We start from the raw sequence: 72,089 nt of genomic DNA on the forward strand, positions 1-72,089 counted from the left end.
GACCCTGTGGTATACAGGAAGTACAGCCGTGGACAAAAAGGCTCTGCAGCGAATAATTCGCTTAGCAGAGAAGATCATCAGATCTACGTTACAGGACTGCCAGAGCACGAACGACTATTGAGGGAGAGTTTCTTTCCCAGAGCCATCGCTGCTCTAAATGCTCAGTTACACTAATTGCTGCCACCAATTGCCCTTACACACCGCACTTTATGAACACTGCTTATTATTAGTTATAATTAGTTTTCACTTTCTGAATGTGTGTACGGTATGTATTTGTATGGTATATGTTCTCATGTCTTTTAACATGTTGTCTCTTAATCACCAAAGGGAGTTGCACCCCTAATTTCATCCACATTGACAATAAAATGATTTCTGATCATCAGCTCAGATCAGCTGTTCTTGAACTGAAAACTGAATTTACAATCTCTTTGCTTAGACCTTCTCAGTGGAATACTGCCCTGATACAACCTAAACTGAACTGTAATCTTGTTTGTTTGTACGATTGTATTATGATCATAGGGGTGCTGACATGTTACAGTTGATGACACAAAACTGAATATAAAGTCCATGTATTGTATATGCACTTTACTACGACAAAAAACTTGTTTGTTGCTTGTTGAAATTATTGAATTAATTTTCATTTCAGTGTCTGAGCTGAGGGTTGTCCTGTTGGGGAACAGCTGGTCTGAGAGGAGTTCAGTGGGGAACTTCATACTGAGAGAGACCAAGTTCAACACTGAGGAAGAACCAGACTGTTGTCAGAGAGTCAATGGACAGTGGAAGGAGAAAGAAATAGTCGTCATCAACTCTCCAGATCTGCTGCATCCAAACATTTCAGGAGACAAACTGACAGAGTTTATAAAGGACTGTGTGAGTCTCTCTGATCCTGGACCTCATGTGTTCCTGCTGGTTCTACAGCCTGAAGACTTCACTGAGGAACAGAGACAGAGGCTCTGCAGAGTCCTGACACTCTTCAGTGATCAATCATTTGATCATTCACTGATACTGATATCAACACCCAGAGAGGAGAGTTCAGCTGAATACTACATGAACCATCGACCATTAAAAGACATGATCAGAAGCTGTAGATACAGATACTTGAAGCAGGAGAACCTTGAACTTCCAGAGCTGTTAACAAGAATGGGTCAAATTGTGAAGGAAAACAATGGACATGTGAGCTGTGATGTTTTTAATGAAACATCGGGTGGTGAGCAGGAAAACCTGAAACAAGAGGAAGAACCCATTTTTAACTTGGCTTCTACAGAAGCTGTTGGTAAGTGAAGAACAATCACACAGGACAAATTATTGCTTTAATTATTAACCACTGAAAATATGAGCAAACTATTGTACTTGACATGATTGTGTCTTTGACAGAGGTGAAAACTCCCAGTGAATTTTCAACAACCCAACCATGTAAGTATATTATCCAGGTAAATACAGTGATAATTCACAACACAACACTGAGATTTATAGTATGTTTATCTGTGGAATCAGTAAAGTATGTTTTTTTGCAGCTAATGATAAGGTAACTGACTGAAAAGGATCCATAATAAACTGACTGAAAAACTATTTTTTTAAAAAGGAGAGAAAAAACCTAATTTGAGATACTGTGACATAAAATTTTCATATTTGATAAAATTAGAGGGCATTTCAGTTTTGAAGAGGCGATGTGTAAATCCCTCCTTGTTTTTGTGTAATTACAGTGGGTTACAGTTAATCTGATGAACTGAGACGTGAACAATGTATTCATTTTATTCTGCAACCTAATGTTTTATTTTATGGACTTTCATTGCAGGTGAACTGAGGATCATGATTGGTAAAATCAAGGACAAAAAGAAAACTCTCTTCGGATCTATCACTGGCAGCAAACATTTAGATTTTTTAAAATTCAACCCACAAAAGCCATGTGAGGCTACCAAAGGAGAGTGGAGAGGAAAACCAGTAACAGTGGTGAAAACTCCAGACATGTTCAGTCTGTCTGTGGGAGCAGTGAGAGAAGAAGTGAAGAAGTGTGTGTCTCTTTGTTCTCCTGGACCAAATGTTCTGCTGCTGTCGGTGAAGCCTTCAAAGTTCACTGAGGAGAACAGAAAAACTCTGAACTTCATCCTGAGTTTGTTTGGTCAAGATGCTTTTAAACACTTGATGGTCTTCCTAACAGAGAAGACGAGTAGATCACAATCCACTGTTCATCAACTGCTTCTAGACTGTGGAGGAAGACAATGCAACATGCTTGAAAATGACCATAATCAGCTGATGGAGAAGATTGAGTACACTGTGCAAACAAACAGAGGAACCTTCCTCACCTTCCCTGAAGAGACCAGGAGAACAAAGTCTGAACCCATGAAACCAGCTCTAAACCTGGTTCTGTGTGGGAGGAGAGGAGCAGGGAAGACTCCAGCAGCTGAGGCCATTTTAGGTCAGACAGAGCTTCATTCAGTCTCCAACTCATCAGAGTGTGTTAAACATCAGGGAGAGGTGTGTGGACGTCAGGTTTCCCTGGTGGAGCTTCCTGCCTTGTCTGGAAAACCTCAGGAGGAAGTGATGGAGGAATCACTCAGGTGTATCTCCCTCTGTGATCCTGAGGGCGCCCATGGCTTCATCCTGGTCCTACCTGTGGGTCCCCTCACTGATGAAGACAAAGGAGAGTTAGAAACCATCCAGAACACATTCAGCTGTAAAGTCAATGACTTCACCATGATCCTGTTCACTGTGGAGTAGTGTTGTCACGATACCAACATTTTGGTACCGGTTTTCGGTACTTTTCCAAATAAAAAGAGAACACAAAAAATGTCATTATTGACTTTATCTTAATAGAAAATCTTAGAACTATAACATATGTACCAGTAAATAATCACTAAATCAGTAAACAGTCACTGCTGCTGCAGGATTAAATTTCCATATTATTCTGAGCTCTTCCTAAATTAAAACATTAGTGGTCTGTTTAAAAATGAATATCAACTTGTTTTCTTTGCATTATTTGAGGTCTGAAAACACTGCATCTTTTTTTTTGTTATTTTGACCAGTTGTAATTTTTGGGAGAAATTGTCATCAGTAGTTTATAGAATGAAACACAAACGTTCATTTTACTTAAAGGGATAGTTCACCCTAGAATGATATTTCGCTCATTATCTACTCACCCTCATGTTGACTAAGGGCTGGAAGAAGTTTCAGAGTCCTCCGTCCCTTCTCTGAGTTACAGGGGGTCTCAGCGTAGCAGTGCATGTCCATATAACGGTTGTAAAGGGACACCAGAGCTCTTCGTAAAAAAACACACACAAAAAAACGTCCAAATACCTCCATGCTGCTCGTATGTAATGTCCGTCTTGTGCTGAAGCCCCAAATTGCGTAATTGTCCCGAAAAAAATTAAATAAGTCTATATTTTAAGCTTGTTTGTAGCGGAAGCTTCTCAAAGCTCCTCTTCCTGGTCCGTCCAAATCTCGCGTGATTCGCAGTAACCGCACTGACGCCGGCGCAAATCACGCGAGATTTGGACGGACCAGGAAGAGGAGCTTTGAGAAGCTTCCGCTACAAACAAGCTTAAAATATAGACTTATTTAATTTTTTTCGGGACAATTACGCAATTTGGGGCTTCAGCACAAGACGGACATTACATACGAGCAGCATGGAGGTATTTGGATGTTTTTTTGTGTGTGTTTTTTTACGAAGAGCTCTGGTGTCCCTTTACAACCGTTATATGGACATGCACTGCTACACCAAGACCCCCTGTAACTCAGAGAAGGGACGGAGGACTCTGAAACTTCTTCCAGCCCTTAGTCCACATGAGGGTGAGTAGATAATGAGCGAAATATCATTCTAGGGTGAACTATCCCTTTAAACACACACACCTATTGTCCCCCCCCCCCCCCCCCCCTCCTCCTCCGCGTAGCGCTCCTTCGCTGTGTTCACTCACTCACTCACAGAGAGAGAGAGAGAGAGAGAGAGAGAGAGAGACTATGTATGTCAGTGGTGGTGCGCGGTAAAAACGAAACTTACCGTATCAACCAGCAGTGTTTGCATTAATTAACGAGTCTGTAGCGGCCCGTCTCTCTCTCTCCCGCGCGGCGCACACACACATAAACACAGGCACATGGACAGGTGGCGCTGTAATGGTAATTTAAAAAAAAGCACCTTGCTTCGTTTGTGGTTCGCTCACTCGCTCGTCTCGGCTCAAATTACAATGCAGCGACTTCACGCGGCGATGTCACCGCTGCCGGCGGCGCAAAATGAAAGTACCGGTCCCATCTAAGCGCAGTATGGTACCGTTTTAAATGCGTTAGTACCCCGGTACCACTCTAGTACCGGTATACCGAACAACCCTACTGTGGAGTCAGATCCTACAGCTCCAGCTGTTGTTAACTTTGTCAGAGATGACAGAGACATCCAGAAGCTCTGTCAGAGCTGTGGAGGAAGATCTGTTGTTGTCAACATCAAGGACAAACAGCAGATCCCTGAGCTGTTGGACACTGTGGACAAGATGAGACTCAACCAGGACAAACCATCCTGCTACACAACTGAGACTTTTGCACATGTGCAAATAGAAAAGATCATACAACTAGAAAAACACATCAACAAACTACAGGCTGACCAGACAACAAAAGCTTTAGTCTGTTGTAAGTAATGTTTATTCACTAATTATTTTTATTTGATTTCATAGTTTTTTTTCAGCAGCAATGAGATGCTTATCTGTTTTACCCACAAATACTGGTTAAACCTATTCCATTGCTGACAAAAGCCAGGTGTTAGCAGAACTTACTGAGTTTTTAGACAATTGGAAATGACGATTTTGTCTGAAAAGGAAAATGTATCACTCACATGTACAAAGATCTCAATGAGAAATTAGTGAGATAAAATGGGAGAGAATTTTAAAGTCTAAATAACATTCAGGAAGCCTCTTTAATTAACTCATTGGCTGCCATTGACGTCTATAGACGTCAATCTAATTACAACCGTTCACTGCCATTGACGTCTATAGACGTCGATTGCGTTTTTCAACGGGAAGGGCTGGAGGACGGTCTGGCGGAGCTTGTCCATCAATATCAGGCTTGTAAACTAGTGTAATGACGTGTAGTTGCCCTGTAGGGGGCAGCAGTGCCCTCTTTGGATGAGAGATCAGCATTGATTATGAGAAGAAGAAGCGAGATGACAAGAGCTATGCTAAAGAAACTTAGCTAAAGAAACGGAGCCTATGTGTTCCGCACGTCGGCACATTATGTACCGTGTGTGTCGCGGTAGTTCGGAGAGGAAGAGGGTCGCGATCGTGAGAAAACGACGGAAATCATTGAAAAAGACACCGACGCTGGACACCGGCGATCAAGCCGGGCCAAGTGGTGAGAATCAGCAGCTGACGGTGTCACCACAGACCAGAGCCCAGCTCAACTGACGGCTCGGTGGACGTGACCCGAGCGATTCCGTCCGGATCAACCAGGAGCAGCAGAGACTCGTCCCCACGCTCCAGAAAGACATGAAGGTAATAATATAATACATCAATGGTAAAAATAATAAAATAAACTAACTTGCTAGCGAGCTAACTTTTACTGCTTAGAGAAGGGCGGATCGCTTTGATCGGAAATGTTAAAAAAAAAAAAAAAAACTCCACATCACACTTGACTACATCTATAAGAGATGTATTTTTATGGTAATTCTATATATTTCTATAATTTACAGGTGGTGGATCGAGCAGTGGTCGACCATGGGGCAGAGGTCATGTGACAGCTACAAACGTACAAAAAAGTTAATGCATTTTTACTGATATTTGTAAATAAATTATTATTTTGCCATCAAAAGTCCTTTCTCAGTGTTGTTTTTGTTGTTTTATAGAAGGAGAACACTGTTCAGATGTGTGAGGTGTCACTAAAGCAAAAAATATCAACGTCAAAGTCACTGTTCTGCTTGACATGCTTCTTTCCACAAAAAGCTCGTTTTCTCAGTGTTTTGGTCAAAAACTGCTGTTTTTGGCGAAACCAGCTACATTCTACTGCTGTTTACAAAAGAACGGAAAAAGGTAGAAACAAACTTTTTTTTCCTATTGAACAAAGAGAGTCTACTCTTTCTCTTGGTAGTTTCGGTGTTTATATAGTCATAGAACACAATGTTCTGTGGGTCTTATAAGATCGTTCAAAATGCTCTAAAACGGCTGGCAGTATGGGCGTCTCTTTTCTGAAAATGGCTGGCAGCCAATGAGTTAATTTCTCTACCGAGTACTGAAAGCAGAACCAATATTACTGGGTTTTGGTACCACCCCAAGGCATTTTTGAAAAACGAGAGGGATACCCTCCCATGATAGGATTCAATAGTTTGTTCCACCATCAAAGAACCACATGAGTAAAAATGTGTGCCACCTTAAAGCAGAAGTAAGTGGAATTTTTTGTGTTAATATAAGTCTTAAATAGTTATATCTTCCGACGGCAATCACTTACATAGAGTGTTTGGTCTGAAACACGGGTCTGTCAGTCACTCTGCTCTGCTGTAAGCCGAGGAGAAAACACAGATGGGTATTAGCTCACGCAATGTGATTTACTAAGTCTGGAAGTGAATTGTGGTGATTGTGACTGACATTGCAACGACTGTCTGAATTTAACACGTTTGAAAAGGACGTGGTAATCAGCTAAGCATTATGAACAAAAGGCTGCTGTTTTTGCTAAGTCCCAAGAATGATTGAGGTCACTCAAATGCATTATATCTTGCAATCTACTGTATAATGTCCAAATTCTCAATTCGTAAAATAACTCCAGATCTTCTCATTTCACAGGTAATGAACAGACTCAAAGCTCAGACTGTCTCAGGATTGTGCTGATAGGGAAGACTGGAAGTGGAAAGAGTTCTTCAGGAAACACCACACTGGGAAGAAAAGAGTTCAAAGCTGAATCGAGTCCCAAATCAGTCACCAGGTTTTGTCAGAAAGCTCAGGGTGAAGTGGACGGTCGTCCTGTTGTTGTGGTCAACACTCCTGGTCTGTTTGACACAACCTTGTCCAAAGAACAAGTTAATGAGGAGATGGTGAAATGTATCAGTCTTCTGGCTCCAGGACCACATGTCTTCCTGTTGGTGATACAGATCGGAAGATTCACAGACGAGGAGAAGGACACATTGAAACTCATCAAGAAAGTCTTTGGGAAGAATTCAGAAAAGTTTACCATCATTCTTTTTACAAGAGGAGATACACTGATACAGGAGGAGCAGACCATTGAAGAGTACATCAACAAATGTGATGATTCCTTTAAGAAGTTGATCTCTGACTGTGGAGGAAGATACCATGTGTTTAATAACTATGATAAACACAATCACACACAAGTCAAAGAGCTGATAAAGAAGATCGACACCATGGTGAAGAGAAATGGAGGAAGCTGTTTCACTAATGAGATGCTGCAAGAGGCTGAAGCAGCAATACAGAAAGAAGTGAAGAAGATCTTGAAGGAGAATGAAGAGAGAGATGGAGGAACTAGAAAGAAAACATGAAGAAGAAAAAGAGGACATGAAAAGAAGAATGGAAGAACAGAGAGCAGAAATTGAACGAGAGAGAAAACTGAAAGATGAACAACTCAAGGAAATGGAGGAAAATATAAAGAAGGAACGTGAAGAGAAACAGAGAGAACAGGAAGAGAGAGAAGAAGAAGACAAGAAGAAGAGAGAACAGGAAGAAATTCAACGACAAGAGTGGGAACAAAAAATAAAAGACCTGGAGGATGAAATAAGATCAAAAGCAGAATCAAAAGAGATCGCTGACAAAAAGTTGAAGGAGAGTAAAGAGGAGATGAGAAAACAACAGGAAGGCTGGGAGAAGACACAAAAAGAGTGGTGGGAAAAACGAAAACAAGAAGATGAACAGAGACGACAGGAAGAACAAACAAAACTCAGAAAACTCCAAGAAGAATATGAACAAGAAAGAGAAAAATCTGAAAACAAAAGAAAAGAAGAGGACAGAGTGAGAAGAGAACAGGAAGAGAAGGAGCGTAAAGAATTGGAGGAAAGGTTTAAGGCAGAAACGGAGAAGATGAAGAAGAAGCACGAGGAGGAGGCCAGAAAACAAGCTGAAGAATTCAATGAGTTCATAGAGAAAAAGGAGATAGACTTTGCAGCTCAGATAGACAAATACATGAAGGAAGTGATGGATCTGAAGAAAGAAATAGAGGAAAAACAAAGAGAAGATGAACATTTACAGGATCTCCCAGAACACAAAGAAAAAGATCTGAAACAAGGTATGGATGAACTACAGGACAAACAAGAGATGACTAAGTTGATTCTGCTACTGCTGACCAAAAAGAAAGAAAACAGGAAAAAAATCAAGACGATGCAGAAAGTGCAGAAAAAAGAGATGAATGATCTTCTAAAAGAACATTCACTTGAAAACAAAAGAAAAGAAAAAGAAAAACTGGATGAATTTAAGAAAAGACACAAAGAAGAAATGAAATCATCGGAGAAAGAATTTGTGTACCAAAGTAAAGAAGAACAGAGGATGAGAAGAGCTGAGCTGTCCATCAAACAGGGGCAAGAAATTAAAGAGTGGGAACAGATGTTTTTGAAACAGCAAAGACAAAAGAAGAAAGAAGAACTGTATGAACTACAGAAGGACCATGAGGAAAAACTGAAAAAAATAAAAAATAAACTTTTGGAAGAAAACAAAACAAATGAGAACGAAAAATTAGATGAACTGCAAAGGAAACATGAGGAAGAGATGAACGAGTTGAAAGAGAAAATTGCAACCCAAGATGAAGACAGTGACAGGCAAGACCTGGAGGAACTGCAGAAAAAACATGAAAAAGAGATTGATGAACTGAAAGAGAAACTTCTGAGCCCAGAGGAGCAGCACCCCTGTTGGATTTCATGAGGAAAAGATCCAAAGTGCAGAGAAAAACTGAGATAACATCAAGTTAGAAACAAGTACACAGACGCTCTGCTAGAAGAAGGGCAATTTTCCTTTGCCAGGGTATTTTGTTTTTATTGCCTTACACCAGGGCTCTTCAACATTTTCCAGGCCAAGGACCCCCAAACCGATGGAGAGATGGAGCGGGGACCCCCTACTTATATATATTGTATAAAATTGTGTTTTATATTTAACTGGTCCTGTAGTGCCATATGCCAAAAGTAGCTACCATATTCTGGAATATAAATAATATAAAAGGGACTTACATAAAAAATATATGCCATGCCATCTATGATCACAACAGGTCACAACTACGCTCGTGGTAACTGAACGCTGCTTCTGCACCAATGAAAGAATTACACGACTAAACCATAAAAAGACAGAGAAAACAAAGCACAGTTTCCCCCACTGTCTTTTTCTCTGGCCTTTTATGCATTTATTTTGAAAGGGCAGCTGGAGAGAGACGGGGGCGCGGAGAGAAAGTGAGAGGGGGGATTGACACCAGAGGCGGGTCCAGGATATTTTCTGAGGGGTGGCACAGGGGGTACCAACAGTGAATCTGGGGGGGGCACCCAAAAGTAACAAAAATGAAGGCTGCCACTGATCGCTGTCTTGAATGTTTATATTGTACAGTTACACATGTCTTCATCTTGCTTTTATTGGCCACGTTAAATCTTTCAACTTGTGAGGAAGATGCCTGTGACCTTCTCATTTTCCATTTGTCAATATTAAAATGATAGTCAATCAATAATCAACTCTGTCTTGTAAATAAGAAGTCTTAGCATGAACATTACTCAAATGGTGAAAATTGAGAGCAATAACAATCTTACACCATTTTATATATTTACTATACAGAACACTATAGGATGTTTGCTGTACAGAGTTGATTAAGAGCCTACACAGTAATAGCAGTGCCTTTATCTCCTATATAATATTAACCAGTCCACCTGGACTTATTTTGTTTTTTTAGCTGTAAAAGTGTCATACAGTCTGCTATGAGTATGTGCTTTTGTCCCTTTTTTCAGGACAACTTCTTCTTTCAACATCTGGCAGTTTTTCTCTACTGTGTGATATAAGTGTTATAACAGGGTGTGATAACAGAAAAACACAAAAAACTTAATTGAATTTTTAGTGGTTTTTACTCAATAAGGCACTGAGAATATACATGGATAAAATAATTTTAATGTACAAAATGAACTTTGAACTATAATACACTAGAAACAACAATTATGTCAATTTTGAACCAGTAGTTGTTTGTTTTAGGTCTCATTTTTCCTAAGTGGGTCCAGGCGTTTTTGGCCCTGCTGGTAACTTACTGCAAACAGCCTGTCCATCTGTAAGCAGAGACCTACATTGCACTGCTGACATTTCCATTGAATGTTTCTTTTGTAGACAGTGTAGGCTATGCTTTCTCCATCTCTCCAGTGCAAGTAGGGACAGGAAAACAGCTGGCAAAGACTTGTAGTGTTGTTGATGGCTGTTCTTCAGCAGACATCCTAAAAGTAAAAAAGATCAGATCAGATTCATCTCAAAGAAAATACTTGATCAGCAGTAGAATAAGAAAAAAAAGTAATAAACATGACAGCAGTGTCCACAATAAAGATAAAAGTAAGACACCTTCAGTAAAATAAACAAAACTATTGTTTGAAACTAGCAGGATAGGACCAATGGAGTCAACTCACTCCAATTTCCATGCAGGTACCACCACAGCAACTTCATGTGCCATCAAAACTGTGTGATTTATGCAGATTTATGCAAATTTATGCACATTTGCTCATGTTAACAAAGAATTTCAAAAAACTTGTATTACATTTTTTGTTTGTCTTAATGTAAGGAATCAACTCAGTAATTTTCATGGAGATATCTAAAGGTTAAAAATTTTACCCTATTCATGTGAAAAAAACGTTTTATATGCGTAAATGCGATATGTTTGGGTGTTGTTCTAAACTTTCCCCTAATGGGATTCTTCAGGGCTTTTTTTCCCTCACTCAGGACATGCTGAGGATACAAAATCAGTTGAGTTTGCTTCTGTTGCAATTTGTTTAACCTTTTCTCATAAAATGACTGGACTAACACTGCTGGTTGATAAGTTTCGTTTTTTTCCACCACTAGCATGCATGTCTCTCTCTCTCTCTCTCTCTCTCTCTCTCTCTCTCTCTCTCTCTCTCTCTCTGTGTGTGAGTGAGTGAACAGAAAGAGCGCTATGCGGAGATGATTTAACGGAACGATATTGCGTTGATGGAAAAAAAAAAATCAGAGTCAATTTGTGGCTTGGTCTTGATTCTGTGGCGCTGCACCACATTGGTCTACGTATGGAAAACAATAGGTGTGTGTTTGAGTAAAATGAACGTTTGTGTTTCATTCTATAAACTACTGATAACAATTTCTCCCAAAAATTACAACTGGTCAAAATAACAAAAAAAGATGCAGTGTTTTCAGACCTCAAATAATGCAAAGAAAACAAGTTGATATTCATTTTTAAACAGACCACTAATGTTTTAATTTAGGAAGAGTTCAGATTAATATCGATAGAAATTTCAATTTTAATCCTGCAGCAGCAGTGATTGATTATTTACTGATGCATAATAGTTCTAAGATGTTCTATTAAAATAAAGTCAATAATGACATGTTTTGTGTTCTCTTTGTATTTGGAAAAGTATCAAAGAACATGTTGGTACCAATACCGGTACCAACATGTTTGTAGTTCTGCTTGAATTTCTTCTCAAAATTGCATCAGATTGATGCTTTCAAATATGAAATATTAAATTTTTTCTTCCGGGGGTCTCCCCGGACCTCCCCTAGAGGGGTCGTATCCTTCTCACCTTTTTCACCCATGGCCTGTTTTCATGTCTGATTATTGATGATCAGAGTTGATATTGATCTGGTGGTAGTTCTGTGGTTCGGCCTCCAGGTGGCAGCAGAGTAAAGAGATTCATCCTGAACAGAGACACTTCATGGACTGTTACAGAGACGAGCATCACTGTGATCCTGTAAATATAAGAATCTAACTCATTAAGTGATGATTTATTTCCCACTGTTGGGGAACAATGTTTTTTTGTTTGTTGTTTTTTCAAATAAAGTTTTATTTTTGCTTAAGTTTTTGTTTTTAATCTATTTAACTTTAGGTTAAAGCAGATATCAGTGGAATGTTTTTGTTAATATAAGTCCTAAATAGTCCTATTTTCCGTCAGCAATCACTTACATGAAGTATTTCAGCCTAAACACGAGTCTCTCCGTCACTCTGCTCTGCTGTAACCCGAGGAGAAAATTTTCCTTGTGGGATACAAGTGTTATCCAATGAGGGGAGAGAACGGCATGAAGGGCTGTGTGTGCAGCCAAGGGATGCGCGTGAATGTGGTGACGTAGCACGTGGACCAATTGATGCCTGACAAGGGCGGGGGCTGCTAACTCATGGTGCGTTCAAGGAAACTCGTACTTTGTGTTTTTCCTTCCTGTGAAGTCATACCAGTTCGATCTGGTACGAGTTCACGGGTCGGAAGTTACGAGTGGCCGTTATAGGGAACTTTCACAGACAACAGGACGGTAAAAACACGAGCTACGGGTTACCTGGAACGCTACCAAGTCGTAGTTGTGACTTGAAGCTGTAACTTACGGTTTCAAAAGCCTGCCTTGAACACAGCATTAGCCGAAACGGCCGTGAAGCTGATATCTGCTTTAACTTTAGGTTACATAGCTCTCACTTGTCAACCGTGGTTGAATTTACTGAATTTGAATTGTCACCTATTTAATACCCAGCATATTTATGTGTCATTTATTTTATTTTATAAGTAATCCTAAAAAGAGTTATCGTAGTTTAGATGTTTGTTTGTTTTTTATCCTAGTGGGATACATTTTATATAGTATAAATACTATATGGACAGTGTGACTGTGATGGTAGTCCAGGGGTTAAGCACTTAGCTGAATACTGCTTTTTACACCATCCCGGCTCCGGGTTGTTCCCTCGAGTCACAGGGCACATCTGAATGCGAGCAAAATTTTTGTGTGCAAGAAGGAGTAATGTGAGCACAGGCATGTGATTTTTGAGTTGAAGCACATCATTTGCAGACATTTAAGGGTGAGCACAAAATGTGAACATGAGAAAAAATCTGAGCACAGGAAGGAGCTGTGTCACTGAAAAGGGATGAAATCATGCTCTCAAAAATCTATGCACTTGATTAAAGATAGGATAGTTATTCCATACCCATTCAAGTTCATTTTAATTTTGCGTTTCTGTGGATGGGAGCGTCTCTGCCACAGTCAGGACACTCTCCTTCTACTCCTCTTAACCAGACGGGGTTGACAGCTCATCACTCCTCCCACTTCTCCAGGTAAAACATCTCAGACTGGTGCTGCATTCAGGTTTTGTTGGGAAAATTCAAGTTTGTTTACAGTCAGTAATTATAGACAACTTGCTGTGGAGGCGACAACATCATTTCACTCTGTGTTTTCCTGCAGGTACAACAGCTCCGTGGTGATGATCAGACGTCTCTATCAAACTCTATCACACAGCCATCAATAAATACACCTGCTCTACAAGCTGAGAAACAACCTTTACAGTAATCAATGAGTCAATCACATTTTACTCAAAAATGAGAGAAAGCCTGGAAGCTATGAACAAAAAAAATATTTAAAGTATAAATTAATAATACATTCAATTTGGTGATAAAATTGTTATTTTTGTCTAGTTTGTGTATTTCCACATTTCTGCCATAAATATAGCCTATCTTAAATTCTAAGTTTCACAGAACTACTTGTGTATTTTAAATGATTTCATTCATGGAGCACACGAGCAGCTGCAAGACAGGAAATGTTTTCTTGAGTGTTCCTCAGTACACCTATAATGGTAACTATATATGGTCAACTATGGACATTTTTATTTCTGACTTTCAACATGACACATGTAGGCTAGTGATGATCAGATCTTCAAGTGGTGGGAATTAATCATTGAATACGTTGAAGTTCAGACCTTGGACTCATCTCTTCATCGAAGAATCAACCACTTCTGAAAAGCATCATTACACTCCTCTAATCTTATATCACTGGACCTTTGAACATATGAGCTCTCCCACTCCCTTTTTATTGATTTATTAGCCTATGGTATCGGGACAATAACTGCAAAGAGTTCAGGATGAAAGTGGAGTGACAACGCAGCAACAAATTTAGCCATGAATAAAATGTGGCTAAAACTTTGAAAAAAAATCAAGGAAATTTTAATTGATCAGAAGCAATTATTGGACATCAAAAGGTGATCATCGATCATTCGCAGGTGAGTGTCCAGATTCACTTTTAATTTGAAACCAGCTCTCTTGTGGGTGTTCCTCAATACACCTAAAATATCAATATGACAACTGTTTTATTTCATGTTGTAGTGATGATCCCGTTGCTAAGTGCTTATATATTTCTGGTAATATGTAAACTGTAGAAAAAAAGAACTAATAATAATAATAATAATGTAAAAAAGAGTAATATGTCTGGGATTTTGTTACATAGTCTCATTGTGGTGGCTGTCTTTCAGAATGTCAAATAATCGCACTGTAGGAACAGTACCGGTATTTAATATTACGTGAATGAAAATGAGATGAAATTCCATTTTAAAAAGTATTTAAAGTGAAATTAAATTCATATAGCCTAGTAGAAAAACTACACTCTCAAACTAGTGCAGCAGCACATTATGTCACATATTATCCTGACTAAAGAAGCATGAACATCAAATATACAGATTATTAGCAATATACAGTGTACAGAACCCCATCTAATAAAAATGTTGAAATATAAACTATGAAATTCACCTATACAACTGTTCAATTTAGATATTATGGCTCTCACACTTATTTCACCTGACCTTTGAACAACAATTATGGCCATTTTATATCTGACTCTGTACATGATACATGTTGTAGTGGTGGGGATGAATCATTGAATACTTTGAACTTCAGACCTTGGACTCATGTTTTCATTGAAGAGTCAACCACTTCTGTAAAGCATCATTACACTCCTCTAATCTTCAATCACCTGACCTTTGAACATATGAGCTCTCCCACTCCTTTTTTATTTATTTATTATATAAGTATCGGGACAATAACGGCAAACAGCTCAGGATCAAAATGGAGTGATAGCGTATTAACAAATTCAGCTCTAAATTAAATGGGACCTTAACGTAAAATTCAAATCGATCAGAAGCAATTATTGGACATCAAAAGTGATTATTGATCATTCACAGGCGAGTGTCCAGTTCGTTTTTAAAGATACAACATAAGTTACAAGAGAATGTGAAGGAGAGATGCCAAAAACCCTGCAGCTTGTGTAGTGGCATTCTCCAGACTACATAGTATTGTAGGATATGATTACAGTGTTGTATGCATTTTGTAAACCATAAAAAGTTTTACACATGATATAAACAAACATAATTGTACATAGCACTAATGAAGATGCATTTCCTTAGTTTCCTTACCTTGGACTCAGGTCTGTGTTTTAATCAGCAGATTGAAAAGAGCTAAGCTATAAGTACGTGAAAAGAGAAATGTTTTTAACCTGGACTTAAAAGAGCTTACAGTTGGGGCTGATTTCAGTTCTGCTGGTAGTTTGTTCCACTTGTGAGCAGCATCACAGCTTATGCTGCTTCACCATGTCTGGTCTGAACTCTGTGCTCCACTATCTGACCTGAGTCAGTAGATCTCAGAGCTCTACTGGGTTTATACTCTACTAACATGTCTTTCATGTATTCTGGACCTAAACCATTCAGTGATTTGTAAACCAGTAGCAGAACTTTAAAATCTATATAATCATAATTGAATTTCAATCAGGACAGACTATTAAGAATGGAATAAGATGGGATGTGGAGCAGGAAGACATTTATTGTAAACAAATGATTTTTTGGTGCTTAGGCCCCAGGGAGCAGATCAGCTTAAAAGACAGATTGATGTGAAGCCTCTATCTGAAGAGGACTTCCCCCGGGCCCAGACACTGGTGATGGTAGGGACGAGAGAGAGAGAGAGAGCACTTTTAAACATGACAGCTGAAAGCTGATTGGAGAAGGAGAGAAGGTGGCGGATTGTGATTGGATGAGGACAAATGCTGAGGGGTGGATCAAGAGAGATGAAATAGATTCAGTGAGCATGCTTGGAGAGCTGTTATCATGACAAAGTTTTGATGAGCGATGAATCTGAGAATTTCAGAGCAAAGCAGGAAAGAGCCAGAATGGAGGAGTACACAAGAGTTTGTTACCAACTGCCTAAAGCTAAAAAAAGAGGCTATGCAAAGTACAGTGTTGTATCGAGCAATGTCATCATGGAATGCACTGCCAGAACACATTACCAAAGAAAAAACAAAACTAGGCTTTAAGAGGCTATTGAAATGTCACCTAACAGCCCAGAGGTAGAAGGGGCACATGTTAAAGACACACAAAGACGGCATAAGTGTACACATATAAATACATACACATACATACTCACAGATGTTGATGATTAAGATTGTTGTTACTGTTTTATTTTTATTTTTTTTCAAGTTGATGAATTAGATTATTATTTCTGTTTCATTTTGTTCTTACCTGATTTCACTTTATTGTTATTAGCCTATATCTCTGATTATTGCTGCAATGGTTATTATCATTAGTGTAAGCTTTTTTCTATTATTATTGTTTGTATTTTTATTTTAACTTTTCTTCACATTTTATGTGATTTTACGGTGGACCCCAGGAAGATTAGTGGCTGCTGTGCAGCTGCTAATGGGGATCCAATTAAAATAAACAAATAAACACAGACACCGAGGTTTATCTATTATACTGTAGTGCTCCACTGGGGTACAATATCACATTAAAAGCCCCTGAAATGAGCACAATAGGTCCCCTTTAATCTTGGCTCATTTGCCACTTTTACCAAAGGAAAAGAAATTGTAAAGGCACTAAAAGATGTTCCGTAAATTGTTTGACTATTGTGTTATTAATGTGTAAAAAAAGAAAAAAAAAAGGATTGAGTGTGACAGAAGCTAAACTCTATTCTCTCTTCCTTCCAGGTGAATTAGTCCTGATTTCCTCAGAGCTCACAATGGCAGGTGCAGCACCAGGTGAGTCAGTGAAGCATCATATGTTGTTACAATGAATCTCCCCTTAGATATAAAATTTTTGGGGTAATGGTATGAGCCATGTTACTGTAATTCACTCATTAATTTATTCTTTTAAATTATTCAATCCAATTAAGAAAGTCATAGTAGAGAAGAAGCTGTGTTGGATTCTCAGTAGTGACGTGCAGTGCCTTTGCCTTCCTCAAAAACCTTATATGTTCTGGGAAGGAAAATAATAACCATTTCAAAGACAAAGACATTGGAGCACTCTGTGCTATAATTTTAAAGTAAAGGAAAATACATTTGGTTGAATTCAGAAGTTGCAGCCCTGATCTTAATATAACTACCGTATTTAAGGCATCTATTTGTTTGATGAGTTACTTCAAAAATATTTATTCATCTGGCATATTTAATATCAATACCCACAACAACACACAAACTTAATCCCGGACAGTTGTGAATCACTTTTCCACAGTCAATGACAGTGATCAATGTCGCCAGTCAATAGTTTTGTTCTATAACTAGATGATACCTGGCTCTGCTAAAGGACACATGTAAACAAACTGCTTTGTTCTCAGAACTGCAGAAGTTCAGCACACAACTTTGGTTGCATTCAGGCAGGCACAGTAGGCACAAGTTGTTGCTATTATTTAGACTAGATCTCAGTCAATGTTAAACTTTCTACTGGGTTCTTGTTGATGATAAAAGACACATTCATTTCCCACAGTTAATAAGTTAATATATTGATCTTTTAATGAGAGAAACACAAGCATGGGATCATTTGGAATCATAAGTATTGATATTTCAAGATCAATTTGCACGGCACAGATACTCAACTAAGTTTGGATTAAGTAGTCAATAATGTAAGTATGATTTACAATTATAAATCATAGTTTTTAGTCCAATGACACTCAGTTGTTTTAGATTTTAATTATAATATTGTTGATGTCAGTGATTGCATGGAAAAATAAAGAATGAGTCAATGACTCTTTTTTTCTGTGTCCTTAAAGATGAAGATGCACCTCTGAAGCGCAAAAACAGCTTGGAATGGCTGCCACCTAACAGTGAGTCAACCTGAATTGAACCAGAGTGTTTTGTATCATTAGAGTACATTTAATTTTAAGATTACACAAGGAAATTACACATGTAGTCCTTCCACTGCATTACCTGAATATGCAGCTAAAGCTGTGAGCTATCAGAATCCATTTTGATTTAGTTTAATCCTAGACAAAGGCTGCATAACACCAATTCCAATTTTGCAACCCAAAGGTCTGGATAAATACTGAAGACAGTGCTGAAGTCCACATGGGGACTTGATGTTGCATTTCATAGAAACTGAGTAGCCTACTAGCAGTGTCACAGAATTTGCATTCAGGTTTATTGCTACAAAACTGTACACACATTGTGCTGCTTCAGAACACTCACAGTTTTCCTTGAATAATTAAAAAAAAAAATCTTTTCAGTGTCTGAGCTGAGGGTTGTTCTGCTGGGGAACAGCTGGTCTGAGAGGAGTTCAGTGGGGAACTTCATACTAGGAGAGACCAAGTTCAACACTAAGGAAGAACCACATGGTTGTCAAAAACAAAGTGGACAGTTGAAGGAGAAACAAATAGTCGTCATCAACTCTCCAGATCTGCTGCATCCAAACATCTCTGAAGACAAACTGACAGAGTTTATAAAGGACTGTGTGAGTCTCTCTGATCCTGGACCTCATGTGTTCCTGCTGGTTCTACAGCCTCAAGACTTCACTGAGGAACAAAGACTGAGGCTCTGCAGAGTCATGAAACTCTTCAGTGATCAATCATTTGATCATTCACTGATACTGATATCAACACCCAGAGAGGAGAGTTTAGGTGAAAACTACATGAACCATCCACCATTAAAACACATGATCAGAATCTGTAGAGACAGATACTTGAAGCAGGAGAACCTTGAACTTCCAGAGCTGTTGACAAGAATGGGTCAAATTGTGAAGGAAAACAATGGACATGTGGACTGGGATGTTTTTGAGGAAGCATCAGGTTTGACATGTGATCAGGAAAACCTGAAACAAGAGGAAGTAACTGTGGCTCCTACAAAAACTGTTGGTAAGTGCAGGACAATCACTCAGTAAATTACTTTTTTTTTTTTTTTAACTTTTTTTTTTTATTAATCACTGAAAACAGATGTACTTAACAGTAATGACAGAGGTGAAAATTCCCAGTAAATGTTCAACAACCCAACCATGTAGTATTAACATGTCATTATTATCCAGGTGATAATTCACAACACAACACTGAGATCTACATTATATTCATTTGGGGCTAATTATAAGGTAACTGACTGAAAAAAATATTAAAATTATCATATTGGATAAAATTAGAGGGCATTTCAGTTTTGATACAATAAGAGGCCATGTGTAAATCCCTCCTTGTTGTTATGTAACTAATGGTGGGTTACAGTTAATGTGATGAATTAAGACGTGAACAATGTGCTCATTTTATTCTGCAACCTAATGATTAGTTTTTGGGCTGTCATTGCAGATGAACTGAGGATCATGATGATTGGGAAAATGAAGGAGAATAAGAACACATTCATCAAATTGATGACTAGCAGCAAACATTTAGATCTTTTCAAATTCAACCCACAGAAGCCATGTGAGGCTACCAAAGGAAAGTGGAGAGGAAAACCAGTAACAGTGGTGAAAACTCCAGACATGTTTAGTCTGTCTGTGGGAGCAGTGAGAGAAGAAGTGAAGAACTGTGTGTCTCTTTGTTCTCCTGGACCAAATGTTCTGCTGCTGATGGTGAAGCCTTCAAAGTTCACTGAGGAGAACAGAAAAACTCTGAACTTCATCCTGAGTTTGTTTGGTCAAGATGCTTTGAAACACTCAATGGTCGTCCTAACAGAGAGGACGAGTAGATCACAATCCACTGTTCATCAACTGCTTCAAGACTGTGGAGGAAGACAATACACCATGTTTGAATATGACCATTATCAGCTAATGGAGAAGATTGAGAACATTGTGCAAACAAACATAGGATCCTTCAGTGAAGAGTCTGGACTCATGAAACCAGCTCTAAACCTGGTTCTGTGTGGGAGGAGAGGAGCAGGGAAGACTTCAGCAGCTGAGGCCATTTTAGGTCAGACAGAGCTTCATTCAGTCTCCAACTCATCAGAGTGTGCTAAACATCAGGGAGAGGTGTGTGGACGTCAGGTTTCCCTGGTGGAGCTTCCTGCCTTGTATGGAAAACCTCAGGAGGAAGTGATGGAGGAATCACTCAGGTGTATCTCCCTCTGTGATCCTGAGGGCGTCCATGGCTTCATCCTGGTCCTACCCGTGGGTCCCCTCACTGATGAAGACAAAGGAGAGTTAGAAACCATTCAGAACACATTCAGCTGTAGAGTCAATGACTTCACCATGATCCTGTTCACTGTGGAGTCAGATCATACAGCTCCAGCTTTTGATAACTTTGTCAGAGATAACAGAGACATCCAGGAGCTCTGTCAGAGCTGTGGAGGAAGATCTGTTGTTGTCAACATCAAGGACAAACAGCAGATCCCTGAGCTGTTGGACACTGTGGACAAGATGAGAGCTGACAAGGACAAACCATCCTGCTACACAACTGTGACTTTTGCACATGTGCAAATAGAAAAGATCATTCAGCAACAGAAAAACATCACCAGTCTACAGGCTAAACTAAGGGACCAGACAACAAAAGCTGTTGTTAGTTGTAAGTAATGTATTTTATTTTTAAATGTTCTGTGTGTGTGTGTGTGTGTGTGTGTGTGTGTGTGTGTGTGTGTGTGTGTGTGTGTGTGTGTGTGTGTGTGTGTGTGTGCGTGCGTGCATGTGTGCGTGTGTGTGTGTGTGTGTGTGTGTGTGTGTGTGTGTGTGTGTGTGTGTGTGTGTGTGTGTGTGTGTGTTAATCACAGAGGCAGGAAATGCTCTGGGCCAGGAATTAAAACATACAACAGATTTTGAGATATATACAAACTGTGAAAAGACCGGGTAGGAATATCAGAATGGTTCTCTTCATACCTGTTGAACAATTATTGGTCAAATGCACATGTCATGTTTGGTGCCTGATTTAGGAGCCAAATGTGCATTTTGCCTGTCCTGTGTTACGTTTTTTAGGCTGCAGATATTTATTTGATTATTATTTCCAGCAGTGGACACACAGTTGTGGTTTCACATAATTTATTTGTGTGGCAGACATCAAAAGACAAGGTTGGAGTGGAGCTCTGATAGTTTCCTTTTTTTGCTCCAGGTGTTGGCAGGATGGAGCAGGTTTTTAGGCAATTTGTCTGAAAGACTGAATTATAATTAAAATATGTTTCACTCTGTCATGTACTGCACAGTGCTCTCTCACAGGGCCAGTAAATCAAAAAGAGAATGACATGTCTCTCATGGACTCACTTATTGTAGGGACTTTGTCCTATACTAGAAGAGATGCTTAATGATTCATTCTAGGGGGGTCTCCATGAAGTGGGATTAAGGGAAAGCCTAATTTATTTTGCAGATTTAAGGGACCACGAGGAGTTTGGGAAAGCAAAGTGTTTTCACACTACATTTCCCATGAGCCTCTGCGAGCACGGTGAAGACATTTGCTAAGAATGTTTTCAAATCAAGAATGAAAGTTGGAGGTTTGAATACGATCAGATACCGTTGTAGTTTCGACCATAAACGGCGATTCAGCAGCGTTATTCCCATGACCTGCCGGGAAACCTAAAGTAGGAAATGCTGGGCGAGCCGACCACTAAATAATAGGTAATAACAAAATAACAATAAAGACAAAACGATATGTTTATCAAAAATGGACCCGTTAACAAGTGTGGGTAATGTAGATTCATCCACATTAATATGAGACTCTTTTATAACCAAAAGCAAACTCCTCAGGGCAGGGCCGTTGTATGGGGGAGAAAGGTGATGATAATTCTAGGGGCCCAGCGCCCAGTAGGGCCCATAAAAAACCCCAGTAGTCTAATCTTTGTATGACTGATTTATTAGGGCCACGGGCAATCGCACCGGGCACTGATCCCTACAGCTATGAAATAGCTGCAGGGACCAGTGCCCGGGCAAAGCCCGGGCACTACTGTTATTGTGTGGATTTTTTCTTCTTATTAGTGTGAATGCTGGAAGCATTCACACTATTGTTATTCTGTTCGGCCATTTTCTTTATTCTCTTTTTTTATTTTTATTAGTGTGACTTTTAAACTTCTAATTGCTCATTTATGATGCTTTTTTAAGCATCATTGAAAAATCTCACATTCATCAAAGTCTCAACCTCTAGTTCATTGGGAGTGTTTGAATGGCCTAGTGGATAAGGTTCCTGCCATCCAACCTCAAGGTCACAGGTTCAAATCCCACTTGAGCAGTCTTGTTAGTGTGTCAGCCACTTTGAACTTTAACCAAAACCACTTGGTCTGGTCACATGATCAAACTTGATAATGCATATGCGCCCCCACCTACTCTCTTTACCTCTTTCAATCTTGGTTTGTGTTAAAGAGGAACTAAACCCCTAAACCACTTTTTTCTGCTGAAAACAAATGTATTTGGGTATAAGGTAGTGTTGTCAGTTGATTCTGGTCCAACTTTTGACATTTTAGTCAAAATATTTCAATTTGGTGTATTTTGTAGTAAAAATGTAGAGTGACTGCCCTCTATGGGTTGAAACACGGCTATTACAATCAAATTTTTCTATTGGCTGAGATGGAGGCAGATGACGTTTTGGAGGCAGCTTTCGTCACCGGCCACTAGCTCCCCGGCCAATCAGCACCGGCTGCTGCCTGCCGCTAACGGTTGCTAGGCACTCTAGCTGCTCTGCTGCGGCTAACAAGTGGAACAAGTGGCACAAACTACCAGCAGAACTGAAATCAGCCCCAACTGTAAGCACTTTTAACTCATTGAGTGCCAACCACGTAATTTCTCGTTTTTCGTTCCCATGCGTTGAGTGCCAAAAACGAAATTTTTCGTTTTTTGCTTTTTTTTTAAATTATGAAAATAGACACTTTAATACACATTATATGTAAATTTGGGGACTCTACGACGAGGAGAACTGAAATAGATGACGATCAAAGTCACATGACAGCTCATGATCTGGAAGTTTTTATCATAACTCAGCTTCTGCAAACGGAGTTCTGCATGTGGATGCAGCAGCTGCTCCGCTGCTGCTCCGCTCTCACCCGCGAGGCTGCAGCAGCTGGGAGATGAACCAGGAAGCTCTCAGCCGACAGTCCCGCCCGGTCTTCATATGGAGCAACACCGTGTCCTCCCCAAAGTCCTCCCGCGGTAAAATCTGATGGTCTCTGGACCAAAGCAGACCGGCACCACCGACCCGTACCACAGACGGACCGCGACCACCGGCGGGACCGGTGTTCGCGAGCCGCTGTGGCCGGCAGAGCCTCACGTTCCGCGGCGAGAGGCTGTGACACGGCACGGTGCGTCTGTGTTATTGCTGTTTAGTGGCGCCCCCCCCGCCCCCGATGGTGGTTTTGTGAATAGAACAACAATTGTTGTGTATATTTATCTTATACGAGCCCTTTGATCCAGAAATGCGAGTGTGAGAAGAGCGACAGACACAAACAGCGCACCTTTCATAAAAGACGCTGTATCTCCTTTTCTAGAAAAAAAGGAGGGATTTTGGTGAAACCCAGCCATGTTTAGCTTGACTTTTCTCAGGAACGGAGGCACGTAGAAACAAACGGTTTGTGGCCATTTGAAGGATAAAGTTAAACCTTTCAAATGAGCTACAGTATGTGTTGGTGGCAATAATATAGAATACACTATGGCTCTAAAATAAAAAGTCAAATATGGTCTAATTTGCCGGTACACTTGACTAAAACTTTGGAAAGGAGCGCGGCACTCAATGAGTTAAATCCAGGTTAAAAACATTTCTCTTTTCACGTGCTTATAGCTGAGAACTTAAAACTTTATCTATTTTCTTTTATTTTACTTTTATTTGCTCTTGCTTTTAACTCTGTTTTCAGTGTTTTGTTTGTTTTTATTCTGTCTTATGCTTCTTTTTTGTTTTTTATTTTTTTATTTTTTTTTTATATTTTGTCTTTATGTAAAGCACATTGAGTTGCCTTGGTATGAAATGCGCTATATAAATAAAGATGCCTTGCCTTGCCTTGCTAACGGCTGCTAACAGCTGCCTGAATGGGAATCGTTAGTGCGGCCGGCGCTAACGAGACGTTAACGAGTTAACGAGCCGGCGGATCGGCTGTAGATGCTGTGTCACGGCTCTGGCGTCCTCTCCTTGTAGTGTCCACGCTACTAGTGCTGTTAGAGTAGCTCGTTAGTAGCTCGTTAGCGCTAGCAGAAGTGTCGATGTGTGTTTATTACTTTTTTTTCTCTTTTGTGTGATTTCGCGGGTGTGAATGGGGCGCAGGGGGAGGGGGGAGGGGGGATCGGAGAGTGCTCCTGGAGTCCCGCCCATAATCAAGGCATTTTTTGAATTTCAAGTTTAGAGCACGTCATCCAAAACTGAGGGGTTTAGTTCCCCTTTAACATGTTTCTTGTTTATACCACTGCACTAAGATTGATTTGCACTGGAACTACAGCTTTGGGCTTGTTAACTTCAGAGTGAGACAGAGTGCAGCTCATCAACAGACAACAGTCTTTGCAACTGTGTGTACACTGTGGCCTAGAGGCACAGTGAAAGTCTACTGACCATGAGGTTATGGGTTCGATTCCTACCTCGGTCAAACATTTGTATGGTGATCAGTCACTGCTTGCACTATTTGCTAATTCTGCAACAGCGTTCAGCTGCTTTCAGCATTCACACCATTTCCATTCTTGGAAATGTTTTTTTCTAGTTAGGTCACACTATTGTTCTTCTGTTTGGCCATTTTCTTCCGCCTTTTTACGGTCTTCTTCTAGTCCTTCATACTTTGTGCTATTTCAACAATTCATATATCAAAACGTGCAGCTTTTTTTGAACTTTATCGGCATTACTTTTCTCGTTTTAACTATTTATACTTTTTCAAATATTTAACTTTTTGTGATTTTTTTCAGCTTTATAATGTGTGTGTATTGCGTCTAACGAGCAGAGCTAGAGTGGTGCTAGAGTGGAGAGTGGCAAAAACACATTCTAGAGTTTTTCTGGCTAAACTGTCAGCACGGCCACAAATTAAACTCTAGACAAATTATTTTCTCCAGTTTTGTAGCCACACTTGTCTTCTGGCTAAAATTCTGGTCAAAAATGCAAAGAGACTTAGATAATAATTTAAAATATTTTTTAAATGCAGCCAGGGAGCTCTCTGCTCTCATTCAGCCCAATGCATTTTTTTCATAGCAGCAGGAGAAGGAGCTCAACTTTGTAACTTGCTGTTAAGTGCTTTTTAATTCATTTTAATTCACCAAAAAAATAGTCACAGGTCACAAAAAAGTCCTCTTCTTACTTGGTGTGGCTAATTTATACTCATTTCTTTTTATTTCAAGCATCATTGAAAAATCTCACATTCATCAAAGTCTCAACCTCTCTTATCCACAACTCCACTGTAGTGTAGGGGGTAGGGTGGCTGCTTGCCAACCCCAAGGTCGCTGGTTCGAATCCAAGGGAAGAACTCTTCTTATGTTATGTTGAATTCTGCTCTCCTCCCCCGCCTTCAATTGGTTACAGGTGTTTGTTATCTCCTTGATTACTCGTACCAGTTTGCAGCACATCATCACATTACAATGAATGACAACAGTCTTGAAAGCAGTGTGCTCTCTGTAGCCGAGTGGCAGAGTAAAGGCTTAGTGATCATATGGTCATGGGTTCGATTCCTGCCTCAGTCATTTCACATCATTGCTTGACTTTTGATTCCAATTATTCAGCTGTCATTGGACAGTCTTTGATTCCTCATAGTATAAAGCTCATTGTAACTCAGGTTCTCTGTGGCCATATGGTTAGTGTGTTAGGTGTTGTGCTATTTCAACAATTCATATATCAAAACGTGCAGCTTTTTTTGAACTTTATCGGCATTACTTTTCTCTTTTTAACTATTTAGACTTTTTAAAATATTTAACTTTTTCTGCAAATTAAACTCTAGACAAATTATTTTCTCCAGTTTTGTAGCCACACTTGTCTTCTGGCTAAAATTCTTTTTTCTTTTTTCTTTTTTTTCAGCTTTATAATGTGTGTGTGTTGCGTCTAACGAGCAGAGCTAGAGTGGTGCTAGAGTGGAGAGTGGCAAAAACACATTCTAGAGTTTTTCTGGCTAAACTGTCAGCACGGCCACAAATTAAACTCTAGACAAATTATTTTCTCCAGTTTTGTAGCCACACTTGTCTTCTGGCTAAAATTCTGGTCAAAAATGCAAAGAGACTTAGATAATAATTTAAAATATTTTTTAAATGCAGCCAGGGAGCTCTCTGCTCTCATTCAGCCCAATGCATTTTTTTCATAGCAGCAGGAGAAGGAGCTCAACTTTGTAACTTGCTGTTAAGTGCTTTTTAATTCATTTTAATTCACCAAAAAATAGTCACAGGTCACAAAAAAGTCCTCTTCTTACTTGGTGTGGCTAATTTATACTCATTTCTTTTTATTTCAAGCATCATTGAAAAATCTCACATTCATCAAAGTCTCAACCTCTCTTATCCACAACTCCACTGTAGTGTAGGGGGTAGGGTGGCTGCTTGCCAACCCCAAGGTTGCTGGTTCGAATCCAAGGGAAGAACTCTTCTTATGTTATGTTGAATTCTGCTCTCCTCCCCCGCCTTCAATTGGTTACAGGTGTTTGTTATCTCCTTGATTACTCGTACCAGTTTGCAGCACATCATCACATTACAATGAATGACAACAGTCTTGAAAGCAGTGTGCTCTCTGTAGCCGAGTGGCAGAGTAAAGGCTTAGTGATCATATGGTCATGGGTTCGATTCCTGCCTCAGTCATTTCACATCATTGCTTGACTTTTGATTCCAATTATTCAGCTGTCATTGGACAGTCTTTGATTCCTCATAGTATAAAGCTCATTGTAACTCAGGTTCTCTGTGGCCATATGGTTAGTGTGTTAGGTGTTGTGCTATTTCAACAATTCATATATCAAAACGTGCAGCTTTTTTTGAACTTTATCTGCATTACTTTTCTCTTTTTAACTATTTATACTTTTTAAAATATTTAACTTTTTCTGCAAATTAAACTCTAGACAAATTATTTTCTCCAGTTTTGTAGCCACACTTGTCTTCTGGCTAAAATTCTTTTTTCTTTTTTCTTTTTTTTCAGCTTTATAATGTGTGTGTGTTGCGTCTAACGAGCAGAGCTAGAGTGGTGCTAGAGTGGGGAGAGGCAAAAAAACATTCTAGAGTTTTTCTGGCTAAACTGTCAGCACGGCCACAAATTAAACTCTAGACAAATTATTTTCTCCAGTTTTGTAGCCACACTTGTCTTCTGGCTAAAATTCTGGTCAAAAATGCAAAGAGACTTTGCTAATAATTTAAAATATTTTTTAAATGCAGCCAGGGAGCTCTCTGCTCTCATTCAGCCCAATGCATTTTTTTCGGAGCAGCAGGAGAAGGAGCTCAACTTTGTAACTTGCTGTTAAGTGCTTTTTAATTCATTTTAATTCACCAAAAAATAGTCACAGGTCACAAAAAAGTCCTCTTCTTACTTGGTGTGGCTAATTTATACTAATTTCTTTTTATTTTAAGCATCATTGAAAAATCTCACATTCATGAAAGTCTCAACCTCTCTTCTCCACAACTCTACTCTAGTGTGGAGGTTAAGGTGGCTGCTTGCCAACCCCAAGGTCACTGGTTCAAATCCAGGTTGAGCACTCTTGTTATGTGATGTTGAATTCTGCTCCCCTCCATCACCCTCAATTGGTTACAGGTGGTCGTTAAGAGACGCTTTAATTGCTAGTGCCACAGTTTGCAGCACATCATCACATTACAATCAATGACAACATGCTTATGTGTGTGCTCTCTGTAGTAACTTTCCTTACTTTTTTTTTTTAAAGCAGAAGCCAGTGATCCTCTTATTAAAGGTTTTCTTTGCCCCTCACATACTGTCTCTGTCTGTAGCCTAGTGGTTAGCTTGCTGGGCTGAAGAACCTCTCTTCTCCACAGCTCTGTCTGTAGTCCAGTTGGTAAGGTGGCCGCTTGCCAACCCCAAGGTCACTAGTTCGAATCCAGGCTGAGCAATCTTGTTATGTGATGTTGAATTCTGCTCCCCTCCCCCACCCTCAATTGGTTACAGGTGTTCGTTAAGAGATACGTTAATTGCTACTGCCACTGTTTGCAGCACATCATCACATTACAATGGCAACATGCTTATGTCTGTGCTCTCTGTGGCGAAGCGGCAGAGTAAAGATTTAGTGATCATAAGGTTGTGGGTTCGATTCCTGGTTCAAATCTTGCCTCAACAACAATTATAGTGAATTATTTTCCCAGTCGTCCTCTGTTGACTTCTGATAACTTGCTTCATGTTGAAACTGCTGCTCTCAGCCTGAAATTCACAGAAATTTTCATTGTAAGTCATTCAAGCTTGACTCTCAAGCTTTCTTGGTGTTGACCATTTTCTTCCGCCTTTTTACGGTCTTCTTCTAGTCCTTCATACTTTGTGCTATTTCAACAATTCATATATCAAAACGTGCAGCTTTTTTTGAACTATCGGCATTAATTTTCTCTTTTTAACTATTTATTCTTTTTAAAATATTTAACTTTTTCTGCAAATTAAACTCTAGACAAATTATTTTCTCCAGTTTTGTAGCCACACTTGTCTTCTGGCTAAAATTCTGGTCAAAAATGCAAAGAGACTTAGATAATAATTTAACATATTTTTTAAATGCAGCCAGGGAGCTCTCTGCTCTCATTCAGCCCAATGCATTTTTTTCACAGCAGCAGGACTAGGAGCTCAACTTTGTAACTTCTCCCCAACTCTGTCTGTAGTCCAGTTGGTAAGGTGACCGCTTGTCAACCCCAAGGTCACTAGTTCGAATCCAGGCTGAGCAATCTTGTTATGTGATGTTGAATTCTGCTCCCCTCCCCCACCCTCAATTGGTTACAGGTGTTCGTTAAGAGACGCATTAATTGCTTCTGCCACCGTTTGCAGCACATCATCACATTACAATGGCAACGTGCTTATGTCTGTGCTCTCTGTGGCGAAGTGGCAGAGTAAGACAACAGTCTTTACAACTGCGTGTACACTGTGGCCTAGAGGCAAAGTCAAAGTCTAGTGACCATGAGATTGTAGGTTCAATTCCTACCTTGGTCAACCATTTGTATGGTGATCACTGCTTGCACTATTTTCACAAAAAAGTCCTCTACTTACTTGTTGTGGCTCATGTCTTTTTTTTAAAAGCATCATTTAAAAATCTCATATTCATCAAACCTCTACTTCACTATTAGTGTTGGAATAGCCCAGTGGATAAGGTTCCTGCCAACCAACCACAAGGTCACTGCTTCAAATCCCACCTGAGCAGTCTTGTTAGTGTGTCAGCAACTTTGAACTTTAAAGACCCGCTCCCATGAAAATCATGTTTTTCGTGCTTTTCACAAGTTCCTGTGGCATTTTTCTTGTGTTAGAGCACATATCAGCAGAAAAGGAAGTGCAAAATTGCATTTCTGAGTTTTTCTGCCTTCAAATTGCTGTGAACCAATGGCAGACGCAAACTGGCAGTTTCAGGGAGACTGGAGCTGACGTGTCACAGCTCCAGGGGAGGGCACTAATGCTACAAGCTCCCACCCCGTTCTTCATCTGGCTCAGAGGTGAAAGCCTTGGCAGCTTGGTGTAGCCATCAAGGTATAACAGGTATAGCTCACCTGGTAGAGCAGCTTGCACTGTAACCTAGGCCTATTTTCCGGTCTGGGATCGAATCCCAGTGTTGAGTTTTACACTAAATGCGCTGAATCTGTAATTGTACAATGTCCAGCTGTCAGCAACCGGGGGGTGGGGTGCGAGGAGGTGGCTGGGCGGGTGCAAAACAGCGCAGTCTCCGTCCACCCCCCAGAGGTGAATTGCTAATGTGCATGGCTAATGAGCTGGTTTTAAAATGGCCGAAAAGGGTCACGGGAGCGGGACTTTAAGCATCATTGAAAAATCTCACATTCATCAAAGTCTCAACCTCTACTTCATCGGAAGTGTTGGAATGGCCTAGTGGATAATGTTCCTGCCATCCAATCACAAGGTCACAGGTTCAAATCCCACCTGAGCAGTCTTGTTAGTGTGTCAGCCACTTTGAACTTTAACCAATACCACTTGGTCTGGTCACATGATCAAACTTGATAATGCATATGCACCCCCACCTATTCTCTTTACCTCTTTCAATCTTGGCTTGACTCTCAAGCTTTCTTGATGTTGACAGTGTTTCAAACAGGTGCAGCTGTGGCCTAGAGGCAGAGTGGAAGTCTACTGACCATGAGGTTGTGGGTTCGATTCCGACCTTGGTCAAACATTTGTATGGTGATCACTGCTTGCACTATTTGCTAATTCTGCAACAGCGTTCAGCTGCTTTCAGCAGTCACACCATTTCCATTCTTGGAAATGCTTTTTCTAGTTAGTGTGACTGCTTCTGTCACACTATTGTTCTTCTGTTTGGCCATTTTCTTCCGCCTTTTTACGGTCTTCTTCTAGTCCTTCATACTTTGTGCTATTTCAACAATTCATATATCAAAACGTGCAGCTTTTTTTTAACTTTATCGGCATTACTTTTCTCGTTTTAACTATTTATACTTTTTCAAATATTTAACTTTTTCTGATTTTTTTCAGCTTTATAATGGGTGTGTATTGCGTCTAACGAGCAGAGCTAGAGTGGTGTCAGAGTGGAGAGAGGCACAAAAACATTCTAGAGTTTTTCTGGCTAAACTGTCAGCACGGCCACAAATTAAACTCTAGACAAATTATTTTCTCCAGTTTTGTAGCCACACTTGTCTTCTGGCTAAAATTCTGGTCAAAAATGCAAAGAGACTTAGATAATAATTTAAAATATTTTTTAAATGCAGCCAGGGAGCTCTCTGCTCTCATTCAGCCCAATGCATTTTTTTCACATCAGCAGGAGAAGGAGCTCAACTTTGTAACTTGCTGTTAAGTGCTTTTTAATTCATTTTAATTCACCAAAAAATAGTCACAGGTCACAAAAAAGTCCTCTCCTTACTTGTTGTGGCTAATCTATACTCATTTCTTTTTATTTTAAGCATCATTGAAAAATCTCACATTCATCAAAGTCTCAACCTCTCTTCTTCACAACTCCACTGTAGTGTAGGGGTTAGGGTGGCTGCTTGCCAACCCTAAGGTCACTGGTTCGAATCCAAGGGAAGAACTCTTCTTATGTTATGTTGAATTCTGCTCTCCTCCCCCGCCTTCAATTGGTTACAGGTGTTTGTTATCTCCTTGATTACTCATACCAGTTTGGAATGGGAATAGGAATGCATTGAAAACGTCTTCAAACTTTTAAAATCTTCTTACTACTTTGAACCTCTAAAACTTCAGCATACTTTCTCCCACAGACTCCATTTGACTTTTAAACTGTAGACAAACTTTTAATCTATTCACATATTACTCAGCTTATTGATATCTTCAACAGTTTTAGATTGTTGGCTGTTTTAAAATCATTAAAATTTTTCACAAAATCCAACTTTATAATGGTTGTGTATTGCGTTTAACGAGCAGGGCTTAGAGTGAGTGACATCATCGTCACTCACTCTAAGCCTAAGGTCTAAGGTCTCCTTGCTCCAGTAGTCATGACCACATTCTGATAAGAGGTACGGTTCTCTTTTTATGGGCTGTTTTCGGGAGCTGCACTGAGCTCAAATCTCTCTGCTCTGCTCTGCTCTGTGTGCAGTTGGTCCAGCTGTAGCGGCCAGCTCGTTATCAAAGTCTATAGTGCAGCTGCAGCCTGGCCGCTCGTTAAGATGTTTAAAAAAAGCCCCACACAGTCACATGATAAACCAGACTGACAGAGGATGTCCACGCACAAACACAGGCATCACACTCACACAGACAGACACACACAGACACTCACACACAGTCACACATGCACGCATACACAAACACACAAACACAACACTGTTCCACACAGTAAAATGTAAGCATGGTAGTCGCCATGGTAACTTCTGAGGGCAGGCTGCCACACAGGTGTAATCAATCAGATCATTAGGGAGAGAGGAGTTTTGTGGCGCTTATCAACAGTTTTACTTTCTGCACATGTACACACAGACAGAGAGACCGCCAGACTCACACACCCAGACACACACCCAGACACAGGTTTTCAGCTCACATTCATCAGCCTCTCAATTAATTTATACTTTTGATGTAAACATCTCCAACAATTTATATTTTTCTCATGAATTTAAGTTCAGACGTTTAGTCTTTCCAACTCTATTAATAGTAGTACAATTACAGGTGGAGCCTAGGACATAGGATGCAGCTTTTAACATGTGTCCTATCTATCTATCCATCTATCTATCCATCTATCTATCTATCTATCTATCTATCTATCTATCTATCTATCTATCTATCTATCTATCTATCTATCTATCTATCTATCTATCTATCTATCTATCTATACCCCTCCCTATTTTTTAACCCCTCTGTCTCCTTTTTTTCTTTCTTTCTTTCTTCTACTCCTTCATTTGTATTTTACGTAACTTTTTCTATCCTTCCCTCTCTATCCATCCATCCATCCATCCATCCATCCATCCATCCATCTACCTCTTTCTATCTATCATCCCCCTCTCTCTTTTTCTTCTTTCTTTCTTTCTTTCTTTCTTTCACTCCATTTCTGTCTTTTTACTTCTTTGTTTGTTTGATTGTTTCTTTCTTTCTTTCTATTCCTTTTCTCTTCCTTGTTTTTACTCCATTTCTTTCTTTCTTTCTTTCTTTCTTTCTTTCTTTCTTTCTTTCACTCCATTTCTGTCTTTTTACTTCTTTGTTTGTTTGATTCTTTCTTTCTTTCTTTCTTTCTACTCCTTTTCTCTTCCTTTGTTTTTACTCCATTTCTTTCTTTCTTTCTTTCTTTCTTTCTTTCTTTCCTTTTCTTTTTTCTCTCTTGTTTCAATCTTTCTTTCTTTCTTTCTTTCTTTCTTTCAACAATTTCTTCAGCTCATTCAGCATTGCTGGAAGCATTCACACCATTTCCATTCTTGGAAATGTTTTTTCTAGTTATTAGGGCCACGGGCAATCGCACCGGGCACTGATCCCTACAGCTATTTCATAGCTGCAGGGACCAGTGCCGGGCACTACTGTTATTGTGTGGATTTTTTCTTCCATAATATTATTAGTGTGAATGCTAGAAGCATTCACACTATTGTTATTCAAATCTTTATACTTATTGGGCCTCATTCACCAATATCTTCTTAAGGATCTTCTTAGATTCTTTCTTAAGTTGTTCTTAAGAGGTTCCTTAAGAAAACCCTACGTCAGATTCATCAACGCGTTCGTAAGCCTCAGAATTGTTCGCAGCTGTGTTCCTACTTGATGAATGCCATCTCCTCGTAAGTTGAGGGCGTGTGCCAGGTGAGTCTAATTAACATATGATTAGCATAGGTAACCGCCCCCTCAATGCCCGTAAAAGGGCATGAGACTGCAGGGCCGTGTGCACACAGAACCCACAGGCACTGAGCAGAGGAGGTGAAGTGAGAAAGAAAGTTGAAATGCTCAAATGAAAATCTGGGAGGGAGCACCAGACTCCAAACGTAAAAAGAACTTAAGTAGTGAAGTGGCGCTACTGTGGCAGGAATGAAACAAAGAAACAAACAAAAGGCTTATATTTAGTTTATATTTTTATATTTATATTTCGGCTGTATTTAGTAGAGTCAGCAGTGGATGCAGCTCTTCGGTTGTTATCAGAGAGACCACACTCTCACGTGTGCCATCATAAATATTATCATATTATCACATATGAAAAAAAAAAACAGTTGTGTGTAGTGTGAACACTTACAGTAAGTGCACTGTTGCAGCCCGCAATTAGGAAAAAAAAAATCATATTGGCAGCTGTATGCCCCCCCCCCTCCCCCCAAAAAAGATATGATATGAATTTAGTGTCTATAATGTTTTTTAAGAGACTGCAATGATTTGTCAATTATTATTATTAATATATATGATTATTAAAAACATCATAAAAGATAAGAAAATAATTCTTATTCAAATCATATAATGTCATACAACTGCAGAACAAAAGAAAACGCTATAATCGGTTATTTTTGCAGAAGTCTCAGCACCTAAAAGTGCGTAAGTATACTCCTGACTGTTCTTAGATTTTGTTCTTAGTTAAGAACAAATTCTGGATAAGAAAACATTCATGAATGCCACAATCTTCGTAAAAACTTCGTAAGTAGGACTTAAGAACAAATTTGTTCTTAAGAACGGTTCGTGAATGAGGCCCAATATTCTTACTTCTTCCGCTCTTTTTCTGCATCTAACTAGTCCTTCATACTTTGTGCTATTTCAACAATTCATATATCAAAACGTGCAGCTTTTTCAGGACATTTATGCTATTATTTTTCTCTTTCATACTATTTATACTTTTAAAAATATTTAACTTTTTGTGCAATTTTTCTCTCATAGGAAATACATTGAAACAGTCTTCAAACTCTTCAAATCTTCTGCTTCATTCAGCCTCTAATAGCTTCAGCATACTTTCAGCTACAGACTTCATTCAACTTTTAAACTGTTCACAAACCTTTCAACTATTCAGCTATATCTCAGCTTATTGATATCTTCAACAGTTTCAGATATATGTATAGTTTTAAAATCATTAAAATTTCTGACAAAATTCAGATTTAACATGAAAGTCAATGGGACGGAATGTTCGGACGTTGGCAGTTGGCAGAGTGACAGAGGGTCTAAAAATCCTCTCACATTTTTCTCTCTATCCTGTCAGCACGGCCACAGATTACACTCTACACACATAATTTCGGCCACGTTTGTAGACAAGCTCATCCTTGATCTCTTCATGTGCTCAAAAAACCAGAGAGACGAACACAATTTAAACTCGGAGCCTCTGAGTGTGGCCAGTTCCCTCTCTCCTCTCATTGACTCCCATTCAAAAGTAGGCGCTGATTTTCTAAACGTCCCAAAGTTTCCAACCTGCGACACAATCAACAATTTTTACTCTAGAAACACCAAAGTGACATGGACGCGTTCAACAAGGTCTTATGGTTCGGAAAATGTAAACCTTTTGCTCGTACTAAGCTGCCACCATGCTGTGGCATGGTCTGTCTGTCTGTCTGTCTGTCTGTCTGTCTGTCTGTCTGTCTGTCTGTCTGTCTCTCTCTCTCTCCGTAGATAGATAGATAGATAGATAGATAGATAGATAGATAGATAGATAGATAGATAGATAGATAGATAGATAGATAGATAGATAGATAGATAGATAGATAGATAGATATCTGTCTGTCTGTCTGTCTGTCTATCTATCTCTCTCTCTCTTTCTCTCTCTCTTGTTCTCTCTGGGTCTGTCTGTCTGTCTGAAATGATATTTAGGGCCGCGGGCAATCGCACCGGGCACTGGTCCCAACAGCTATGAAATAGCTGCAGGGACCAGTGGGCACTACTGTTATTGTGTGGATTTTTTCTTATTAGACTAATAAGTATAAAGATTTGAATAACAATAGTGTGAATGCTTGCAGCATTCACACTATTGTTATTCAAATCTTTATACTTATTATTATTAGTGTGAATGCTTCATCTTTATACTTATTAGTGTGAATGCTGGAAGCATTCACACTATTGTTATTCAAATCTTTATACTTATTATTCTTACTTCTTCCACTCTTTTTCTGCATCTAACTAGTCCTTCATACTTTGTGCTATTTCAACAATTCATATATCAAAACGTGCAGCTTTTTCAGGACATTTATGCTATTATTTTTCTCTTTCATACTATTTATACTTTTAAAAATATTTAACTTTTTGTGCAATTTTTCTCTCATAGGAAATACATTGAAACAGTCTTCAAACTCTTCAAATCTTCTGCTTCATTCAGCCTCTAATAGCTTCAGCATACTTTCAGCTACAGATTTCATTCAACTTTTAAACTGTTCACAAACCTTTCAACTATTCAGCTATATCTCAGCTTATTGATATCTTCAACAGTTTCAGATATATGTATAGTTTTAAAATCATTAAAATTTCTGACAAAATTCAGATTTAACATGAAAGTCAATGGGACGGAATGTTCGGACGTTGGCAGTTGGCAGAGTGACAGAGGGTCTAAAAATCCTCTCACATTTTTCTCTCTATCCTGTCAGCACGGCCACAGATTACACTCTACACACATAATTTCGGCCACGTTTGTAGACAAGCTCATCCTTGATCTCTTCATGTGCTCAAAAAACCAGAGAGACTTACACAATTTAAACTGGGAGCCTCCGAGTGCAGCCATTTCCCTCTCTCCTCTCATTGACTCCCATTCAAAAGTAGGCGCTGATTTTCTAAACGTCCCAAAGTTTCCAACCTGCGATACAATCAACAATTTTTACTCTAGAAATACCAAAGTGACTTGGACGCGTTCAGCAAGGTCTTATGGTTCGGAAAATGTAAACCTTTTGCTCGTACTAAGTACAGATTTGTCGTACATTAGATCTGTTTGAGGGTGTCACAGAGCAGTTAAAGCCTATGGTTAAAGCTGCCACCATGCCTTAAAGCCACCAGCCAACAGTTACATGGTACCCTCAACATGGCAACCTCAACATGGCAACCTCACCATGGCAACCTCAACATGGCAACGCACACACATTCTCTCTATTTGACTGTCTGTCGGTCACACACACAAATGGACACACACTGACCATACACACATATCCAACACACACACACACACACACACATGGACACACACTGACCATACACACATATCCAACACACACACACACACACACACAAATGGACACACACTGACCATACACACATATCCAACACACACACACATGGACACACACTGACCATACACACATATCCAACACACACACACACATACACACACACACACACACACACACACACACAAATGGACACACACTGACCATACACACATATCCAACACACACACACACACACATGGACACACACTGACCATACACACATATCCAACACACACACACACACATGGACACACACTGACCATACACCAACACACACACACACACACACATGGACACACACTGACCATACACACATTTCCAACACACACACACACACACACACACACACACACACACATGGACACACACTGACCATACACACATATCCAACACACACACACACACACACACACACACACACACACACACACACATGGACACACACTGACCATACACACATATCCAACACACACACACACACACATGGACACACACTGACCATACACACATATCCAACACACACACACAAATGGACACACACTGACCATACACACATATCCAACACACACACACACACACACACACACACACACACACATGGACACACACTGACCATACACACATATCCAACACACACACACACACACACACACACACACAAATGGACACACACTGACCATACACACATATCCAACACACACACACACACACACACACACACACACACACACGGACACACACTGACCATACAGACATATCCAACACACACACACACACACACACACACACACACTTTTCCTACAGTTGTCTGACTGTTTTGTATGTACCTCTCTATCTTCCTGTTGTAGTTAATGGACTCGTTGCTGTTAATTTTGTTCTTTAGCTATTTAAACTGAAAATACACATTTCCCCATTTTGGTCATGTTGAACACATTGTTTTACACGTATCCTAAACTACTGAGGCTCTTCTCAACCATTTCACACCATTAAACCCGCTGTTTACATGTTCTACTCCTCAGCTAATGCTAATGATCTATATTCTTCAACAATGTTCTTCTGCTGTCAGTTTACAATGTATTTCAGTAGGCATTAACTTTTTTCCTAATTCAGGAATTTTTCAAACTCTTCTTTGACAATTCAAGTAATTTCCAGCCATTTCATACAAAGTCTCACATCTTCTACTTTTAAATATATTCTCAGCCATTGCTTCGGCTATGTTAGTGCTGGTTCATCAGTTGTCCTTCCTGTCAGGTTAGCTGCAGATTTCAACTATTTAACCATTACATTTAAACATGCAGAATTTCAATGTTTTCTTCTCCCTTTAGCATTTCTACTGCTTTTTACCTTTAAAAAGGCATTCATCTCACACTACAAGTTATATGTTTCAGCTTTTTCCCTCCTAGGGATGAATAAAGTATTCCTCTACTCTCTACTCTACTCTACTCTACTCTAGCATTAGTCTTTTCAACATTGCTTTAGCAGTTTCGTCAACTAATTTAGCATTGATTCAACAATTTCTTCAGCTCATTCAGCATTACTTCAGCAACAGCGTTCAGCTGCTTTCAGCATTCACACGCATTTTCTGCAGGAAATGCTATTGTCATTCGGTTCGGCCATTTTCTGCCTTTCTTTGTCATGTAACTAGTCCTTCATACTTTGTGCTATTTCAACAATTCAAATATCAAAATGTTCAGCCTTTTCGGGACAGGTGTGCTATGTCTTTTCTCTTTTCAACTATTCATACTTTTTGCAATATTCAACTATTTCTGATTTTTTTTTCCCCATAGAGAATGCATTGGAACAGTCTTGAAACTCTTCAAATCTTCTTACTTCTTTCAGCCTTTAAAGCGTCCACATACTTTCAGCTAGAGACTTCATTCAAATTCTGAGCTGTAGACAAACTTCTAATGTATTCATCCTGTATTTACAACTTTTTCATAGCTTGCACCGTTTTTGAGATAAATCCTTTAAAAGCACATGAGGATTTCTGACAAATTTCACACTTTTCAATGAGTGTGTATGGGGTTGGGTCAGAGTGAGTGACATCATCGTTAGAGTGAGAGGGATCGAAAAAACATTCAGGATTTTTTCTGGATAAATTGCCAGCACGGCCACAAATTAAACTCTAGACACATGATTTCCTCACCGGTTTGTAGCCACACTTGTTGTGTCTCATTTAATGTGCTCAAAACAGCAGACAGACTTACAGAATTGTCTCAGTGAGCCTAATTGTGCAGCTAGACCCGCTCCAGTGGCTCATCCACTTCAATATAAAAGTAGGAGCTGATTTTTCTAGAAAAGCAGAAATGCCCCCCTTTTCTACCTTGCGACCCTGAGAAAAGTTTTTGCCCTACAAACATTTAATGCACATCAATGTGCTCAGGAAGGTCTGCTTGCCCAGATGGTCAGGAGGACCACATTCTGATAAGAGTTACGGTTCTCTTTTTCTGGGCTGTTTTGGGAAGCTGCTCAGAGCACAAATCTCTCTGCTCTGCTCTGCTCTGCTCTGTGTGCAGTTGGTCCAGCTGTAGGGGCCAGCTCGTTATCAAAGTCTATAAATAGAACAGGTCAGGTGCAGCCTGGCCGCTCGTTAAGATGTTTTTAAACACAGCCCCACACACACACATGATAAACCAGACTGACAGAGGATGTCCACGCACAAACACAGGCATCACACTCACACAGACAGACACACACAGACGCTCACACACAGTCACACACACACACATACACAAACAGACAAACACACAAACACAACACTGTTCCACACAGTAAAATGTAAGCATGGTAGTCGTCATGGCAACTTCTGAGGGCAGGCTGCCAATCAATCAGATCATTAGGGAGAGAGGAGTTTTGTGGCGCTTAACAGTTTTACTTTCTGCACATGTACACGCAGACAGAGAGACCGTCAGACTCACACACACACACACACACACACACACACAGGTTTTCAGCTCAAATTCATCAGGCTCTCAATTATTTTATACTTTTGATGTAAACATCTCCAACAATTTATATTTTTCTCATGAATTTAAGTTCAGACGTTTAGTCTTTCCAATTCTATTAATAGTAGTCCAATTACAGGTGGAGCCTAGGACATAGGATGCAGCTTTTAACATGTGTCCTATCTATCTATCTATCTATCTATCTATCTATCTATCTATCTATCTATCTATCTATCTATCTATCTATCTATCTATCTATCTATCTATCTATCTATCTATACCCCTCCCTATTTTTTAACCCCTCTGTCTCCTTTTTTTCTTTCTTTCTTTCTTTCTTTCTTTCTTTCTTTCTTTCTTTCTTTCTTTCTTTCTTTCTTCTACTCCTTCATTTGTATTTTACGTAACTTTTTATATCCTTCCCTCTCTATCCATCCATCCATCCATCCATCCATCCATCCATCCATCCATCCATCCATCCATCTACCTCTTTCTATCTATCATCCCCCTCTCTCTTTTCTTTCTTTCTTTCTTTCTTTCTTTCTTTCTTTCTTTCTTTCTTTCTTTCTTTCTTTCTTTCTTTCTTCCTTTCACTCCATTTCTGTCTTTTTACTTCTTTGTTTGTTTGATTGTTTCTTTCTTTCTTTCTATTCCTTTTCTCTTCCTTTGTTTTTACTCCATTTCTTTCTTTCTTTCTTTCTTTCTTTCTTTCTTTCTTTCTTTCTTTCTTTCTTTCTTTCTTTCACTCCATTTCTGTCTTTTTACTTCTTTGTTTGTTTGATTCTTTCTTTCTTTCTTTCTTTCTTTCTACTCCTTTTCTCTTCCTTTGTTTTTACTCTCTTTCTTTCTTTCTTTCTTTCTTTCTTTCACTCCATTTCTGTCTTTTTACTTCTTTGTTTGTTTGATTGTTTCTTTCTTTCTATTCCTTTTCTCTTCCTTTGTTTTTACTCCATTTCTTTCTTTCTTTCTTTCTTTCTTTCTTTCTTTCTTTCTTTCTTTCTTTCTTTCTTTCTTTCTTTCTTTCTTTCTTTCTTTCTTTCACTCCATTTCTGTCTTTTTACTTCTTTGTTTGATTCTTTCTTTCTTTCTTCTCCTTTTCTCTTCCTTTGTTTTTACTCCATTTCTTTCTTTCTTTCTTTCTTTCTTTCTTTCTTTCTTTCTTTCTTTCACTCCATTTCTGTCTTTTTACTTCTTTGTTTGTTTGATTCTTTCTTTCTTTCTTTCTTTCTTTCTTTCTTTCTTTCTTTCTGTCCTTTTCTTTTTTCTCTCTTGTTTCAATCTTTCTTTCTTTCTTTCTTTCAACAATTTCTTCAGCTCATTCAGCATTGCTTCCAGCATTCACACCATTTCCATTCTTGGAAATGTTTTTTCTAGTTATTTTTCATCTTCCGGACGATTTTCGATTCGCTACTAGTCCTGCAACTCGAAGAGTTGCAGGCCAAACTAGAAAAAGCATTTCCAAGAATGGAAATGGTGTGACTGCTGATAGCAACTGAACGCTGTTGCAGAATTAGCAAATAGTGCAAGCAGTGATCACCATACAAATGTTTGACCAAGGTCGGAATCGAACCCACAACCTCATGGTCATTAGACTTCCACTCTGCCTCTAGGCCACAGTGCGCACACAGTTGCAGAGACTGTTGTCTGTTAATGATCTGCACACTGTCAACATCAAGAAAGCTTGAGAGTCAAGCTTGAATGACTTAGAATGAAAATTTCTGTGAATTTTAGGCTGAGAGCAGCAGTTTCAACATGAAGCAAGTTATCAGAAGTCAACAGAGGACGACTGGGAAAATAATTCACTATAATTGTTGTTGAGGCAAGATTTGAACCAGCAACCTTCAGGTCGTCAGGCCAGCAAGCTAACCACTAGGCTACAGACAGAGACAGTATATGAGGGGCAAAGAAAACCTTTTATAAGAGGATCACTGGCTTCTGCTTAGAAAAAAAAGTAAGGAAAGTGCAGAAATTAACCACAACAAGTAAGTAGAGGACACTTTTGTAAAAATAGTGCAAGCAGTGATGACCATACAAATGGTTGACCAAGGTAGGAATTGAACCCACAATCTCATGGTCAGAAGACTTTGACTTTGCCCCCCGGTTGCTGACAGCTGGACATTGTATAATTACAGATTCAGCGCATTTAGTGTAAAACTCTACACTGGGATTCGATCACAGACTGGAGCATAGTCCTTGCTCACAGTGATAGCTGCTCTACCAGGTGAGCTATACCTATTATACCTTGACAGCTACACTGAGCTGCCAAGCCTTTCACCTCTGAGCCAGATGAAGAACGGGGCGGCAGCTTGTAGCACTAGTGCCCTCCCCTGGAGCTGTGACACGTCAGCTCCAGTCTCCCTGAAACTGCCAGTTTGAGTCTGCCATTGGTTCACAGCAGTTTGAAGGCAGAAAAACTCAGAAATGCAATTTTGCACTTCCTTTTCTGCTGATATGTGCTCTAACACAAGAAAAATGCCACAGGAACATGTGAAAAGCTCAAAAAACACGATTTTCACGGGAGTGGGTCTTTATAAAAGCATCATAAATGAGCCATTAGAAGTTTGTCTACAAATCAGAATTTGAATGAAGTCTCTAGCAGAAAGTACTACATGAATGAGGCAGGAATCGAACCCATGACCTCATGATCAGTAAACCTTTACTCTGCCACTTCGCCACAGAGAGCACAGACTAAAGCATGTTGCCATTGTAATTTGATGATGTGCTGCAAATGGTGGCACTAGCAATTAATGCGTCTCTTAACGACCACCTGTAACCAATTGAGGGTGATGGAGGGGAGCAGAATTCAACATAACATAACAAGATTGCTCAGCCTGGATTCGAACTAGTGACCTTGGGGTTGGCAAGCGGACATCTTACCAACTGGACTACAGACAGAGTTATGAGTAAGAGAGGTTGAGACTTTGATGAATGTGAGATTTTTCAATGATGCTTAAAATAAAGAGAAATTAGTAAATTAGCCACACCAAGTAAGAAGATGACTTTTTTGTGACCTGTGACTATTTTTTGGTGAATTAAAATGATTTAAAAAGCACTTAACAGCAAGTTACAAAGTTGAGCTCCTTCTCCTGCTGCTGTGAAAAAAATGCATTGAGCTGTATGAGAGCAGAGAGCTCCCTGGCTGCATTTAAAAAATATTTTAAATTATTATCTAAGTCTCTTTGCATTTTTGACCAGAATTTTAGCCAGAAGACAAGTGTGGCTACAAAACTTGAGAAAATAATTTGTCTAGAGTTTAATTTGTGGCCGTGCTGACAGTTTAGCCAGAAAAACTCTAGAATGTTTTTTTGCCTCTCTCCACTCTGACACCACTCTGGCTCTGCTCGTTAGACGCAACACACACACATTATAAAGCTGAAAAAAATCAGAAAAAGTTAAATATTTTAAAAAGTATAAAGAGTTAAAAAGAGAAAAGTAATGCCGATAAAGTTCAAAAAAAGCTGCACGTTTTGATATATGAATTGTTGAAATAGCACAAAGTATGAAGGACTAGAAGAAGACCGTAAAAAGGCGGAAGAAAATGGCCAAACAGAAGAACAATAGTGTGACTGCTTCAGCAGTCACACTAATTATATATCAAAACGTGCGGTTCGATCGGGATCGGGGTGCTATTACTTTTCCCAACAGTGTACGAATTTTTCGCGACATAAGTCGCGAAAAACTACGCAAAATTTTGCCTTGAAGTCAATGGGACGGGCGAAAAAAAAAGACCGAAAAAGACCAATCATTGGAGTTTAACAAACGTCTACTGCTCAGGCATACTTTCACCTAGAGACTCCATTTAAACTTTAAACAGTAGACACAAGTCTTGTGTATTGTCGTATTACTCCACGTTTTGATAGGTCATATAGTTTTTGATCAATCCATGATCAATGACCATGATCATTTTTGGAGAAATTATGAGATTATAATGGTTGTGTATTGCACGGAATGTTCGTGTCAGAGTGCGTGACATCATCGGTTAGAGTGGGAGAGAGTGAAGAAACATTCTGTATTTTTTCTGGATAAACTGTCAGCACGGCCACAATTTTCACTCTACACACATAATTTTTTCAGAATTTGTAAGACAAACTTGTTATCTCTCATGTCATGTGCTCAAAATATCAGAGAGACTTACAGAATTGACAGAATCAGCCTCTGAGTGCGGCCACGTCTGTCCCTGCTCCTCATTGAGTCCAATACAAATATTTTCTGAGAGAAGCCGAACGGCCTGATGTTTTAAAACTGCCATCCTCTCCAAAATATTTACTGTAGAAACACCAAATCGTACCGAAATTTTCAGTAAGTCCTTAGAGCAACGTTGATCTGTGTTTTGTTCTGATAGGAGTTACCGTTTTGTCATGCGAAGCCTAAATGTGAGACCGGTGCAGAGGCAGAAAATGGCTCTTTTTCTCCACGTTTCTGTCTGTCTCAGCCTGCGGGGGCCCCTATCGCCGTGGTAACCTCTTTGATCCTCAGGCCACAGCTCGTTAACTTCATAAACAATCCACCTGGCGCTCGTTTAAATGTTTATAAACAGAGACACAGCTAAATCAGACTGACACAGGATGCAGCTACTAACTAACTATGTGTCAAGTCAGTCACACACACACAGACTCTAGAGCCAGCTTCATGTGATTACAGTCACACACACACACACACACAAACAAACACACACACCTTCATGTGATTAAAACACAGTTAACGTGCAACAGAATTTAAACTTAAACCATGATTTAATCTGGTTTTAAAGTTAAACCTTGTTGGTGACACACACACACACACACACACACACACACACACACACACACACACACACACAGGTAACCTAATGTGGTTACAGCTCCTCCATATCAGTGCTTATAGAAAGATGATCATGTGTCTGTCTGATCAGCTCTGTCTTGCGCTTAAGATCGTGGGTTTGATTCCCATGTTGACAGAGATGGCAAAATCGGCAGTAGCCCCGCGGCCCATTCAAAATTTCCCGAGAGGAAATTTTCTAGTTAGATTGTTATTCAGTTCGGCCATTTTCTGCCTTTCTTCGTCATGTAACTAGTCCTTCATACTTTGTGCTATTTCAACAATTCAAATATCAAAATGTTCAGCCTTTTCGGGACAGGTGTGCTATGTCTTTTCTCTTTTCAACTATTCATACTTTTTGCAATATTCAACTATTTCTGATTTTTTTTTCCCCATAGAGAATGCATTGGAACAGTCTTGAAACTCTTCAAATCTTCTTACTTCTTTCAGCCTTTAAAGCGTCCACATACTTTCAGCTAGAGACTTCATTCAAATCCTGAGCTGTAGACAAACTTCTAATGTATTCATCCTGTATTTACAACTTTTTCATAGCTTGTACCGTTTTTGAGATAAATCCTTTAAAAGCACATGAGGATTTCTGACAAATTTCACACTTTTCAATGAGTGTGTATGGGGTTGGGTCAGAGTGAGTGACATCATCGTTAGAGTGAGAGGGATCGAAAAAACATTCAGGATTTTTTCTGGATAAATTGCCAGCACGGCCACAAATTAAACTCTAGACACATGATTTCCTCACCGGTTTGTAGCCACACTTGTCGTGTCTCATTTGATGTGCTCAAAACAGCAGACAGACTTACAGAATTGTCTCTATGAGCCTAATTGTCCAGCTAGACCCGCTCCAGTGGCTCATCCACTTCAATATAAAAGTAGGAGCTGATTTTTTTAGAAAAGCAGAAATGCCCCCCTTTTCTACCTTGCGACCCTGAGAAAAGTTTTTGCCCTACAAACATTTAATGCACATCAATGTGCTCAGGAAGGTCTCCTTGCCCAGATGGTCAGGACCACATTCTGATAAGAGGTACGGTCCTCTTTTTCTGGGCTGTTTTGGGAAGCTGCACTGAGCTCAAATCTCTCTGCTCTGCTCTGCTCTGTGTGCAGTTGGTCCAGCTGTAGGGGCCAGCTCGTTATCATGTCTATAAATAGAACAGGTGCAGGTGCAGCCTGGCCGCTCGTTAAGATGTTTTTAAACACAGCCCCACACACACACATGATAAACCAGACTGACAGAGGATGTCCACGCACAAACACAGGCATCACACTCACACACAGACACACACAGACACTCACACACAGTCACACATGCATGCATACACAAACAAACAATTCCATTCCATTCTTCATTCTTCCATTCTTAGATAATAATTTAAAATATTTTTTAAATGCAGCCAGGGAGCTCTCTGCTCTCATTCAGCCCAATGCATTTTTTTCACAGCAGCAGGAGAAGGAGCTCAACTTTGTAACTTGCTGTTAAGTGCTTTTTAATTCATTTTAATTCACCAAAAAATAGTCACAGGTCACAAAAGGTCCTCTTCTTACTTGGTGTGGCTAATTTCTGCACTTTCCTTACTTTTTTTTTTAAGCATCATTGAAAAATCTCACATTCATCAAAATCTCAACCTCTTTTGCACAACTCCACTGTAGTGTAGGGGGTAGGGTGGCCGCTTGTCAACCCCAAGGTCACTGGTTCGAACCCAAGGGAAGAGCTCTTGTTATGTTATGTTGAATTCTGCTCTCCTCCCCCGCCTTCAATTGGTTACAGGTGTTTGTTATCTCCTTGATTACTCATACCAGTTTGCAGCACATCATCACATTACAATGAATGACAACAGTCTTGAAAGCAATGTGCTCTTTGTAGCTGAGTGGCAGAGTAAAGGCTTAATGATCACAAGGTCATGGGTTCGATTCCTGTCTCAGTCATTTCACATCATTGCTTGACTTTTGATTCCAATTATTCAGCTGTCATTGGACAGTCTTTGATTCCTCATAGTATAAAGCTCATTGTAACTCAGGTTCCCTGTGGCCGTATGGTTAGTGTGTTAGGTTACCACTCATGAAGTTGTAGGTTCAATTCCTTCCATGGACATGTTTCTTGTATGCCATTCCGCATGTCTTTGTCAATTTATTCTGCTAATTCAGCATTGGGTTTCAGCATTCACACGCATGTTCCGTTAGGAAATGCTGTTTCTAGTTATTTTTCCACTTCCGGCCGATTTTCGATTCGCTACTAGTCGGGAGAAATTATGGTGTGTGTGTGTGTGTTGGGAGAAATTATATATCAAAATGTGCGTCCTGATCGGGATCGCTGTGCTATTACTTTTCTCAACAGTGTACGAATTTTTCGCGACGTAAGTCGCGAAAAACTACGCAAAATTTTGCATGTAAGTCAATGGGACGGGCGAAAAAAAAAGAGCGAAAAAGACCAATCATTGGAGTTTAACAAACGTCTACTGCTCAGGCATACTTTCACCTAGAGACTCCATTTAAACTTTAAACAGTAGACACAAGTCTTGTGTATTGGCGTATTACTCCACGTTTTGATAGGTCATATAGTTTTTGATCAATCCATGATCAATGACCATGATCATTTTTGGAGAAATAATGAGTTTATAATGGGTGTGTATTGCATGGAATGTTCGTGTCAGAGCACGTGACATCATCGGTTAGAGTGGGAGAGAGTGAAGAAACATTCTGTATTTTCTGTCAGCACGGCCACAATTTACACTCTACAAACATAATTTTTTCAGAATTTGTAAGACAAACTTGTTATCTATCAACTCATGTGCTCAAAATATCAGAGAGACTTACGGAACTTACAGAATCAGCCTCTGAGTGCGGCCACGTCTGTCCCTGCTCCTCATTGAGTCCAATACAAATATTTTCTGAGAGAAGCCGAACGGCCTGATGTTTTAAAACTATCAGCGTCGCCAAAATATTTACTGTAGAAACACCAAATCGTACCGAAATTTTCAGTAAGTCCTTAGAGCAATGTTGATCTGTGTTTTGTTCTGATAGGAGTTACCGTTTTGTCATGCTAAGCCTAAATGTGAGACCGGTGCAGAGGCAGAAAATGGCTCTTTTTCTCCACGTTTCTGTCTGTCTCAGCCTGCGGGGGCCCCTATCGCCGTGGTAACCTCTTTGATCCTCAGGCCAGAGCTCGTTAACTTCATAAACAATCCACCTGGTGCTCGTTTAAATGTTTATAAACACAGACACAGCTAAATCAGACTGACACAGGATGCAGCTACTAACTAACTATGTGTCAAGTCAGTCACACACAGACTCTAGAGCCAGCTTCATGTGATTACAGTCACACACACACACACACACACACACACACACACACACACACACCATGTGATTACAGTCTCTCACACACACACACACACACACACGCACACACACACACACACACACACACACACACACACACACCATGTGATTACAGACACACACACACACACACACACCATGTGATTACAGTCACACACACACACACACACCATGTGATTACAGTCACACACACACACACACACACACCATGTGATTACAGACACACACACACACACACACCATGTGATTACAGTCACACACACACACACCATGTGATTACAGTCACACACACACACACACACACACACACACACACACACCATGTGATTACAGTCACACACACACCATGTGATTACAGTCACACACACGCACACACGCGCACACACACACACACACACACACAGTTAACCTAATGTGGTTACAGCTCCTCCATATCAGTGCTTATAGAAAGATGATCATGTGTCTGTCTGATCAGCTCTGTCTTGACCTTAAGATCGTGGGTTTGATTCCCATGTTGACAGAGATGGCACAACCCGCAGTAGCTCCCGTGGCCCATTCAAAATTTCCCGAGAGGAAATTTTCTAGTTCTGTATAAGACCCTGACTAATACTCATAGTACACTGTAAAAACTCAACATCTTTCCAAGAATATTTGTCTTATTTCTTGTCCAAATGTCTCATTTCTAGTCCAAACTAATCTCTTTCCACTTAAAATAAGAATCATCTCCTAAAAATTAACTTTTTCTTAAAAGATTATTTTCACTTTGAAATAAGTAGAAAAATCTGCCAGTGAAAGCATGTTTTTTTGTGCTTGTAATAAGGAAGAAAAACTTGCTCCATTACTTACCGTATTTCAAGTGAAAATCTGCTTGAAAGAAGTTTAAAAAAAAAAGTGCCTAAAAACAAGCTACTTTTAATATGATGTGTCTTCTTTTAAAGCAGAAGTAAGTGGTCCGGTCGTTTTCGCTAATGCTGCGTTCCAGGCAGGCTTTTGAAATCGTAAATTACAGCTTCAAGTCACAACTTACGACTTTGTAGCGTTCCAGGCAACCCACTCGTGTTTTTCCGACCTGTTTTACCGGTGAAAGTCACTATAACGGCCACTCGTAACTTCCGACCGGTGAACTCGTACCAGATCGAACTGGTACCACTTCACGGTCGGAAAAATACGAGTTTCCTTGAACGCACCATAACAGTCCTCGTCCCTACGTCGCCACATTCACGGCGTCCCTTGGCTGCACACACAGCCCTGCATGCCGTTCTCTCTCCTCATTGGATAAAAACTGTAGGATACGATAAATGTTTTCTCTTCGGCTCAGAGCAGAGCAGAGTGACTGACAGACCCGTGTTTCAGTCCAAACACTCTATGTAAGTGATTGCTGTCGGAAGATATAACTATTTAAGACTTATATTAACACAAATATATCACTTACTTCTGCTTTAAGTAGAATGATATTTGTTTTGACTAGAAATTACACTTTGACTAGAAATAAGACAAATATTCTTGCTAAGATACTTGAGTTTTTGCAGTGTAATGCTGCATTAGCATCAAAACAAAGTAGGCTAAATAAAAAATGATAATACGTAGTCTAAGAAAAAAAACCCGGAAAAGTTAGGGGGAGGGGCCTACTTTAGTATTCTTTAAGGGGGGCCAGAATTCCTAGCAACGGCCCTGCCTCAGGGTCCATTTGAATTGAAGAGTTGAATGAGTTGATAGAGTTCTGTTCTGTTTCATCAACGTGGACTATATAACTGCCTGCTGAGTAACTGGTGAACAGATTTGTATGTAACACTGATGAAAACTTTTGTCAGTAATCTGACGGCACATTTGGAGTCTTAACAGCCACTTCCATCCCTGAAAAATCATCCAAACTTTATGAAATGTAGATGTGTTGCTGGGAAAATGGAAGGGCTGTAGCCGATATCCGAGTACTTGAGTACTCACTCAGCTTGGGTGGCTTCTGAGTGCCATTTCAATATTGTAATCTGTGCACACTACTTACCTTTGTTACACAGGGTTTAAATATAGGTTTGTGACTATCTTTATAAATGGAAAAGGGGTCTGATTTTCATTTGTTTGTTTGTTTTTACACTGGGCAGTGGTCCCTAGTGTATCAGGGCAAACTTGATAAACAATATTATTTTTGCATGTGGCTGTAACATACCATAATATGGAAAAGATAAAGGAGTCTAAACATTGTTCAAATGAATTATATCTTGCAATCTATGTAATGTTAAAAATGTCGGCTCTTGAATTCACCCCAGATTTTCTCATTTCACAGGTGATGGAAAGGAGAGTCCAGACTGTCTCAGGATTGTGCTGATAGGGAAGACTGGAAGTGGAAAGAGTTCTACAGGAAACACCATAATTGGGAAAGAAAAGTTCAAAGCTGAATCAAGTCAAACATCAGTCACCAGGTTTTGTCAGACAGCTCAGGGTGATGTGGACGGTCGTCCTGTTGTTGTGGTCGACACTCCTGGTCTGTTTGACACAAACCTGTCCCCTGAACAGGTTAATGAGGAGATGGTGAAATGTATCAGTCTTCTGGCTCCAGGTCCACATGTCTTCCTGATGGTGTTTCAGATCGGAAGATTCACAACAGAGGAGAAGGAGACACTGAAACTCATCAAGAAAGTCTTTGGAAAGAATTCAGAGTCATTCACCATCATTCTTTTTACAAGAGGAGATACACTGATACATGAGAAGCGGTCTATTGATAAGTACATTGGGAAAACATGTGATGATTCCTTTAAGAAGTTGATCTCTGACTGTGGAGGAAGATACCATGTGTTAAATAACTATGATAAACAAAATCGTACACAAGTCAAAAAGCTGATACAGAAGATCGACACCATGGTGAAGGAAAACGGAGGCAGCTGCTACACTAATGAGATGCTGCAAGAGGCTGAAGCAGCAATACAGAAAGAAATGAAGAAGATCCTGAAAGAGAATGAACAGCTCAAGAAAGAGATGGAGGAACTAGAAGGAAAACATAAAGAAGAAAAGATAGCCATGCAAAGAAGACTGGAAGACAGAGATAAAAAAACTGAACAAGAGAGAAAACTAAGAGACGAACAACTCAAGGAAATGAAGGAAAAGATAAAGAAGGAGCGTGAAGAGAAACAGAGGGTACAGGAAGAGAGAGAAGAAGAAGAAATGAAGAAGAGAGAGCAGGAAAAATTTAAACGACAAAAATGGGAACAAAAAATAAAAGATCTAGAGGACAAAATAAGATCTGAAGCAGAATTGAAAGAGATCACTGACAAAAAGCTGAAGGAGAGTAAAGAAGAGATGAAAAAACAACAGGAGGCCTTGGAGAAGGAACGAAAAGAGTCATGGGAAAAACGAAAACAGGAAGTACAGACAGTGAGAGAGGAAGAAGACAGGAAGAAGAGAGAAGAGGAAGAAATTCAAAGACAAAAGTGGGAACAAAAAATAAAAAACCTGGAGGAGGAAATAAGATCAAAAGCAGAATCGAAAGAGGTCGCTGACAAAAAGCTGAAGGAGAGTAAAGAGGAGATGAGAAATCAACAGGAGGCCTGGGAGAAGGAACGAAAAGAGTCATGGGAAAAACGAAAACAAGAAGTACAGAAAGTGAGAGAGGAAGAAGACAGGAAGAAGGGAGAAGAGGAAGAAATTCAAAGACAAAAGTGGGAACAAAAAATAAAAGACCTGGAGGACGAAATAAGATCAAAAGCAGAATCAAAAGAGATCGCTGACAAAAAGCTGGAGGAGAGTAAAGAGGAGATGAAAAAACAACAGGAGGCCTGGGAGACGACACAAAAAGAGTGGTGGGAAAAACGAAAACAAGAAGATGAACAGAGACGACAGGAAGAACAAACAAGATTCAAAAAACTCCAAGAAGAATATGAACAAGAAAGAGAGAAGGCTGAAAACAAAAGAAAAGAAGAGGACAAAATGAGAAGAGAACAGGAAGAGAAGGAGCGTAAAGAATTGGAGGAAAAGTTTAAGGCAGAAATGGAGAAGATGAAGAAGAAGTACGAGGAGGAGGCCAGAAAACAAGCTGAAGAATTCAATGAGTTCAGAGAGAAAAAGGAGGAGGACTTTGCAGCTCTGATAGACAAATACATGGAGAAAGTTAAGGATCTGCAGAAAGAAATGGAGGAAAAACAAAGAGATGAACATTTACAGGATCTCCCAGAACACAAAGAAAAAAATCTGAAACAACATGTGGATGAACTGCAGGACAAACATAAAGTAGAGGTGACAAAGTTGATTCTGCTACTTCTGACACAAAAGAAAGAAAACAGGAAAAAAGTCAAGGTGATGCAGAAAACACAGAAAAAAGAGGTGGATGATCTTCTAAAAGAACATTCACATGAAAAGAAAAGAAAAGAAAAAGAGAGAGTGGATGAATTTAAGAAAAGACACAAAGAAGAAATTAAATCATTGGACAAAGAACTTGTGAACCAAAGTAAAGAAGATCAGAGGATGAATAAGGCTGAGCTGTCTATCAAACAGGAGCAAGAAATTAATGAGTGGAAACAGAAGTTTTTGACTGAACAGCGACAAAAGCAGAAAGAAGAACTGGATGAACTAAAGAAAGATCATGAGAAAAAACTGAATGAATTAAAACAGAAACTTTTGGAAGAAAATAAAACAAATGAGAATGAAAAAATGGATGAGCTGCAGACGAAACATGAAGAAGAGATGAACGAATTGAAAGAGAAAATTGCGACCCAAGATGAAGACAGTGAAGAACTGGAGGAACTGCAGAAAAAACATGAAAAGGAGATTGATGATCTGAAAGAGAAACTTCTGAGCCCAGAGAAGCAACGTCCTTGTCAGATTTCATGAGGAAAAGATCCAAAGTGCAGAGAAAAACTGAGATAACATCATGTTAGACCAGAATCAAATACAAACACTCTGCTAGCATAGGGCAACTTTCTTTTGCCAGGGTATTTTGTTTTTATTACCTTACAAAGATCATTTTCAAAGCTTGGATTTTCCACAAAGTATTTTTTTTTTCTGTCTGTATTTTTCGAATTAAAATCCTTTTTTTTCTAAAGCTGGCTGTTAAACTATTTGTTTGTTGATTTCCCTATGATAATGTTAAATAATTATTTTTGACATTTTATAATGTCCGCAAAGTGATTTATACCTTTTCGTCTCGTTTCGTTTTTTGTTTCAAATGGGTCTCATTTCATTTGATGTCAGTTTTTTCTGTTTGATAGCTGTCCTTACTATACTGGAAACAAAATAATTTCAGTCAATGAACATATGTCTAATTAAAAGGTTTAAAGAATTTTGAGCTGTTAAATACAGTGATTACTGTACTGTAGTGGCATCATTAATTATGACATAACGTGATCCAAATAAAGTGCAACTGGTTTAATTGGTAAAACTGGTTTCTGTCCTTCTGTCTCTGTCCTCATTGTTCAGTGTTTGGCTTCAGCATCAAGAACTTTGACAGAGAAAGCAGCTGTTGTTCTCTATGCTCATGATGCTGCTTCTGCGCATGCACACAACTCACGTGCTCCTCCTCAGTGAGTCACCATCGCTGTCGGAGCTGCACGACAAGCTCGATAAAGTAACGACCTCAAAACACACTTTTTTTTCACACTTTCATCATCTTTAAACACTATGACCTCATTCAGTAAAACCAACGAAAAGATTTTAATGAACTTTATTACCAGCAAAATGTAGCTAACATATAAACCAACATTAGCTCATAAAGAATAACATGAAGACGTTATGAGGCACTAAAACTGCAGGGACTCTTGTTATATCTCAATATCAGCGACCTATTATCCCATCAGCTGCAGAACTTGTTCCTGATCTCACTCCTCCACAGCAGAGGTTAATGGACTCTAATGTGCTTTGTTTGTACAGCACAGTTCATAGGCTACATATTTTATCGCCAAGTCAATATAAAGGCCTGCTTATCGCTCTTACTCATAAACTTTATTGTCCCCAAACGGGAAATTTGTGTTGTAGCAACTGACATGAAAAGACACAACAATTTGACTTGAGCAAGAACAAGGAAGAGAGGTTGTTCAGCAGCCAGCTCTCATTTGTCTCAGTTGTTCTTGAACACACCATGCTGTACTTCAAAATCAGATTCAGTGAGTTTACACCATGTTGGTCCTCTGACTGAATGAAATGAGAGCCTCCTGAGTTTATTATCATTATTGATGATCAGAGTTGATATTGATCTGGTGGTAGTTCTGTGGTTCGGCCTCCAGGTGGCAGCAGAGTAAAGAGATTCATCCTGAACAGAGACTTCATGGACTGTTACAGAGACGAGCATCACTGTGATCCTGTAAATATAAGAATCTAACTCATTTAGTGATGTGATTTTATTTCCCTCTGTTAGGGAATAAAGTTTTTTTGTTTTAAATAAAGATTTATTTTTGCTGAAGTTTGTTTTGTTTGCACTGTTTTTTGTTTTACTGTATGTTAAATTGCTCTCACTTATCAACTGAATTTACTCACTGTTGTTTTAGTTTGTGCTGCATTCAGGTCATGTGGGAGTTTCCTAGCCTTGATCATTTTTATAGATTATTAAAACCTCAGAGCTCAGAAACAAGGAAGCTTTTTTTTGATTTGATGAGATTCTTTGACATAGATAAATATCGGACAAAATGTATCTATAAAGAGAGATGATAGATGAGTTTGCAAGGAAAATATAAATCACCATCGATGGAACAAAATACATTTTTACCTCTTAACCTAAAGAAATGGCTTTAGTCATGTGAGGTTTCATGACAACTCAACCCCCAATATCTGATGATGAAGCTGAATCAGGAAGACCATAATAATAGGTGTATGGATGTTGTCCTCACCCGAAGCCACAGTTAACATGGACTGTATGAGAAATATAATGTTTGAAATGTGTGAATATTGTATATTGAGTTTGTAAATTTTAAATACAGGAGCAATTCCGACGGCAGACACTGGCAGAGCACGGCATGCCTTCATGTTTTTTACAGATAAATGCTTTGTTCACATGGAACCACAGTCTGGGACGTGTAGGTAACATTTATGTTTGTTTTTGCAGATTTTGTCGTGTGTCAATTATTTTGAAGCCTGAACTACCACTTTATTTAAGGGATATGCCTGCAGGTTCTCTCTCTCTGTCTCTCTCCGTCAAAAAAACAACAACAACTGAAAATAGACATAGAAGGAAAACAGTAGGTAGCCTAACCAACAGCAATGACAGATGTCTTTACTTTAAGCTGTAATACACACAGATTTGTGTTCACACACACAGAGGTTTATGGGAAATGTATTGTGTTCATGTTTGATTTGGTTTGTTTCCCTGTGAGCAGACTTCCTTATGAAAAATAAATACATTATTTTTATAGATAAGAAGCATGAGGAATGAAGTGTGTAAGTGTTTATAAATAGATAGCCTATGGAAATTATTAAATAAAAAATTTTGATAGTAAAAAAATATGTATTTGTGTTTTTATTTCTGCTTTTAATAGTGTGTTTCTGTCTCCTTGTGGTAGGCTTAGGTAGCCTAGGCGGTCCATAAGTGAATTGGATAGCTGGGCGACTGTTTTCACTCAAGAAACAGTACAAAACTACTTTATTTAGTTATAACAGAACTGAATGAAAAAGTAGTTTTGTTTCCGTTGTGGGTTAGGTCCCTGAGAACATTTGTGTTTTCAAAGCGTTTCTATCACTGTAGCAGTTATGAGCATGAGAGATGTTGTGAAATCTCACGAGAGTTTGTTGCCGTAACTAAACAAAGTCACCGCTTTCCAGTCTGATAAAATGCTATTTTTATGTCAGGCTGTTCTGTGGACCTGTCAATAAATGTCTCAGAATCGGATTATTCCTATTTCTGTGTCTGGAGCAACATAATGTGATCTCGTTAAGTGAAACGTCATCGAGGGCGGGGCCGCTTTGATTGACAGGTGACCGCCGCGACCGTTTGAAAGCTGTTAGCTACTGGTGACTGTTTAGCTAAACACAACTGTTCATGGTGTCAGTGTCTTTTGAAGGATCGGACAGTGTGGCTCGTTGTTGTTGTTGTTGTTCTCCTGTTTTGAAGTGAGTGAAATTCTAGTATCATTTAATTAAGTTGTCAGCACTAATTAGCAGGTATTTAGTTCCTATGTCTGCACTATCTAACCAGCTAACTTAGCTCTTTAAATAGGTAATAGCATGAACCAGTTACTGTAGTAACCGCCCAAACAGTTAGTCATGCTAACGATGCTAACAGTAAACTTTTAGTCCTTCTCACCACATTTAACTCTGCCCCAGTCCCTCTGTCTATTTCTTTGTTTTGTTTTTTAGTTTTTTGGGGGGATTAGGATGGATTATAGTTGTGACATGTTAGCATGATGAGCAATTCAGAAATATCCTTAAAAATGTTTTAAAAGCATGCACCAGATGTTAAAATGTATTTTGTATTCATGAAATTACATTCGAACCATTTAAAAAAACAAAAATACAAAAGACTGAATGCCCCAGAAAATGTCAAATGGTGTAACCACAAAAGAATTATAAATATTTAATATTTCATTCATTTCTTTATTTATTGAATTGGGACAGTGCACATTCATCAACACTGACGCATTAAGTACCAGTGTAAATGTGCCGGACTTAGCACAACTGCTAAATTTCAGCCGCAGTCCCAAGGCAGGTTTCTTTCTATTTTATCCACCTACAGTGGTTTTAAGTGTACAAAAATAAGCTTTCAAAACATTAAATTGAAATTGAATTCTTTTATTGCTGTATTTTCTATTATATTAAAATTTTAATGCAATTCGCGACACTGAGCAGGACAGGAACACGGCTCTTATTCTAAATGATGTGTGACGAATGATATGAAGTTTGTCAAGAAATATTGTGTTGCATTACAAAAGCGAAATATATTTATTCCACATTTGAGTCCAGATGTATTTTCTTGTCAGATTTATGTAAAATGTATAGGCTAATGTAAGGCCTACAGGCTACAGTATTGATCTGAAATCACAGCAAACCCACCACCGTGTCAGTGCTCAGTGTTGTGACTGTCTAAGAGCAGCTGATGTGTTTCTGGGCTGTAGTGTGACTGCAGGTCTGTGTCTCTGCATTACATGTTGATGGATTTATGAAATTATGTTCCAGATAATGACGGTAATATGGACATGGATGGTTCTGAGACAATGGATCTCACAATCCTACTACACTGGGGCCAAACATCCAGAATGAAAGTGAGTGGAGTTCAGCTCAGACTGGGTCCAAACCAGCTGTCTGAGAGAGTTGTAACTGAGTCTGTTGTTATTTTTCATCTCCTTTGGTCTATTTTACTTCTCTTTGTGGTTGTTTTTTGTTTCCTTGTAGGCTACTCATTTTGTGGTCGTTTCTTGTTTTGCTCGTTTTTGGCATCTCTTTATGCAATGTTTCTTTGGACTGGTGCATTCTGTCACCTAATTAAATACAAATCAACTGCAACAGCTAAAATATAGGAAATGTAATTGATAAAATCGCAAGATTGGTTATTTGTTTTCCTCCAAATGATGATTGTAGTGACTGCCATCTTAAGGCGACCTGCATGATTTAACTGTTGTATGGTTCTTGGGATCAGAGTTGCTGTCTGCAGCTCATTTGTCTGTTTGTTGTCTTTTTATTTCTTTTTTTTAGCTGCTGCTAGGACAATTGGCAAACAACACAAACAGAGAAGGACATACAAAAGTTACAAAGTTTGACAAGACAAATTAGACAAAACTGTACATATGTTGTGGTGGTATATGACATGTTCCGTGTGTGCCTATAAGTATGGAGTATGTGCTGGGGATTGAGCTGGAATGACTCAATGAAGCATGACAAGGAAATGAGTGAAAGCAAGAATAAACAACAAAAGAGAAAAAATAAAAAAGTAATTAAATTAAATTAGATTTTTTTTTTAAAGAAAAGAAAAATAATAATATTCTTCCCCTTCCCTTATCTCCCCCTCTTCCTTGGCCATCCGTAAACCAAATTCCTCTTATGGCTCTTGTGGTGTAGGTATGACACTCACTTTTTCTTTCTGTCTCTTTATGGCCAGTTTTGATTTGTTTTCTGTTGTTTTTGTTGTCACTTTGCATTGCTTTGTAGTTCTTCTGTTTCTTATTTCTTAGTCTGCTGCTTTGTGTCTCTGTGGCTGAAGCCCTGGAGCTGTCTGAACCTGTGGGCTGCTGGGTTCTCTAATCCTGTCATGCTAATAAGGTAAGAGCAAAACGTTTTATGTAACTTGTTAATACTTGTTTGAGTGTTGTCTGTTCAGTGAGCTGACTGCCTGATGTCTCGCTGCGTCCAGCAGGTGGAGCTCTGACATAATGAAAAGAGCTCCACACGTCAGCTCTTGTTCAAACAGGTGGTTTGTTGCTGTCTGCAGAGTCTGTAACAACTTTAACTGAGGGCCTGCCCTGTCCCAATATGCACACTCGATCACACTTACACACTTGGGCACTTGGCGTGCGCGTTCATGGGCTTAGTGTCAGTGCGCAAGTGTGTCCATTTCTCCAACGACTGAAAGTGCAGCGCGCTTGATTTGCACTTTACCCACACTTAAGGTAAGACCGCATCCGAGCGGTCTTTGGCCAAGTATAAATCCCACAATGCACCACGGTGAAGTCCGCCGTCACCCAGAGCCACAAGTCATGTTTAGGAAATGCGATTGAATTAATCTCAATAAAATGAAATTAACTTTCTATCTCATAGGCTAATTATGACTTTTTAATGTCATATTTTATATTTATCATGCTCTGTTCATGCTTTTATATTTTCGTTTTTCTTGTTTGTTTTATTTACTTACGGAGTTGGGCTTACACATTTATGATTTGAATCTTGCGCATAGAGACACTTTAGGAGTAGATGAGACTGATCCAGCAGCACTGTTTATTAAAACTGTTGCTGTGTGTGTGTAGTAGTTGTGCTAGTGTGCTGTGCGCAACGGCACAGGCTGCACTTGTCAAGTGTGTCCCGATTGCTTTTAAATCTCCCCCCACACGCTTGGCCACTTAGTCCATGCTTGCACACTATATGCAAATATACGTTCCGCCGGCAAAACGTCACCAAAGTGTGTGCGTAACCAAGCGCACTGAGCCAAGTGTGGAGAAATGGGACAGCCCCACAAATTATTTGCTGCACAACTTAATCAATTTCCTGCCCGGTTCAATGTGTTTAAATCACAATCAATTAGAATATTTTTCTGTTTCAGACTTGATTTTTAATTTGTCCGTGCCTCATGATTGTTCAGTTGAGCAGTTTATTCCTTTTTCTTTTTCTTTTTTTATCCTTGTTAATGAGGATATATTCTGACGTGCGGAAGAACACGTTTGCGACATCCCTGCTATAAAATCAATAGACACGGTTCATCACAGCAAGTACCCGATTTAAACGATCAGTAACTGCACGTCAGAGGGATCAGGATGATGAAAACGGGATTGTAGCGTGTAAATATATTTCGATTTTAACGGATATAAACAACGTCGACCTAAATAGTAGGCCTATTGAATGCATGCCTTTCACTTTCGGATTGGAGTCGGACTGATGGCACAGCATGAAGTTCGGATGTCGAAGTAACTTGAACAACTTCAATGAAAAACGTCATTGTACTAGTGAGGAAATCTGATCAAATCAGGAGAACGACTGACGTTAGAGACGGATTATTGATCATCTGCAGGTGAGTGCATTTCATCATCTAATTTATATAATAATATCTTCGTCTGCCGACTGGATTTGTCACTGTGATGGCGTCACAACCTAGGTTGAGACAGTCAAGAAACTTAACTGATGTGAAATTGTGATAGAAATGAATGCTCGTTGAACGCATCGAAGATGTTTTCTGGTTAATGATAGTAGGATATAATTCACCGTGATTCCAGGCGAATATCAATTTCCTTAGAAATGTGTAAATGAGAAACGTGCAGAGGAAATGTCCAATTTACCTCAAATCTCAAATTTGGTTGACATGTAAAGTCTCGGATTCGTGTTTATGTTTCTCACATCGGTTAGGATTAAATTGGTTTCCCCCCTTGGATCAGTGGCATTAACAGTAGTGATTTTGTATTTCTGATGTCAGTGGTTTGAAGCAGGAAGAAGAATAAAACAGGCAGTAAAAAAAATCCCTAAATCAGGTCTTATGTGAAGAGTTAAATGTTTAAAGAACAGCAAAAGTAATTTAAGTTACAGAGGTGATAGAAGAGGTCATGCAGTCATAGCTGTTGATCTGGTATAAGTGCCTTTTAAGATTCAAGATGAAAGGAGTTTGTAACAGTGATAACACAGGAAGCCAGCACCCAAAGATGGCGCACATCTGTGAGACTAGATACTACTGATGAAATAGTACTTTCAGCAAAATATCAGTGAATGCCCTGGAGTAAAGCCTACAATAACCAGTAAAAATCACATAAGTTAAAGTAGGATATGTAAAGGTAATGAATATAAAATGAAACTACAGATTTTGTAGTATACTCCATTAATTTGTGCATCTCCCATAGGCTGTTGCCTTCTATATGGTTTCTGGTGTCCTGGTGTTGCATATGTTTTTTTAGAAATGAGTTTAATGTGATTTATGTGAAGACGTAAACAAATTGTTGAACTTTTATTTTATTTTAAAGAGCAGCCGAATTGAATCCTGTTCACTAATCTTTTTGACTCATGATGAAAGTGATGTTACTATCTGTCACTTGCACAATAACAAATGAATTACCAAGTGTTCAGTTAACATCTGAAGATAAGCAGTGAATGGTGTTTCAACTCTGTCACCAACATGTTAAAGGACAATTCCGTGACATTTTAGCTCTAAAAGAAGAAATCTGAAGATTTTTCAGTTTAATCGCTCCTGTTTTGCGGTAGTTGTGTCTGTCCCCGCATCGCCACGGCAGCAATGAACGGGAGCAGATGCAAGTTCCGCTGTTTAGGCTGTTTACATCCCTCAAAGCTGCAATTTTTTTCCACAGACAGCGTCAGATGGCTACTCAAACATTCACCGAGAAGTTTATTTACTTCAAGCAAGCCGACATGTTTGTAAAACTAGTTATAATTCAAAGTCTCCCGGAGTCTCGCGCGAGACCGAAGTTGACACGCTCGGTGTGTTCACGGGCAGTCTGAGCTCCCATTTGTGTCATAAACACAGGAATATCAACTCTTGACTTGCTTGAAGTGTACATTTCTTTCCACAGACAGCGTCAGGTGGCTACTCAAACATGCGCCGAGAAGTTTTTTTAACGTCAAGCAAGTCAAGAGTTGATATTCCTGTGTTTATGACACAAATGGGAGCTTTCCCACTGCACCTGAACACACCGCGCACGGCAACTGCTTGAAGTAAATAAACTTCTCGGTGCATGTTTGAGTAGCCATCTGACACTGTCTGTGGCTTTGAGGGATGTAAACAGCCTAAGCAGTGGAACTTGCATCCGCTCCCATTCATTGCTGCCGTGGCGATGCGGGGACAGACGCAACTACCGCAAAACAGGAGCGATTAAACTGAAAATCTTCAGATTCCTTCTTTTTAGACCTAAAATGTTAGGAAAATACACCCCCGCGTTGAATTTGCACGGAATTGTCCTTTACAGTGTTGTGGGTACTTTAATTACTTTTTCGAGTAACGTGTAACGTAACGCGTTAGTTTCGTGAGTTGAGCAATCAGTAACTTAGTTAAATTTTTTTTTTAAAGTAATCCGTTACTTTTCGCCGGATAAGGAAAGGAAAATCCCGACTGCAGCCTGCTTTTTGTCAGACAGACTACTGTGCAACCTGCAGATGTGTCAGCCGAGGCGCAGCGCTGTGATACGTCTGTGTCCTGCCGACCTACGTTGCCTGTGTGTGTGCGTTTCAATTCGCCGGCGAAAAGGACAAGAACATAACGATAAAAACACTCTGCGTTGGTGATAAGCTTCTATCGACCGCAAAAAAAATCCACATCCAATTTAAGGGCCCATTTACATGAATCAGCTCCACGTATGGACCTGCTTCTCCAGCAGCAACAAGCAGCCCGGGCCGGCTCTCAGTGCTTGCTGCTTTCAGCAGCTCCCTCTTGGCGAGCGGCAGCTCAGTTCTCCCCCGGTCCAGCCCGGACCTCTACTCCATAGCTGCCGTAGCAGCAGTGTGATACCAGTAGCTACATTTAACTGCATTTTTAAAAAACTTTTATTACACACAAGGCAGGACGTTCACGTCTCGCCAGCCTCCCTCCTCTCCACACGTGAGTCCTCCATTCAAACTGACAGACAGATCGAGCAGTGAAGCCGCTGAGAGGGATTCACGGCAACTCCTGAATTTTGATCAGTTCTGCGATCAAAAAAACAAAAAAAACACGCTATGTTGCATATTTCTGACTGTTTTTCCTGTTATTGTTATCCTGTAGAGTTAATTTGGTTGGATGACTATTCGTCAGGACTCAGTGCATTTAAAAGAGGCTGTGTGTCTGTCTGTTAAGTTGCAGCATGTGCGAGGCGCTGCAAAAGGCTTTTAATTTTTGGTAACGCATGAGTACTCTAACGCGTTACTTTTATTCATAGGTAACGCAGTAACGTAACTGATTACTTTTAACTGATGGTAACGTTGTAACTTAATTAACTACTTTCAAAAGTAACTATACCCAACACTGGTCCTTTAACATGTTGGTGACAGAGTTGAAACACCATTCACTGCTTATCTTCAGATGTTAACTGAACACTTAGTAATTTATTTGTTATTGTGTACGTGACAGATAGTAAGGTTACAAATTTTAGTGGTTGAGAAACTAAACTCTTTCCTCTTCCCTCCAGCCAAGGTCAAGATGGCTGCTGCTGCTGCTGCTGCAGGTAAGTCAGTGAAGCATCTTATTTCACACTTAAAGCTGGATGGAAAATTGTGAAGTCTGAACAACATGTTGCAGCATGTTAAGTTCTCTACAGGCCTGAATCTGACACCCAGATTCCCTCAACACCTGGAGATATAAAAAAAACGTGAAAACATGTGAGAAATGCAGTTAGCCTAGTAATAATAATGATTGTTCTCATCCCTTAGTGCAGGGGTCTCAAACTCCCGGCCCGGGGGCCACATCCGGCCCGCGGCCCCCCTACATCCGGCCCGCGTCTTGACGTAAAAAATAAGGCTGTCAAAGTTAGCGCAAAATGCTTTTAATGGCACTGTTTTTTTTTACGCGCGATTAATGCGCTAACCTCGGGCCGCTCCGTAGTTTTGGGAAACAGAGAAGCTGCTTCTCTCCAGACGTGGCCACACAGGTCGGCAGCAGGGGCTGTCTCTCCAGGTCGGTGTACGTGTCTGTGTCTGAGTGTGTGTGAGTTACTACGGTTACCGCGGCGCTCCCGTCCCCCGGATATTTCTGCAGCTGGATTTACATGATCCGGTCTGAGACATGAAACTCATGGACTGAGGAGTCGTCCCACTGCACTCTGCACGTCACACCGACGACCGTGCATTTGTACTGTGAGGAGTTGCTCTCTCTGCCCCGTGGTCAAACGGTGATAATCCACTGCAACATGTTGCTGTTGCTGTTGTTGACGTTATTGTGGTTGTGCGCGACGTAGAGCTGCCGCTTCGACAAGCGAGTTTTTTTCCCCCCTCAATTGCCCGTTCATTCAGCCTGGTGAGGGAGGGAGGGGGGTGGAGGGGGTGGTGTGTGTGTGTGTGTGTGTGTGTGTGTGTGTGTGTGTGTGCGTGTGCGTGTGTGCGTGTGTGCGTGTGCGTGTGTGCGTGTGTGTGTGCGTGCGTGTGTGTAAGGGGGTGGGGGGGTGGGGGGCGCCGTTTTATAATGTTACAGAAAACCTGCATGTTTTTTCTCCTCATGTTCCTACACTAGAGAACTTGTTCTTGTCACCAAACGAGGCTGCTCTCTCTCTGACAGATGATTTTTAAATACCATGAAAATGGTATTTGGAAAGCATGGAAAGCATAAAAAACGTCCAGATCTGGATGTTTCTTATGCTTTCCATTCATATTGCTGGTATTTCAAGCAAAAATGAAAAAGATGCGATCAGGAAATTTTGAGATTAATAGCGATTAAAAATTTGAATCGTTTGACAGCCAACCCCGTTTTCAGAATTTTTTTTTTATATATACTTGTCTCGAACACTGAAGTGGCCCCCCACTGAGATGACAGTGCCAGCAGTGGCCCCCAGCTCATTTGAGTTTGAGACCCCTGCCTTAGTGGCTGCATTGATCAAGGATTCAATACTTTGAACAAGTCTATATGTGTTTATACTTATCTTTCTTGGGTAATGATCTGATCCACACAATTAAAGGGATATTCCGGCGTAAGTTTAAGCCATGGTCCAACGCACCGTAACACCGAGTTAGACCCCCCCTCGAGAGATGAAGTCTGCTAACCGCTAGCTTCTCTAGTTGTAGCAACGTTAGCAATGACCGCACCGTAACAAACAGCGCAGTATACGGATCCACTATCCACCGATCAAAAAGCCACTTACAGCCACAAATAATGCTCAGAACAGCACCAAACGTCATCAACAGTACAATCAGGGTCCCAGCACATAATACGAGGCATCAAACATCTGTTAGCTTAGCCTGGTTTCTATTGAAAAGAGACGAAAACAACTCACCCACTCTCCTCCAGTTATACGCTACGCAGCAACTTTCCTTGTCCAGGCACTGACAACACACGTCCGAGGCCGACTGGCAGCACAGACATCTGGTTTCAGCGGCCACCGACAGGCAGTGACCCTCACACTGACCATTGATTCCCCCAGGTCCAGCACATATCCTCCACCAGCTCTCTCCCTCTGTCACTTTTAGGCTCCATTTCCAGCACATAGCCGCCACCGCAGCTGTCCCTCTTTCACTTTTCTCCTCCATTTCCTTCAGCTTGTCTTCAGTAAACTCGGTCTCAAACTGATAGTAGCGCCCATCAAAATGAAACCAGTCGTTGTTGTTCTCAAACTCCATAAACTCAGCCGTGTCCGTGATGTCTCCTTCACTAAATTACAGTCAGTCTCTTCCGGGCAACGAACGGCGTTGGTCGTGTGTGTGACGTCGCGTCTAATCTCGCGTCTAATCTCGCGCCTAATCTCGCGCTTGTTTACGTGATTCTCTCCGTTCATTTCCCTGTGAACACTCAATAATAACTTTTACAAACTGATAGGCAAGATACATAGGAACTTTGGCTGCATTATATGGAGTAATACACACACATTCATCCTTGAGCTGCGGGACTCTACTTCACTCGGTAATCGCCTCCACGCCAGCTGACTACCTGTACAAGCAGACATCACAGATAGGATAAGGGGGAATCAATGGTCAGTGTGGTGGTCAATGCCTGTCGGTGGCCGCTGAAACCAGATGACTGTGCTGCCAGGCGGTTGTGTTGTCAGTGCCTGGACTCTATGCTGGACGCGGAAAGTTGCTGCATAGCGTATAACTCGAGGAGAGTGGGTGAGTTGTTTTCGTCTCTTTTCAATAGAAACCAGGCTAAGCTAACAGATGTTTGATGCCTCGTATTATGTGTTGGGACCCTGATTGTACTGTTGATGATGTTTGGTGCTGTTCTGAGCATTATTTGTGGCTGTAAGTGGCTTTTTGATCGGTGGATAGTGGATCCATATACTGCGCTGTTTGTTATGGTGCGGTCATTGCTAACGTTGCTACAACTGGAGAAGCTAGCAGTTAGCAGACTTCATCTCTCGAGGGGGGGTCTAACTCGGTGTTACGGTGCGTTGGACCATGTCTTAAATTTACGCCGGAATATCCCTTTAACTCATGAACTGAATCTAAACTTATCCGCAAGGTCCAGCCCAAAGTGAACCCATTACTGTGATTACCTATTACTGCTTTGTACATTAATGTTGGCTTATATAATTTTGATGTTTTTTAATTTTCTGTTGTTTTGTAGATGATGATGAATTAAACTCTCAGATGCGCAGCAGCAGCCCTGAACGCCCTCGCCCTGACTGTGAGTGAAACTGCATGAGATATCAGTCTCTCTGAGAATACCGTACCGTATTGATCCGAATATAAGACGATATTTTTTCCCTTGAAAAATGCCTGAAAATTACGCCTCGTCTTATATTCGGGGTCTAAGGAATAACTCATGTAAAACAATAGGTAGCGCCATATGAGCGCTTTTGTCTCCGTCAGCGTTTAGCGCAGTGTGACCCTAACGTGATCCTGTAAACATAAACAAGCATGGCTGGAGTGGGTGTGTTAGCCTTCATTTGCATAAGCTACTGTACTGAATGACAGAAAGATGCAGCCCGGACACAGAGATCCACTTGAAAAAAGTGCTTCCAAAGTCGGTCAGGTGAATAAAAATCAGAGGAGACGTTATGATGCGAATTTTAAACTTATGGTTGTAAATGAAGCTGAGAGAACGAATAACGTGAGGGCAGGAAAAAAATATGATGTGACTGAGTGCAACGTGCGACGCTGGCGGTCCCAGAAAGATGAGCTAAAAAACGCTCACAGCCAGAGAAAGAGCTATCGTGGTCCACAAACTGGTCGCTTCACAGAAGTTGACAGAAGGATGTGTGAATATGTGAATGAAAAACGTAATGAAGGGATGCCCATCACGAGGGCAGTGATACAGCAAAAAGCACTTGAAGTAGCCACAGAGATTAACATTCCCCGCGCCGAATTCAAAGCCAGCATGGGCTGGTCCCGCCGAATGATGCGACGTAATGGCCTGTCCCTCAGACGCAGGACAAGCCTCGCTCAGCATCTGCCCGCAGACTTCAGAGAGAAGCTGGTAAACTACCAGCGTTTTGTAATAAAATTGAGAAAGAAGCATGAATATCCCCTGGATCAGATGGGCAACGCTGACCAGACACCAGTTTTTTTTGACATGCCCACCTCTGTCACGGTTCACAAAAGAGGAGACAAGTCTGTGATTGTAAAGTCCACAGGGAACGAGAAGAGCCGGGTTACCGTTATGTTAACGTGCCTCGCCGATGGGACGAAACTCCCCCCCTATGTGATTTTAAAACGGAAGACTCTACCCAAAGATCCTATGCCGCCTGGCATAATTGTGCGTGCACAAGAGAAGGGGTGGATGGAGTCCAGGCTTGTGGTGGACTGGCTGAAGGTTGTGTGGGCCAGACGTCCCGGGGGACTTAGACGGAGGCGAAACATGCTGGTGCTAGATGCTTTCCGTGGACATCTGACAGATGAGGTCAAGAAACAAGTTAAGGAGCTGAATGGTGACTTGGTGATCATCCCGGGTGGAATGACAAGTCAGCTGCAGGTCAGTGTAGTTTGAGTCATTGGGAAATTGAAAAGATACAGTAGAATTTATGATAGATGTCTACATAACAACAAGCTACTGTAGGCCTATAATGGTTTTAAAAAAAATTGTTACAGGTACTGGATGTGGTCGTTAATAAGCCATTCAAAAACAATCTGCGGAAGAACTACACAGCATGGCTGCTGGCTGGTAACCATGTCCTGACACGTACTGGAAAAATTCAGAAACCTTCTGCCCGTCTTCTCTGTGAATGGATCCTGCAAGCTTGGGCAGATGTGTCCTCTGAGAGCATCATCAACGGGTTCAAGAAATGTTGCATCTCAAATCTGATGGATGGAAGCGAGGATGATTTGATGTGGGAGGAGCCGGCGGCAGCGGCAGCGAGCGACAACGAAAGTGCGAGTGAGGAGGAGGAACCCAGTGATGCGGAGGATGCAGCTGAATGAATGAAAAAAAACAAAAAACTGTCCGTGGTGTTTTTAGATGTTATTGTTCTCACATTTTGCAGACTGTTCTGACACTGTTTGTCAAGAAAATGTGCGCCGTTTATTGCACAGGTTAAGCCAGTAGGCTTATGCTCGTTTAATTGCACTGTTATAACCTATGACATAGAGAACCGTGAAGTGCGTTCGCTTTGCCTATTTGCGGAGTTATAGAAGATTTTATGATTTTTCCCCCCCGCATGAACACCAAGGATGTTGAAATGTACAGGGCAAAAAATGAATTTTTTTTTATGCAAATGAAATTTTGTCCAAATAAAAAGTATTTTTCCAAATATTGGTCTTGAAAAAGAGGGGTCGTCTTATATTCAGGGTCGTCTTATATTCGGGTCAATACGGTAATCTTTACTCCTCATTATTCAGCAACGAGCCATTAGATAACATCAGTAGTAACCTACAGTCACCACCATAGTTTTTTATGATGCTATTGCTAGGGGTTAGATCAAAAATATGAAATGAATATAAAACATAAGTATATTGTATATTTCTGTATCCTTGTAGTTACAGAAGCTCAACCTGTGAAGAACCGCAGCAGCTTTCATGACCTGCCATCTGAGAGTGAGTCAAACTGAACTAACAGTTTTGGGTGATTTGTCTAGAGTTGTTGAAAATATCATAATATATATAGCATACATTTTTATGTTAATTCACATGAGAGTTCCTTGGCTGCCTCCTTGACTAATTGAGAGACTGTCACATAAAAATTTAAGTTTTGATACAATAAGTATGTGTAAATCCCTCCATGATGTTGTGTAAGTAATGGTGGGATTACAGTGATTAATTGAGACGTGAACAATGTGTTAATTTTATTCTGCAACCTAATGTTTTATTTTATGGACTTTCACTGCAGGTAAACTGAGGATCATGATCATTGGTAAAATGAAGGAGAATAAGAACACATTAACCAAATTGATGACTAGCAGCAAACATTTAGATTTTTTTAAATTCAACCCACAAAAGCCACGTGAGGCTACCAAAGGAAAGTGGAAAGGAAAATCAGTGACAGTGGTGAAAACTCCAGACATGTTCAGTCTGTGTGTGGGAGCAGTGATAGAAGAAGTGAAGAGCTGTTTCTCTCTTTGTTCTCCTGGACCAAATGTTCTGCTGCTGTTGGTGAAGCCTTCAAAGTTCACTGAGGAGAACAGAAAAACTCTGAACTTCATCCTGAGTTTGTTTGGTCAAGATGCTTTTAAACACTCGATGGTCGTCATAACAGAGAAGACGAGTAGATCTCAATTAACTGTTCATCAACTGCTTCTAGACTGTGGACAAAGACAATACAACATGTTTGAAAATGACCATAATCAGCTGATGAAAAAGATTGAGAATATTGTACAAACAAACAGAAGAACCTTCCTCACCTTCACTGAAGAGTCGTGGAGACCAAAGTCTGAACCCATGAAACCAGCTCTAAACCTGGTTCTGTGTGGGAGGAGAGGAGCAGGGAAGACTTCAGCAGCTGAGGCCATTTTAGGTCAGACAGAGCTTCATTCAGTCTCCAACTCATCAGAGTGTGTTAAACGTCAGGGAGAGGTGTGTGGACGTCAGGTTTCCCTGGTGGAGCTTCCTGCCTTGTATGGAAAACCTCAGGAGGAAGTGATGGAGGAATCACTCAGGTGTATCTCCCTCTGTGATCCTGAGGGCGTCCATGGCTTCATCCTGGTCCTACCTGTGGGTCCCCTCACTGATGAAGACAAAGGAGAGTTAGAAACCATCCAGAACACATTCAGCTGTAGAGTCAATGACTTCACCATGATCCTGTTCACTGTGGAGTCAGATCCTACAGCTCCAGCTGTTGTTAACTTTGTCAGAGATAACAGAGACATCCAGGTGCTCTGTCAGAGCTGTGGAGGAAGATCTGTTGTTGTCAACATCAAGGACAAACAGCAGATCCCTGAGCTGTTGGACACTGTGGACAAGATGAGTGTTGACGGATCCAGATGCTTCACAAAGGACATGTTCACCAGGGCTCAGATGGAGAGGGTTACAAGACTCATGGCTGAACTTCAGGCAGTGAAACAGAAGGGCGGGATAGAAGAAGAAGATCATGATCAGAGCAGAGAGCCTCTCAGGATGGTTCTGATTGGTCGGTCTGGCACTGGGAAGAGCTCAACTGGAAACACCATTTTAGGTAGAGAATGTTTTCATTCTGAACGCAGCCCACAGTCAGTCACCAAGTTTTGTGAAAAAGCTGCTGGGCACATAAATGGACGTCCTGTAGTTGTGGTCGACACCCCCGGCTTATTTGACACAACTCTGTCCAATGAAGACGTTCAAGAGGAGCTTGTGAAATGCATGAACATGTTGGCTCCTGGACCTCATGTCTTCTTACTGGTGATGGACACTGGTCGCATTACAGAGCAGGAAACAAAATCTGTGGAGCTGATCAAGAAGGTCTTTGGGAAGAAGTCAACTGATTTCATAATCATCATATTCACAGGAGGAGACCATTTTAAAAATGATGGATTTCAGAAATACATAAAGAAGTGTGATGCCTTCGTCAAAAAACTGATTCATGACTGTGGGGGTAGATACCATTTGTTCAATAATAAAAATCCAGAAAACCGTGTACAAGTCGCTGAACTGCTGATCATGGTTGAGGCGATGATGAAGAAAAATGGAAGCAAACACTACACAAATGAACTGCTCCAAGAGGCCGAGGCAGCCATAGAAAATGAGTTTAGGAGGATCCTAAAGGAAAAAGAAGAAGAGATGCAGAAAGAGAAGGGTGAACTTAAAAGAAAGCATGAGGAACAAATGCAAGAAATGAAAACAAAAATGTCAGAACAGACAGCAAAGATGGAAGAGGAGAGAAAGGAGAGAGAGAAACTACTTGAGGAAAAAGAAGAAAACATCAACAAGGAGCGTGAAAAAAGAAAAAGAGATGAGGAAAAGAGAAAGGAAGAGGAAAAGAAGTGGAGAGAGGAAGGTAAGACTAAAGCAAAGGAGTGGGAACAGAAACGTCAACAATTGGAGGAAAAGATAAAAGCTAAATCAGAGTCAAAGGAGAAGACTGATGTAGAGCTGGAAAAGAGCAGAGAAGAGATGAGGAAACAAGAAAAAGAGATGAGAAAACAACAAGATGATTGGGAGAATCAGCGAAAACAATGGTGGGACAACCGTCTCGAGGAAGAAAAGCAGAGAGAAAAGGAGAAAGAAAAACTTCAAAAACTACAAGAGGAGTTTGAGGAGGCAAAGGAGGAAGAAAAGAACAAAAGAATGGAAGAGGACAAGAAAAGAAAAGAACAGGAAGAGATGCAGCAAAACCAATTAAGAGACAACCACACCAGAGAGATAGGGAATATTAAAAACAAATATGAATCAGAGGCCAGAAAGAAAGCAGAAGAATTCAATGAGTTCAAAAATAAATATGAAAATAACTTTGCTAGTATGATGACGAAATTAGAAGAAAACAGAGACTTGTTGATTGAACAGTTGAAGAAAGATAAAACATTCAAGAAACAGTTTGAGGAACTGGAGCAAAAGCAAAAAGAAGAAATGAGAGAGCTGAAAAACCTCTGTCTCCGCCTCACTCAAAACAAAGAAGATCAGAAGAAAGCAATTGATGACCTAAAGACAAAACATGAGGAAGTAATCAACAACTTGATAAAGGAACATGTGAGGAAAGAGGAGAGATGTAACATTTTATGAGATGCAACAACACCAGAGGTCTCTCCCTTTCGATTCTAGTATCAAAATAAAAATATTGGTAACACTTTACAATAAGGTACACAAAATTAGAGTAGGCTAATTACTGAGGAACTACTGATTAATTAACTATTAGTTAATGGTCAGTTCTTCAGGAACCCCTGATCAAATTTCAGAGGAATAGTTACTGAGGAACTAATGAGGCGCTATTAATGACCTAAAATGACACGTAATGAGTGGTTTTTCATTTCTTCATCATCATCTTTACAAAAAGTTCCTTAAAAAAATCACAGACAGCAGGATTCTTGAGAAGAGTTTTATTCATTAATTTCAGACCACATATACTATACATTAATGACCATCCTTGTTATTCTGTACTATGGCTTCAATATAAATATGATAGTTTGTTTGTTAGAATGTGTCATGGGGGCTGCATGTAAAGTACTGTATACTGATCACACCATTGTTCACAGTCAAATTGTTTGAGGTGCACAAAATTTAGAGTAGTTATACTATGAAACAAATTTGGAATGAATGAGGAACACACTAGTCAATGGTGAGTTCTTCAGTAACTCCTAATCAAATTACTGAGAAACTAACTATTACTTAATCATTAGTTACCCTTTTTGTGTAAAGTGAGACATCAAAATGAGTAGGTAATAAGTACTGAATCATTACCTATTCATTAGTTACTATTTTTGTGTAAGGTACACAAACATTACAGTAGTTACTGATGAACTAATGAGGAACCAAAATAATCATTTGCCTCCAAAGGCACCAAAATAACATTTTTTGTGGTGTCCACACACAACAAAATGACATAGATTGTAAAAAAGAAAAAAAGAAAACCTTTGGAGCTTTCTTGTTTTCATATTTTTTTTTATTTTGGAAACAAAATCCTCATTTCCTGTGGCTCACCTTTTCTTCCCAGAAAAGCAAAGAAAGAAGAACCCATTTCAACGATATCTCGAGGATGAGGGTGTGATCATACAAACAGTTTACGATTTTATTGTTACACACACAGAGCTT

The 72,089-nt window shown here is 39.9% G+C and overlaps 3 protein-coding genes across 3 annotated transcripts; all 3 read left to right on the top strand.

Annotated features, from left to right (window-relative positions):
• The first annotated feature begins 2,226 nt into the window (after positions 1–2,226).
• LOC146980862 (GTPase IMAP family member 4-like) lies at positions 2,227–2,718 on the top strand. Its single transcript, XM_085788033.1, has one exon. The coding sequence runs from the start codon at positions 2,227–2,229 to the stop codon at positions 2,716–2,718; it is 492 nt and encodes a 163-aa protein (XP_085644159.1).
• A 14,097-nt stretch (positions 2,719–16,815) lies between these two features.
• Positions 16,816–52,592, top strand: LOC146980863 (uncharacterized). Its single transcript, XM_085788034.1, has 7 exons — positions 16,816–16,922; positions 17,930–17,983; positions 18,383–19,006; positions 19,442–20,625; positions 39,247–39,256; positions 50,056–50,930; positions 51,387–52,592. The coding sequence occupies exons 1-7, from the start codon at positions 16,904–16,906 to the stop codon at positions 52,590–52,592; spliced, it is 3,972 nt and encodes a 1,323-aa protein (XP_085644160.1). The 5' UTR covers positions 16,816–16,903.
• Positions 52,593–68,321: 15,729 nt separating this feature from the next.
• LOC146980864 (GTPase IMAP family member 8-like) lies at positions 68,322–71,076 on the top strand. The gene has a single exon (XM_085785801.1). It carries the CDS (start codon positions 68,325–68,327, stop codon positions 71,061–71,063), a length of 2,739 nt encoding a protein of 912 aa, XP_085641927.1. The 5' UTR covers positions 68,322–68,324; the 3' UTR covers positions 71,064–71,076.
• The last annotated feature ends 1,013 nt before the right edge of the window (positions 71,077–72,089 follow it).

Source organism: Trachurus japonicus, chromosome 9 (genome assembly GCF_045865225.1).
Source record: "Trachurus japonicus isolate A0001 chromosome 9, Traja_1.0".
Classification (NCBI taxonomy): domain Eukaryota; kingdom Metazoa; phylum Chordata; class Actinopteri; order Carangiformes; family Carangidae; genus Trachurus; species Trachurus japonicus.

Excerpts from the sequence above, each read along its gene's own strand:
- LOC146980862 (XM_085788033.1), top strand. The coding sequence starts at position 2,227 with ATGCTTGAAAATGACCATAATCAGCTGATGGAGAAGATTGAGTACACT.
- LOC146980864 (XM_085785801.1), top strand. The coding sequence starts at position 68,325 with ATGACTAGCAGCAAACATTTAGATTTTTTTAAATTCAACCCACAAAAG.
- LOC146980863 (XM_085788034.1), top strand. Across the intron at positions 19,007-19,441 it reads GGCTCCTACAAAAACTGTTG|ATGAACTGAGGATCATGATG; the intron begins GTAAGTGCAGGA and ends CTGTCATTGCAG. Across the intron at positions 50,931-51,386 it reads AAGAGAGAGAAGAAGAAGAA|AGGAAGAAGGGAGAAGAGGA; the intron begins ATGAAGAAGAGA and ends GAGGAAGAAGAC.